This window comes from Humulus lupulus, chromosome 5, assembly GCF_963169125.1.
Source record: "Humulus lupulus chromosome 5, drHumLupu1.1, whole genome shotgun sequence".
NCBI lineage: Eukaryota > Viridiplantae > Streptophyta > Magnoliopsida > Rosales > Cannabaceae > Humulus > Humulus lupulus.
Genome location: NC_084797.1, coordinates 89,232,971 through 89,305,059, shown reverse-complemented (window position 1 = coordinate 89,305,059; position 72,089 = coordinate 89,232,971). Strand labels below are relative to the sequence as shown.

General features: G+C 41.4%; 1 long non-coding RNA gene across 1 annotated transcript; it reads right to left on the bottom strand.

Annotated features, from left to right (window-relative positions):
- Positions 1 to 15,966: 15,966 nt before the first annotated feature.
- On the bottom strand, positions 15,967 to 38,598 carry LOC133777508 (uncharacterized). Its single transcript, XR_009868623.1, has 4 exons — positions 33,542 to 38,598; positions 33,075 to 33,454; positions 22,759 to 32,842; positions 15,967 to 22,666 (listed from the first exon to the last, which is right to left on the bottom strand). It is a non-coding gene; the product is annotated as an uncharacterized LOC133777508 (long non-coding RNA).
- Between the last annotated feature and the right edge of the window lie 33,491 nt (positions 38,599 to 72,089).

Below are 72,089 nucleotides of genomic sequence, written 5' to 3'. Positions count from 1 at the left end.
CTTTTTCTGTTAGGAGCTTCCTCATCAGTTCCTCCATCTGAGTTAGGCGCTCGAGGGTTTGGTCCTGAGGTCCCGGGTTGTTCCGGGGCTGTTCAACAGCTCCGAACCCATTGTACATATTAGGTGGGTTGTTGTCCCTCCTATCTTGAGATAGGTTATTTGGGACATTCCCTCCGTTATGTACTTCGGATCGGACTCCCACCGAGCGGGCCGGGCTACCATCTCTAGCTCTGTCCTCTCTGTGAGAGTTGAGGCGATCTCGAAGGTCGCCTCCCTGGGTGGTCTGGTGGCTCTGTGCCGAACTCAGTCGCTAACGCAGGTCTCCTCCAGAGAGATCACTCCGGCGGCTGCCGGTCCAATGAATGCTGCTGGACAGGCTCGGAGTGGGCCTGTGGTGGTGAGGACCTGAGCTTTCTCCAGGCGCCCTACTATGCCGGGAAGGTCCCGCCGATGGTGGGTCTCTCCTACTACTTCCGTAAGCCGGGATGTCTCGGAAAGGCCGAGGAGATGAATATCTGATTGGAGAAGGAGGATGCCTGACTGGGGAGGCGATCCTAGTTCCGTCTGGACGGATCAAATTTGGTGGGGGCCTTTCAGCCCTGCCAGCTTGCTGGTCCCGCTCTGGGCGAGCTGGAGGAGGCGCAGGACGGTCTCCTGGGACGGGCTGACGTCGCTGGCCCTCCCCGGATCTCCTTCGGGAATTTCCTCGAGCTTTTCTGGGCGTTCTCGAGGAAGGTTGAGAGCTAGGAGTTGACGTCCAGACCGAACAGCTGTATTGCTGTTGTCCGACCCCAGGCATTTCCCTGAAGTTTGCCTCTCGATGGTGTGATGAAGGGGTGGAGTTGGCTGCATAAGGTCTACCCGACCGGCTATACCTGGGCCGATTACCCCGGTGAGACTTAGGAGCCTCACCTTGTCTCTCTCCAACGTTAACGTTGGTTGTGAGAGGGGGTAGTCGGGCCAGAATATCCTGGATTTTCCGACTAGCAGTTGCTAACTGGCTCCTCAGCTGAGCGTTCTCCATCTCCACCGCAGTATAATAACATGGGTTCGGATTAGGTGGCCGGGGTGCCGAACTACCAGTATCGTCTTGGCCTGCCGGCTGCTTTCCTGGCCTCTGTTGGACTTCAGGAATTTGTTCATCAGGGATGGCAATATGGTGGGCCTCCTTCCCATCCTGCTGCTCTGTTTCGTTGCCATGCCTGGATCGAGTAGTCACCATAGTTGGATGTTTGTGGCAGCACTAATTGAACTTGCTCTCAATGAAAGCACCAAACTGTTGACGCGGTTCTTCGCCAACAGGTAATTAAGAGAAAGAGAGAAGAAGATTAGTGCTCAAAATAGAACCGTCACAGATATGGAATCTTAGAGGATGAACTAGGTGACTCAAGACACGTTTTTTAAGTGGTTCGAAGGTTAAAATCCCTCTACTCCACTAGTCAATATTATTGATATATTCTGGGTATTTGGTTACAAAGTGTATATCTCTTTGGAGACTATTGTTTTTCCAACCCTTATCAACTCCCAGGGTCTCCATATTTATAGGAGAAGGCACCTGGAAGTTGGTAAGGAGGTCATCCTGTGACCTTCTTATTTTTCATATCAACTCTGTGACATTCATGATTAATTCCTAAACCTGACACATAAGTATGGTCGAATCGATAGATAAGGAGATAATGGGTCGCATGGCCCAACCCAGCCGTGGGTGTCTGAATACGCACGTTCCTGCGGCGTGTCCGAGAAGTCAGGGAGATATCGGACACGTGATGTCAGATATAGGCACGTTTATCTTGCGTGTGTTGACTTTACAAAGGGTCAGAGATCCAGAAGAAGCTCGTACCACGAGCTTCTTCCCTGACCTGACCTTCGGCCTTCAGACTCCTTCCCCCAGTCTTGGGCAGTCCTGGGCGAGTCCTTGAGGATACCTCGAGCTAAAGGGGGTACGACCTGGAAAACAGGATCTCCGACCTGGGGAAATTCTCGGACTAACCTTGATTAGTCCGAGACTCGACCTGTTAATCAGCCCGTGGGAAAACCAGGGCGTACAAAAAGAAACATCAAAACCTTGTTCATGAAACATAGAAATAATAAAGTTTCCAATTAATAATCACATTACAAATCATAAACTAATAAATTTCTAAAACAATAGTTTTCTTGTTTTAAATAGAAATTTAAAATTTCTAAAACAAAATTAAAGAAATAAAATTGTTCAAAATAATAATGAATTTCTAAAACTAATGATGGGCCTTCCGCTTGTTTTTTGATGCCGATGTCTTTCTTTAGAAGTTGACTCTTTTGGAGGAAGAGCCATCATTTCTATAAGGAATAGAAAAATAATTTAAGAATCATGCATTATGTAACGACCCAAAAATGTTAATAGGGTTTAGTGCCTTGATTAACGTGCCAGGAGGGCACAACTGGATATGTATGTGATTACGTGATTTAATGTGTGACTATGTGGCATGCATGATATATATGATGATTTGAATATATTATATGCATGTTTATGAGTATTAGATATGCATGTGGGCCCTTTATTGTTTATAAGGTCACATCTGTAATTTTGGCCCGTTAAGGGCATAAATGTGATTATATTTGTTAAATGGTTGAGACCACATTATTATGTGGATATATTTGTAGTATACGACTCAAGGCGATCCTAGTGAGCAGATTAGCGAAATAGTCACAGCGGGGTTTAATACTTGGCTCTGGGGAGCTAGGGGTATCTTGGGAACTTGGAGAATGTTGTGGGGTATATTGAATGACGAGTAAGTATTTGGCAAGTAGTTGGGCATGACGGAATTAATTGGGAATTGGTAGGATGACTTGAGGAACTAGCGAGAATTGGGGAAAAAGATCATTTTACCCTTAGGGCAATGAGAATTGCTAAGTGGGTTTTAGAGGGCATTTTGGTCTTTTCTGAGTTAAGGGTAATACACCTAGCTGATTCTAGGAATGACAGAACTTACAAGAATTTTCCCAACTCACAAAGCACTCTCATTCCCTCTCAAGAACTCAAGAGTAACTCTGAGTTTTAAGGAGAGAAAAAAATGAAGAATTTAGGCTGGAAACTAGGGAAATTAAAGATATGATTAGTCAAAGTGTTTGCTGAGGATCTAAACTACACACTGAGGTAAGGTTTCAAAGTTCTAATCACTGAATTCTGCTGTATTACTATTAGAGTTTAGAGTTTGCATGAATTCTAGGTTGTGATTGGTTATGGGTGTCTGATGGGTGTAAGGGAATTGTTTATAGACTAGATATGGTGTTGAAGTTATAAGGATAAGAATTCTAAGCTTAGTTCTGAGTTTTGCTGATGATTGGGGTTGAATTTTGAGGTTTAGGCTCGAGGAAAAACGTTGGAAAAAGGTGGATTTTCTGAGTTTGGGGGCTCGGGTTGTGACCTTGTTCTTCAGGCGCTGCGACCTGCATGCTTGAAGAGGCTGGGATGCCCCTGTTTTGCCCAGGCGCGCTGCAACCCAGGGTGGTGCAAGTCATAGCCCGTGTCCTCCAACAGGGAGGACCTAGCCACTGTGAAAGGGGTGGGCCACAGCCCTAAAGGCCAAGTCATGGCCGTAAATGGAAAATAAAGGGAAGATAAGGATTTTAGGCTCAGGGAGGCTTAGGGATTCAAACCTAAGCGCTTGGGACGAATTCTACTACCTGGTTGGGTAGAATTCGAGGTTCCGGAGATTATTATTTGTTTCCAAAACATTTAATTGAATTAGAAATTGATAGTTATCCATTAATGCGTGTGACTAGGGTTACCTCTAACGCTCAAGACTAAGGATCGTGCTCGGAACCGTACCTTACCCATCACTCGGGGTTCGAGGTCAGAAAATTGCACCCATGTGGTTGTGTTTGGGACTGAGATTCCCTTTAATTGAACATATGTATTCTATAATTGTATGGCTGTTATATGCAATATGAAAGTACGACCTAAGGGTGCCGGGGCTGAGGATAAGCATACTGAACGTAGCTTGGCCTAAGCGAGCCGGGATCCGCTCTATAACCAGAGGGATCGACCTAAGGGCACCGACACCTAATTGTTTGTAAAATCAAGATATATGTTGATTGTACACGTTTATCACTATCTAGCTTTATATCTGTATTCTGCTGAGTAGTTGAACTGATTGGATTAAAGATGATCACATGCTCTTGTTGCTATTTCTGCTTGTCATTTTTTGTTTTCTTGCTAGGCCTTGGCTCACGGGTTCTACGTGGTGCAGGTAAAGGCAAAGGAACATTGGACCAAACATGAGTTGGAATGCTCTGGGGGCAGAGTGTACATCATTAGCAGCTCGACCGCCACGCCCGAGGGAGTTTACAGTAATTAGAGCGCTAAACTGTGTTTTGTCATTAGACTGGCTTTTGTTGTATCAAACTTTGAGGGTTATTTCCCGCCATGTAAATACTATATTTGGGATCCCATGTATCAAACACTTGTTTTAAAAAAAATTAACCATTTACAATCAAAATCTTTTAACCTGAACCTGTTAGTTATCTTTAGATAACACATTTATGTTCAAACAACATGATTAGCAAGTCTCACACTATTTTAAACACACAGTGTAATGATCTTGGTTATCTAGGGTGTTACATATTATAACATTCATAATGTTAATAAAACATCAACCACATTAGTGTAAAAGTAAAGGCAAATCTTAATTTACCTTCTGTGTCCTTTTTTACTAACTCCATTATGTCTGGAGATCCATCATTTTTATGAATCGCATGCCACAAATTAGACGATGTCATGATGTGTTCATACTTGACTTTGTACTCTTTTGGTAGGCTTTTGAGTATACAAAACTGCCCCATGTGATTATCCTTTAACCATTTGGTATATTTTTCATGCATGTTATAGATATGTTCTATAGGTGGCTCTTCAAGCAATGGTTGTAACGTCCCAAATATGGTAATAAGGCTTAGTGTTGTGATTAGTGTGCCAGGAGGAGAATAACTTATTTAATTATGTTATTATGTTGATTAAATGATTATGTGATTAGAAATGCATGTTTAGGTGAATTAAATATGCATGTGGGCCCATTTCGGTTAATAGTGGCATAATTTTAATTTTAGCCCGTTGACGGCATAAATGTAAATTATATGTATGTTGTGCTAGATGCCACAGATTGTGGTGATATGTTTGTGATGTTTGATTCGAGACAATCCTAGGGAGCGGAATAGTGAAATAGTCACAACAGGGTCGAATACCCGGCTCGGGGTGAGCCTAGGGGTATTTTGGGGACATAATATGTGTTTGGGATTATCGGGTAATGGGTAGTGATTTAGCTGCTATTTGAATATGTCGGGACTGATTGGGGATTTATAGGACCACTCGAGGAATTAGCGGGAATAGTGTGAATGGAGGGATTGCCGTTAGTGACATTAGAGGAATAAGAATATACTTAGGGTCATCTTGGGTATTCTACATCTGAGGATAGACTTAAGCTAATTAAAAGTCTAGAACTAGCTAGAAGGGCGAAACATATCTCAGTACATCACTCTCTCTTTACTCGGCTCTCTATCCCTCTCAGTGGTGTGCTTGAAGATTTTGTGGAACTTTTGAGAATTCAACTAAGGAATGAAGGATTAAAGGCTGGAACTCGGGGAAGATCAAGCTAGGAGAAGGTTTGAGATAACCTAAGGGGTTTGATTCTTCATTGAGGTAAGGCATTGTGCTAAATTTTGGTGGTTTTAGTTGTGGTTTAAAGGTTTTCTTAAGGTTTAAGTTTTGGTGTGATTTTTGAGTTTTGATGGGTTTATAGGATAAGTTTTGGGGTGGTTATACTGCTAATGTAGTTTTGGTACAAATTCTAGATCTAATTCTAGGTTTAGGGATTGATTTAGGTAGGAATTTGGTGATGTTAGCGTGAGAAAGTGCATGGGATTTCTGAATTTTGGGGCTTGAGCAGCGGCCCTGTTCTTCAGGTGCTGCGGTCTGCATGAACTCAGTGGCTTGGGCCTTGGACTTTTTCCCAGGCACCGCTGCCCGTGTCCCTTTGATGAGAACCCAAGGCTCTCTGGCTTGAGCGCGTCGTGACCCTTAAGGGTTGGGCTGCGGCTGAAATGGGCAATGTTAGCCAATCGAAGGTTTTAAGCTCGGGAACGCAAATGTTAAGTCTCGGAAAGGATTCTACTACATGGTTTAGTAGAATTCAAGGTCCCAAAGGCTAGTATTTTAATTCAAAATTCTTAACTGGTTAGGACTTGATGTATGTCTATTTGTCATTACGTTGTGACTAGGTTCTACCGCTCAGGCTCGGAATTAGGATTGTGCTTGGGATCACTTTTGGTTGTCAGCTTGGCACACATGTAAGAGAAATGTTTTTGTCTGTAGAGCTATGTGGTGTGTAGTGCTGTGTGTATTGAGATAAATTATTGTATGCTTTGCTGTGAAGTTATCTTGCCAGGCCTCAACTCACGGGTGCTCTGTGGTGCAAGTAAGGGCAAGGAAAATGTTGGTTAAGCATGAGTTGGAGGGCATGGGGTGGTGCGTACATGTTTGGCCTACCTGGCCGCCACGACTGGGGTATTTTGAAGAGCGTGTTATAAATGTTTGATTTTGTCACTTAGGTCGACTTTAAAGTAACTTTTTAGTTGTAAATATGTTTCTAAATAGTATTTTGGGATCCTAATGTAACACTTCCATGATTTAAATGAATGTCCAACCTTTTATACCAAAATCTTATTTACATGAGTCTTCATTATAATTAATCACACTTTTTGTATAATACCTCTTAGCAAGCTAATGGCACAACTAGGTATTAGGGTGTGCTAAGGTTTATGGTTCTTGGAAATTGACCGAACATGTACGCTCGTTGCTAGAGACAAGCTCGACTCAGGGTCGGTTGGTATTGAGTGAAATATTTGTCTAATTGCTTATTTGAATTTCCTTATCTACTTGTTAATATAGGGAGCATGAGCAATATATATTTGTGTTTGGTATTCTTATTGTATGTGGCCATTGTGTTGTCTGGCCCTACTCGGGGAAATGGTTCCGGATGGGATTACCATATCTTATGGATTAAGTCATTGACTGCAAATAGATTTAGAAGTTATGCATCAGAGGTAGTCAAGTGGAGCATGCATTGTTAATGCAGGGGTTGCAAATAGTAGTTGGGGCCAGAATCCTCCATCTATCCCCAGGGATTGGCAGTAGGTGTTTGCTAACGTGTAGGCTAGACTGCAAAAGTAAGAGGAAGAGATTAGGTGGTTGTGACAACGAGTTTCATTAGGGAATGCCACTTTGTTTGTTTCGATGAAATTGGCATCAGTTTTGGTTCAACCTGAGGATGGAAATAGGTGGAAATTGTTGTATGAAAGATTCCAAAGGCCTTATCCTCAAGATTTTGAAGGGAGCTTAGATCTGTTTAGAGCTGGACAGTGGATGGGCATGGTTAGCTCCATCCTCGACTATATAGGGGTGGAAAGCAATGATAGAGTGGCTTGTGCCACGTACATGTTGAGGGAGGATGCCCGAACGTGGTGGGAAGTGGTATCGATAACACATAATGTTGTTATGATGGGGATAGAGTAGTTCAAACAATTGTTCAACGAGACGTAATACTGTGATGAAGTTCGAGTTGCAAAGACTAATGAGTTTATAAATTTGGTCCAAGGCGGTAAGAAAGTGATAGAGTATGTCAATGAATTTGATGGGTTAGCCAAGTTCGCTTTTGATTTGGTACCGACAGATGTAGCTCGGAAGGAATGGTTCATTCGAGAGTCGAACCTTGGGGTGGCCTAGAGTGTTAGGGTCACTCTAATCCACGAGATTTCTACCTATGCTCAGGCAGTAAGGAGGGCCCTTGCTATAGAGGATGTAGGGGGTGCGATATCGATCGAGGGTGTCGTGGGGTAGGAAACTCAGGCAATGCTACTCCCATTTGCGGGAGCAGGTATTGGCGGAGGCCCTAGTAGTTAGAAAATAAATACCCTGATGGTTCTACCACTTTTGGTCCTGACATGAGGGGTCATAATGTTCAGGGCAACCGCCAGGGTGACAACGAGGTTTGGAGAAGTTATCCAGTGTGCATCAGGTGCAGGAGATGCCATCTGCGAAAATTCCGAACAAAGGCATGTTTTCTATGTGGAGTAGTTGGGCACATCAAGAAGCACTGCTCGAAATCAAAGATAGAAGAACCAAGGAGTATAGATAGCTCGACCTTAGCTCGAGAGTTCGCCTGGAGGCAGCCAGAGCCCGAGGCTGGTCCTTCGGAAATGACAGGTTTGCCTACTAGTTCTTGTTCCTTATATTGTACTGACTTAGCTTGGTGCTACGTACCTTTTAATATAGATATAGACATGTGATATCTATTGGATGAATATTATGCTATGGGGCCTGAGATTTTGCGTTGCTAGGAAAGTTCGTAATTTCCAAGGAATGGGACAGAGTATTACGGGTAGAAAATTTGCAGTAAGAATTGGTTGGGATTGTTAAATGATGACCTCGGTATGATCCTAAGTATGGATTAGTTTGCGAATAAGGGACAATCATGGACTATAAGAGAGAATGGTGACTTCCGAGTTTAAAAGGAGAGGACTCGACTGCAATGATGGGATGCCTAGCCGCAGCGGTAGGTACCACTAGGGTTATGTCAGTTAGATCATAGGGAAATTTGATCAGTCATGTAACGACCCCAAATTCGCTATTAAGGCTTAAGGGCCTGGAGTAGTGTGCCTGGAGGGAATAATGGGATTCTGTGTGTGACTTTTATGAGTTTAATGCATGATTATGATTTAATGCACGTTATATGACTATTTAATTATTTGTGATGCATGACTATGTGAATTAGTATGCATGTAGACCTGATTGTCTTAAAAAGAGCATAATAGTAATCTGGCCATTTTGGGCATGTTTTGTGTTGATATCGGTGATCCATGACTCGAGACGATCCTAGAGTGAGCGGGTTAGCGGAAAAGTCAAAGCGAGAATCTATACCCGACTTGGGTTAAGCCTGGGGAGTTTTAATGAGAATTTGGAAATATATTGAGGTTAATCTTGATGATGAGGAATGTATATTTGATGATTAATCAAGTATTGGGTAGCGAGCGGGAATTATTAGGAACACTTGAGGAATTAGTGGGAATTTGGGTAATAGGACTAAAATGCCCCTTTATGGGCATAAAGGTTTAGAATTAGTAAGGGAGGTCATTTTGGTCATTAGGCTTGTAAGAGATAAAATAAAGAAGGGCTTTATACTTAGTGGATTTAGTAGAGAAAAGTTATAGGCTGAAAAGAAAGAAAGAAAGAAGAGAAAAGAAAAGAGAGGGAAAGCTGAAGGGTTTTGTCCAAGAACGGTTTGTGGCTCTCCCAACCAATTTCCTTCATTTTTCTTGGAGTCAAGCTCAGTGGAGAGCTAGGGTAGGCTGAGCATCAAGGATCCTAAGCTAGGCTTGAGGATTGGCAAGGGGTTAGCAAGATCACATCAGAAATTGAGGTAAGTTCTTGGGGATTTTCTGTTTTAGGGCTTGACTGGTTTGGATTGTGTTTTGAGCTAAATGGATGGGGTTTTTGGGGAAAACAGGTCAAGGTCATGAAGGTACAAGCCAAGGAGGTCTAGGGTTCAATTCAAGGTCGAAATTCCACCCACGGTATGATTTCTAAGACCCTATCCTTGTTGTTTGAGTGAATTTTTCTGGTTTTTGGGTTCATTGTCTTAGATTTTGAGTTTTGGGTTGCTTGAGCTTGGGATTGAGTTCATGGGATGCTTGGGATGAGTGTGAGGTGTGGTTATGTGTGTTTTTGGGTATGGAAAAGGTTTGGGCAAGTTTGGAGTCGAAATGGTAGGAGAAAATCGCAAGATGCGATTTTTGGGTAGTGCTGGTCTGCAACTAGCGCTACAGCGCTAGTCAGGGGGCGCTGTAGCGCTAGTCCTTGTTCTGGTGGGGTGGTTCTGCTTGTAGCGCTACAGCGCCCTCTTTGGAGCGCTGTAGCGCTGCACTGTTCACAGAAGGGATTTTTGGGCTTTTATGAAGGGATTTTGACCTAGGGTTCAGGGCTCGATTCCGCCACTTTGTTTTGGGGATCTAGGACTTCCCGGGGGCTCGGGATTAGTCCCAAGGCTAGGTTTTGGACTTGAGGTTGGTGATGACTTTGACTTGTGGATTTTGCTTAGGTAAGCGCTAGGGCTCGGGTAGGATCGTGCTCAAGGAGTCAGGTGATCAAGGCTACAGAATCGAAAGGTAAGAAAACTGTAACACCCGAGAATAGGGCATGGGCCCACTGTGTGATTTCAGGGCACGGCCCTAGATTGTATTGTGTGCAAATGTGTAATCTTAGATGAACTATTGTATGTTTGAATGGTTAATTCTGAATGTATTATATGTGTGATTATAATGGAATGAACGGCTAAGGCCGAGAACGGCGTAGGCCGGGTACGGCAGTGGGGCCGGAAGTAACGCTCAGCACATGGGATGCTATAGCCAGGGTGGGACCCAAGGGATACATGAGTTATCCTACGGTGAGGACCGAGACCCCAAGCTTTGGTAAGGCCTCTGGGGCGGCATGGCCGTGCTTGTTTAATCTGATGGTTTTTCTATTTATCAGTGAATTATGCCAGCTATATTATTTGCATATGTTATGTACTTTTTGGGTTTTCTTGCTGGGCTTCGGCTCACGGGTGCTCCGTGTGGCAGGTAAAAGCAAGGAGTCAGTCAACCGGCCATGAGTATGGAGAGCGTGGGGCGGCGCGTACATGTTCGGCCTGCCCGACTGCTTTGGTTGGGGGCATTTTGTAAATGGCTGTATTAATCCATTCTTTTGATAGTTAAACTGGTGTAAATCTATTTTTGAGTTGTAAATATTTTGTAAACCTTATTTTGGGATCCCAGATGTTTTATACTTACGTTTTCAATGAAGTTAAACATTTTAAAAGAGTACAGCCTTAAATTCTGATTTACCCACACTTTTGGTTTTAGAAACCACTTAGAGTCAGTCAAAAGCACGATTTCTATTTTAAACTCACTTAGTAACGGCTCTAAGGTAGTAGGGCGTTACAAGTCAGTAGGATTTAAGATGGGTGTATAAGGATTTGTCAAGATTGATATCATGACTAGGAAATGGAATGTGTTTCAGGAATAAGGAAAGAATAGAACTAGCACCAGAAACACTGTGAAGAATGATGCTAGTTGAGCAGCCAGAATTAAAGGTTCAGACAAAGGAGTTACTTGGCTTAAAGGTGATCAGACGGAGCATCATACCAAAGGACATATCACGTCGTGGGTTAAGGAGAAGTTCAAACCTGTGAGAGTACGTACGATATATGAAAGCCAAATAAGGTAATTATTAAGAATAGATATCCTCTGTCAGGAGTAAAGGATTTATTTGGACAAGTGATATCTAGCTTGATCAAGCATGTTTTGGAGTACTTCTGGTCAAGAACAGAATATGAGTAATACCTGTATTAATACTACCAAGGCTGAGGAAGCGGGGATCACAGATAAGGCTCCCGATGGGATAAGTTCTCATTTCTCCAAATGATATTCAAGGTCGCCTAATGGGAAGTGATGGAATTGCATACATTTTAGCTAAGATAGAGACCGCAAGACAATTGTTAAAGGAACACCTTAGGGGATTAGAAACACGGTGAGAATGATGAGACACCTCGATTTCTGTCTGAAGTATATTCGGGGATTGTTATACCCTTGGTTAAAGTAATATAGAAATCTAAAGTTTGTTTTAATGTATAGTCATGTGTCGAATTCTCAGAGATTGAAATAAGGGGATAATTCATACGCCATGGTATTGGGATACAGGATGGAATGGTACAGGAGCACGGTGCAGTGGACCATGTTCTTACTCAGAACATTGAATATTAGTGCGGTGTGTCAAAGAATAGGGTGTGCCTGTATATACACTGGAAGAGTGAACGTTTGTACCTCATAGCGGATTGAGGGATAAGCACTTAGATGTTCTACATGGGATGTCGAGTTGGTAGTAATGCTAGTTAGCCATGGTTAGGGTGGAGTAAGGACTGTAATTGGTCTGGAACATGCGATATTGAAGTAGCAAGTACACCTCTACGAATAAACGGTGAAACACGGAACGAGGATCTTGTAGGAATGGTTAAGAATCCTACTACTTTGGCACAGATGGATTAAGATATGTGAATCGGATGAGTGATTCGAAGGATGCTGGTGTTGAGGGGAAGATATGGGATGAGCCTTAGGTTATTCCCTTTACGATTATTGTATCGAGAGAGTTGAATACTGGGAGCCCCACGACCTAATCTTTTTGTACGTGAGAAATGATAATCAGAAGCCTGAAGGGCTATTATGACTCTAGGATAATCTGAAGTTAGTATGAAGGAATATAGTTATGGACCCTAAAGGTGGATCACTCCAGACTACAAATGAGGTGAGTGGATGCAAAAAGTTGTGACTTGACCTATTGGGTTAATACACTATGGTTGGCATGAGTGAGATATCAAAAGAGGGAGTGTGTACTAAAGGAGACTGTACGTCCCCATTGGACAACAAAGTGGACAATGTTAGATTGAGACCCTTAGGTTCCTAGGTTTGGGAAAAGGGTCATAGAGGGTGATGTGTGTAAGGTTGGAATTTGGAATTAATGGTTACCTTTAGACAATAGATAACCTAAAAGATTAACTTAGACCTTGAGTGTTTTCCTTCGAATATGTGAGTTTTGGGACCTTGAGGTAAATACAACCCCTGGAATGGATTGTCACGATAATGAATGTTGATAGCCGGCTAGAGTGGCTATGAGTAAGATACTATGGGATAGGAAACAAGAAATACTTATTCGTATTCTGGTTCAAAGTGAATTTGAAGGACCATTAAAATTATTAAGGATTGTTAGAGCAGAGTGTTTATTTTACTAAAGGATATAAAAGTTTGCAAATTTGAGTATGGAACGTGGAGTTCCAGGATTAAGGACTTTGTATTCTCCAAGTATTATGAACTGACAAGGATAAGATGGTTCATAAAGGAAAGAGGGGTTTGACTCTAGAGTTGATATATTGGTGAGATCCTAATCGGGATTAGGCCAGGAACCTACAGATTGACCTTAGCCCAACATGGGTAGAGGCTCACAAGGTGTTTCTGGTGCCAACGCTAAAGAAAGGGGTGACGAGTACGACCATTAATTGGGTGAGGAGAACCTAGAAATTCAGTGAAACTTATTGTGTAAGAAAGGCTAGTATTTTAATACGAAATTTTTAATTAGTTAGGACTTGATGGATGCCTATTTATTATTACGTTGTGACTAGGTTCTACTGCTCAGGCTCGGGATTAGGATTGTGCTCAGGATCACTTTGGGTTGTCAGCTCGGGACACAGGTAAGAGAACTGTTTGTGCCCGTAGAGCTATGTGGTGCGTAGTGGTGTGTGTATTGTTTATAGATATTATGTCATACATGTGATTGTGACCGATCGCCAAGAGTCGGGAGAGGCAAGAGTCGGGAGCAGCAAGAGCCGGGAGGGCAAAGGGCCGGGATTGGCATTAAGCATGCTGAAAGTGGGCCGCAAGGGCGAGACCCTCTAAGGGTATTGTACACACCTGCTTGGTTAAGACCGCAGACTTGGTGCCTGATAGCGCACGCCGATTGGCGAAGGCTGCTGCTGTGCTATTGTATTGTTATGCGGTTATGCCATTGTGCTATTGTGCTGTTATACTGCTGTATTGTTGTGTATTCTAATAGAAACTTGTAATTGTTTGCTATCTTTGATTATGTATGTATTTGTTATGATAAATTATTGTATTCTCTGCTGTGAAGTTCTCTTGCAGGGCCTTGACTCACGAGTGCTCTGTGGTGCAGGTAAGGGCAAGGAAAAGATCGGTCAACCATGAGATGGAGGGCATGGGGCGGTGCTTACATGTTTGGCCTACCTAACAGCCTTGACTGGGGTATTTTGAGGAGCATGTTATAAATGTTTGATTTTTTCGCTTAGGTCGACTGTAAAGTAACTTTTGAGTCGCAAATATGTTTCTAAACAATATTTTAGGATCCCAATGTAACACTTTCATGATTTAAATGAATGTCCAACCTTTTATACCAAAATCTTATTTACATGATTCTTCATTTTAATTAACCACACTTTTTGGTCTAATACCTTGACAATCGAGCTAATGACACATTTTAAAATCACATGGCAACAACTCTAACAAAGTAGGGTATTACAGTGGTTGACATACACTATAAGAAATCCAAATTTCTCTTAGAATGTACAACATATAGACATGCCAAATATTAATTCTTTTGGGATCAAAATCAACATTTTCTAGAGTATAGTCAATATTTCGAGAGAGATAATCAGATATGATTATTGAAATAAATAAATAATATCACAAAAAAAAATTAGCACATATTATGAATATCAGTAAGTTTTTGGAATAGAAAATAAGATGCATGAATGCAAAAAAATTTAAATAACACATAAAAACAATTATTACTAATTCCGCGATAAATTAATATGAAAATTAATGGACCAGTAGTAGGGTAGGTCAGACTAATCTCAAATTAATTTTGAGACAATTCTCAAATCCATATATCTCTACACCTCAAGATGTGTGGGCAAGTAGAATAATTGTGGGAAATTTTTTTATTCACAACATGTACTCAACTCATGAGATATTGAAATATTAGGTCTTAGACAGTTTTCATGGATAGGAAAAATATTACGATATATTTTTCTCTTTATGAAAAACTTATAATTTTCTGTCTTGAATATTCTCTCACATAAGTGTATTTTAAAACTATTTCCATTTGATAGATTTATAAAAGAATTAATTAAATTTTAAAATTCAAAATTCAAATTATAAATCAATTATTTCATAAATAAAGAAATATCCAAGTTCCATTCTTGGACCAGTAGTTGGCGTGTAACACATCCATGATTTTAGGGTTGTGTTCCAACCATTTTTATTTAATAATTATTTATAAAAAATATCTAAATATGATAACTTATCTTATAAGCTTAATTAAAGCATAAATATCATTTCAAATTCAAATCCAATTTGAATTATCATAAATATCCTTTCAAATTATTTATATAAATAAAACTAATTAATTCAAACGAATTATCTTTAAATACCGATTTCGAAAATTTATATATTAATTAAATAATTTTCTGAATTACATATTTGGCCATGGAGAACAAATTTCTTCCAAATATGTCATTTCCTAGATTTTCCCAATTTCAACTGTTAACTTGAATACTATGTATAAAGTCATCTCGGGGACCTATGGACCTATTATTTCAAGCTCCAATAAATTTAGATTCTTAATTAAAACTCTTTAATTTAATAACCTTAATTTATTAATCTCAATATTATTCTACTAAAAATATGAGACTACAATCTTGTAATTATAGACATATATTTATTGAGTATTTTTAAGTATAAAAAATGTTCATCGATTTAATCACTACATACAATTCAATCCTCAATTAATGGTTCATAATTAGAGTATGAATAAATTACCATTTAACATCTTTAATTATATCTTGTTTCGTTAAGTACCATTAACATTACTAGTGAAGGTTAATTCATCAACTGATTTATGAATTTGAGCTCAATAACCTTTCAGTTCCAAAAGTCATCCCTTAAGAGAACAATTATTCAATTCCACTCAGAAGTGTATAGATTCCATATCTGTATATTATGTGCCCAACCATTTACATCAATCAGTTCCCAAAACAAAAAAAATTCAGCTTGATCATTTTGACAAACCATAACGAGTTAATCAAAGAACTCATATGACATAAACATGAGTTAATAATAACTTCAGAATTAAGATCAATTTGTATATGATCACCTAATTGATATGTTTAATTAATAATTATAAAGTAAATGATATTATTAAGTATTAATAACATATCGGGTGTCGTTCATGTATACCACATTATACAAAGTACCTCCAGTAAGATGTCCTACCCCATTAGTAATCTGGATCTTGATTAAATGTATTTATAATACTAGTGAAACGTACTTACAATATTTAATCTAAAGATTCCCTATAAATTTGTTTTAGTGCAAACTATTTAAATTCGTTTCCTACAATCATAATCCTCTCATACCAATACAAGATTGTAGTCACAATAACGAATTTGAGAATTTTCTGATATTCATATAAAATTATTCTATCAATATAAACAATAAATATATGCTGAAAATTCATTTCAATTATTTATTTCATAAAACGATGCTCAATACATATGCTTTAAAGTGCACTAATCCCAATAGTCAGTACATACACGATCAGAGCTTGTCGGATAATACACAAAGAACGCTCAGAGTTAGGTAAAACTAGATATTTATTTTTCTTATAGTATTTTATCAATATTTATTACGTAAATCGTGTAAGGCCAACAACCCATTTATGTATATTCCTAATCCTATAAGTAGAGGTCCTAGTGAATCATTATTTTGGTACACTGTAATTCTTTAATCTCTTGAGAATTTTCTGTTTAGATGCTTTTATACACAAATCTTGTATTCTCTCAAACTCACAAAACCGTTTGATTCTATTAATCTAATTGGGGGTTTTAGACTTCTTCATAAATAAAAGTAATAAAGTTGATATAGGTTATTACCATTATGGGGCTAAACCACTATAAAAATCTTGTGTCATTTATATTTTTAAAGTTTTGTTCTCATTTCATATTGTTTAATTAACTTAGTGCCGTGGGCTAGATCGATGGTCAACATTTTGGTGCTTTCATTGAGAGTTGAACTCAAAGATACCTACGGTCAACATTTAACTAAGCAAGCATGCCTCCTAAGAAGACCCAAAGCCAACAAGTAGGCCAAACATCTAAGGGCCTATAGGAACCACCTCTACCTCCTCCCTCTGGAGTTGTTGAAGAAGAACCGCAGGTGCATTTAGAATATGAAAGCGACGAGATGGATGTTGAAACCATGCGAGCAGTGTTTGGAATGTTGCAGGATGAGTTAGACACTTCTAAAGATAACCAGGAGAATGTAGCTGAATCAATGATCATGCAATAGATTGAAATTGACATGCAGAAGCAAGAACTAAATATCAGACAAGCGGACATGGACTGTCAACAGAGGCATGCCACCGCTACCCTAGAAGTTGCTATTTAGCTGAATCAGGGATATCGACCTGCATAGAAACCACAACAACCTGAGCTGCCTCAAAATCATCCACCACCTCAGGATCCGCAGCACCCAGAACAACCTCAAGCTACTTGACAGAAAAACCAATATAAAAAATCTGGCAGACAAGATGAGCAGCGTCCACCCTAATGCTTTGCTCGACAAAGTGAGCAGCTTTCAAGGAAAAACAGGGATGAGCAGCATCCTCGAAGCCCAAGATGCCTGGTGACTGATGAATAAGTTCTTCCTAGAAGGGAGTAAAAAAATATCCATCTTGGAAACAGGAAGCAACCTGACATAGTCTTTGCGGTCGGAGGTCCCCCACGGCATAATAATGCCCCATGACCTAGAGACCAGTGCAGGCCACAAATGCAACCACATGTTTATCGTGACAGCCTCATTCGTAGAGAAGGAGACAACATATATAGTCGGTCACATACAAATCGGTCTAAGTACAGGGACAGACGTGACTATAATAAGGAAGAATCAAAGTACTATAGAAATCAAAGGAGAGATGCTGGTCGACATGATGAGCAGGGGTGAGGACAATAGGTGCTCCCACCTATGAACAACTGAAAAGAGAATCAAAATGTAGGGGGGCGACTAAGAAATGCTAATGTGTTTTACTGCTTAGGAGGGTCAGAAAAAAGGTGCAAAGAAGAAAATTTGAGGAATGCGTTGCATGATCGAAGAGAAAGGCACGGTGATCGAATTCCAGCAGCCACTCATTCGGGAGTTGCGAGCAGTTACATTCGTATGTCATTTTTCATGAACTTTCCAACTGATTCAGGAATAAGATGTATATTTGGGAACCAAAGGGATGCGAGGGAATGCTATAACTCTTCGATTACATAGGCAAAACAAAGTGGTGATAGTACAATTATCATTTCCTCAAGCATCCTTAATGCACATAAAGAGAGGTTCAACGAGGTATTAATCAACTAAATGCCCAATTAGGTGATCAAGTCACCAAATAAGGTGTTTCCCAAATTGAGCAGAGGTAGATAGTGTTGTGATTGGTTAAATACATGGTGAAATTGGTTAGGCACAAAGAGGTACAAAACCCATAACGATTTCACAAAATTCAACATGTAAGAGTTGAATTTCAGTATATGCATTTATAAATCATCTTTTTGGTTCCAAAGTGTTTCTTTGGAGTATATGAGAGTACCGAAAAATATTGTGAGCATTTGGGGATGTTTTGAGACAAATTTTGGAGTGTCAAAACATAGGCGTCGACGATGCGTCACCTCTGGCCGTTTGTATGTGTTTGTAAAGTGACGTGTTTTGGCTCCAAAATTCCAATTAAAATGCTTGAATCTCATTGGTTGAGTATAATGTGGATCCAATTCTATTTAAAATGTTCATTTGAGTTAATTGGTGACTTGATCACTCACCTCTCTCTCTCTGAAAATAACTTTCTCTCTCAAGCTTCTCTCAATAGATTCATTTCAAAATCAACAGAAAAGTGTGTCCCATTTTTTAATCTATTGAGGGGTAGCAAGAATTCGAGTTGACTGAAGAATGCTAGCAGGATTTCCAAGCTATTGAAAAAAATATGGCGCAACCTCCAATTTTATCCAAACCAATCGAAGGAGAGACTTTGTTCGTTTACCTAGTAGTCATGTAGTACGCTACTAGCACAGTCTTGATCAGAGAAGAAAATAAGGTCCAGAGTGTAGTTTATTGTATTAGTAAATGGCTGGTTGGGGCAGAATCAAGGTATCTAGCCATCAAAAAATTGACCTACTTTTTGTTGCTGGCATCTCAAAAGCTACGGCCGTGCTTTCAAGCTCACCCAATAACAGTACTAACTGACCAACCTTTTCAACAGGTGTTGCAAAAACTAGATGTTATTTGTCAACTACTTAAGTTGGCTATAGAGTGGGGCTAATTCAAGATTACCTACTAGCTAGGATCAGCAAAAAAGGGCTAGCACTGGCTGATTTTGTAGCACAATTAATAGGTCTGCCAATCACTGAGCAGGCGATCATAGGTAAAGAGTCAAAAGAAGAAAACCCAACCTGGAGGCTATTCGTTGATGGATAATCAAATGAACATAACTCCAGAGCAGGTTTAATTCTGATCACTCCAGAGGGACACCATTTCCATTATGCACTTAGGTTTGGCTTTGCTGCATCAAACAATGAAGCGAAGTACGAAGCACTGCTCACGGGACTACGACTAGCAAATGACGCGATTGCCCGATCTCTTGAAATATATAGTGATTCACAACTAGTGGTGAATAAAATACTAGGAGAATATCAAGCTCAAGGATTAAAGATGGTCACTGTAGACCAGCGTTTTGGTCAATGACACTGAGTCAATATGAACGACATAAATGAATTTAATGAGTTGAAATCAAATAAAACGACACATAAAATTTATAGTGGTTCGACCCCAAGAGTTGGTAATGACCTACGTCCACTTACACTTTTATTAATCAAGAAAGTCTTAGACTCAAGATCAAGATGAACAAGGTTCAACTGAGTTTCCTATGCTTGAGAAAGAATACAATTCAACAGGGAGTTTGTATGTAAAGTGTGAATCTGAAACTTTTTCATAATGATTGTGAGGGGTCTCTATTTATAGTCTCTTAGTGTTCCATGGGCCTTAAAATATGATCTAGGCCCTACACGTGTAGTGTGAGATTGTTACAAATAATTACAAGTTCAAATAATACTGGAAAAATACATGCAAATATCGGTTACATAAATATCTTTTGATATTTCATAATATCTCGTGAAATCCGGATCATTCGGTGGAATGACTTGTTCTTCGAGCATGATTCTCTTTAAGCAGCTCCATAAGAAGGTACCAGGTTCATTCCCTTCGATTAGAAAACTTGGTGGGTTGCCTTCATGCTGAAGAAGCCTACTCAAACGGATACCATATCTCGACCAACTCTCAGAATTGGATGTCGATTACTACCAGGTGTCCTCTTCAAATGCCACATCGCCATGTTCAATTTTAGGTTAAACAGTCGCCTATCCAAACATAGCTAAAGAATTATTGGCACAATTTAGTATGTATACTTTACAACAGGTACCTCACGACCAGAACTCAAATGCAGATGGCTAGGAAAAATTAGCTAGTGCAAAAGAGGCTGATACACTTAACATTGTTCTGGTCGAACATCTAGCAGCTCCTAGAATACAAGAGAAAGAGTCTGCCATGGTTAATAACGTCGTCGATACTTGGATGACTCCCATCATACAATACCTCGAAAAGGGGATATTTCTTATTGATTAGAACAAATCAAAAAGACTTCAGAGGCAATTTGCTCGATTTATATGAGTCGATGGAATCCTATAATGACGTGGGTTTTCGCTGCCATTGTTAAGGTGTATCACCAAGGAACAATCCAAAGAACATTTACAGGAAGTAAACGAAAGGTTTTGTGGTGACGTTGGGGAGCAGAGTCTTTCCAAAAAATGTTTTAGGACAAGGGTATTTCTGGCCAACTATGATCGAGGATGCAATGGAGTATGTACGTAAATGTGACATGTGCCAATGATTCTCCAAGATACCTCGAGCAACTCCTAATATATTAAAACAGATGAAAAGCGCTTGGCTATTTGCTGTTTGGGGGATAGATCTGACCGGGGCTTTACCAACAATAAATGGTGGTGTAAAGTACGCAATTGTAGCTGTCGACTACTTCACTAAATTGAGAGAAGTTGAACCGTTCGAGCCATTACATCAAAGAAAGTTCTTGACTTCATGGTTAAAAACATCATTTGTCACTATGGATTACCTAAGAAGATAGCGCAGACAATAACACACAATTTGATAGCGACCTCTTCACTAACTTTTGCGAACGACATGGAATTACAAAAAGCTTCTCTTTAGTTTCTCATCCACAAGAAAATAGATAAGTTGAAGCTATAAACATGACACTGAAGGATACCCTAAAGAAAAGACTCAAATAGACAAGAAGAATTGCCTGAAGTACTTTGGTTGTATAGAACAACACATCGAATAGCCATTGGCCATACACCATTCCTAACAGCATATGGGTCAGAGGCCTTACTACCAGTTGAAATAGATCCACCATCACACAGGAGGCTAACACACGATCAAAATACAACCACCAATTGCTGGCTGAATCATTAGACTTGATTAAAGAATGCCGAGAAAAAGCCCAACTATGAGTAGCAACTCACTAACAAAAAGTTGCTCGATATTTTAACTCTAAAGTACGCGAAAGAAATTTGATGTTGGCAATTTAGTACTTCGACGAGATTTTCTCAATACTTGTGACCATACTGCTAGAGTTCTTGTACCAAATTGGGTAGGTCCTTATCTAGTTGAAGAATTTCTTTAGCCAGGAACGTATAAACTTGCTCAATTAAATGGAGATTTCATTCTCCGCTATGGAGAACACCTACGCAAGTACTATAAATAAACATTTATGTTTCAAAGGGTGGATTGTATGTAAACATTTTTTATTTACTAGTTTTGAACAAGGGCTAGTCATATATTTGGATAGTCGCTTAAACTGTAAGACCAATATGGTTACTCATATAGACACAAATATCATTCATTTTTTACGAGAAATAAAAGGAACTGTGCGCAGCCAGTTATTCTTGCCAACTATTATATTTTTTATACAAGTATTTTCTCTTTAATGCGTTTTTCTACTATATTTATATTTATTTACATGTTATACGTTCGAATACGTATAGTCTATGGCAAGTGACCAGTAACATTTAGCCCCTCGATCACTTGGGAGGCACATGAGACACAAAGTATAAGCAAACCATATGAAAATATGTAAACACATGGGTGTAATTAGTAAAGTCTTGTGCTAGGTTCGGCCATACAAGCAGGTGTTTTAATCTTGAAAATTATAATACCAAATAGAATGTCTTTACACCGCGAGCAGTACAGCTAGGATGTATTTAGTAAATAAAAAGAGGAACTTCATTAGGCAGTGTATTGTCTCAACACCACGAACAGGTTGTTCGTTTGTTGGAAAAAGAAACTAAGTTATTACAAGTGAAAGTGATTGGGCAGGCCAAGTTTATTCATCTCGCTAGTTAGTGACAGTATTAGCATCGTCTACTCCATCAATGGATGTGGCTAGAGAGATCTCTCAAGAAGCAGGAGGGTTGTTCTCTTCGGCTAAGCAAGCAGCACATTTCTCGATTTCTTCCTGCTCAAGAAGATAATCAAAGTTGGAATTTTTATTACTCTTCCAGAACATGTAGAAGCAATAAAACACCGCTCCCTGGAACTGCTCCAAGTTGCTCTGATTGGTCTGCTCGAGCATTTCTACTTTCTTCCCAAGGACGCTCGACTCTTCTCTGATATCTATCAGATCCTTGTCCAACTTTACCACCTCATCGTGGTTCGCATTGGCAAGTTTTTTTTTATATTTTCCTACTGAATGGTTTGCCTTGTCCAGGTACTCCTTTGACTTTGTTACCTCCTCATTCGACTACTTCAAATCGTCAGTCAGAGCATTGATCGTATCAGCTGCAGTTTTCTTCTCAGTGATTGATTGCTTTCACTCCTCCATAAGATTGTCGTGCACTTCATTAACACTCCTCCAACCATTGTTGAAGGCCAGTAAAGACTACAATCAGATAATTATACAAGCTTGTGATGAAAGTGAATACATAATGTATGAAAAAATTGACAGTAATGAAAAGTGATTAGGATACTTACATTGAGAAACTCCTTAAGGCATCGACCAAGAACCTGGTCGGGCCTGAGAGTAGGGAGGATGGGAAATGCCTATTTTCTTAGATGGTGTCTTACTACTGTGTTGAGCATGTCGATGGCTGAGATAGTAGCGTTGCTCAACATCTCAGCAACACTGGAGACGTCAGTCTAGTCATATAATGATTCTTGTTGAGGAGATGGCGGAGGAGTTGTAACGCCCTACCTCCTTAGAGTCGTTACTAAGTGAGTTTTAAACGTGCAGTTAACTCGCTAATCGAGGTTTTTAGGTCAAAAGTGTAATTAAATCATAAACAGTGAAATAAACTTTGAAAACAATTTCATTTACTACAAAACGTTGAGTGTTTGGCACTTGGGATCCCAAGATACTGTTTAGAAATATTTACAACATATAATTTACAAGTTTGAGTCGACTAAATGACAAAATCTAAGTTTTAATACAACCATCTCCCAAAACCACTGGCCACGGCAGCCAGGCAAACCAAACATATACACGCCGCTTCACGCTCTCCATACTCATGGACGGTTGACTTTTCCCTTGCCCTTACCTGCACCATAGAGCACCCGTGAGCCGAAGCCCAGCAAGAAAACCCTCACAAGCAGATAACATATACAACAAACACTTAGCATATATCCAGGCCACCAATGGGCTAAACACTTACAGCCATGCCGTCCCAGGCGCTTTACCAGGCCCTGGGTTCACGATCCACACCGTGAGGATATCCCAGGTATCCTTTAGGGACTCACCCTGGCAACTTGCACCCCACGTGCTCAATGCTGCTCCCGGCCCCTTGCCGTACTCGGCTTAGCACTCAATGTGCCCAACGCCGTTCCCAGCCCTTTCCTGTTCCCGGCCGATGCCGACCTCGGCCTGCGCCGTTCCCAGATCTCGCCGAACATTCACATAATCGTAATCATAGCATAACAAACATATACTAAGTACTAACAAATTCAACCAAAGGGCTACACCCTGCAATTCAAACATATTGTGCTCAGCCCTGCATACAGGCTCTGTGGGAACAGTGGTTTTCTTACCTGTATCCCGAGTTTCCGATGCCCCAAAGCCGCGAGCACGGTCCTCTAACCCGAGCCTCTCCAAAGACCTAGTCACAACACATATAAAACATCCTTTATTACTAATCAATCCAAAACCACTTCCCGGGACCAATCCCACACTCTTGGAATCCCCAAATTCCTAAAACAATTCATCGGAAACATCCCCCGAACCCCCGGAGCAAAATTTCAAAATTGCAAAATTTCTATGCCCTGAAACTGGCCTAGCGCCACGGCGCTGCCCTAGAGGGCCGCGACGCCCAGCAAGTCAGAGAACTTTCCCCTGCCCAGAAACAGCCTCGCGCCGTGGCGCCTAAGAAGAGGGTCGCGGCGCTCCTTCGTGAACCCAGATTTCTGGGTTTTTCCCTGGGTTTTCCCCAAGCTAAAACCACTCCAAATCATCCCAAGCAAGTACCTAAGCCCCAAAATCAATTCAAAACCCCACATAGACCATCTAACAACTCATAAACATCAACAATAAACCCAAACACACAATCAAATCCCCAATTCACCAATTGGCTTGAAACTTTATGAAACTTAAACTAACAAACCACCAACTTGATTCACAACAACTAATACATAACAGAGATGCATAAACCCTTGCCTCATGTAGAAATTCGCCCCTGAGTCTTCTCCAAGTCCAGCTCCAAGCAAACCCCCCTTATTCCCAAACTGAATCTAAGCAAGCTTCATCCCCAAGAATCCACCAAACAGCCACACATCAACTTTCAATTTTCATACTAACACTCTAAGAAAATCAAGCTTAGAAACTTAACAAAACAGAGATAAATCCTTACCTCAGAAAAGTCTTGGTTTATGATCAAGTTTAATTGCCTCCAACCACTTGATTCTCCTCCTAGATCCCTCAAGTTTCAGCTCCCTTCTTCCTTTCCTTTCTTTCTAGTTTTCTCCTCAAACTTTCAGCCAAAACAAAATATACCTAAGTGTTAAAACGTGAATGACTTCTCTTCTCAGCTGAAGTTCTCTAAATCCTTGCCAAAAGACCATCTTACCCTTCCATCTAATTCCTCTTCTAACTAAGCCTCAAGGGCACTCTTGTCCTTTCACTTATATTACAATTCTATCATTTTCCATCCAAACTTATTACTCTCAGCAGTTACTAATGGTTACTCAGGTTACCTAATCACCAATAACCATTAACCACAAACTCACAACCCAACTCATGAAATTTCCCCAAAGTACCCCTAGGCTCCTCCCTAGCCGGGTATAGATTCCTGTTGTGACTTTTGAGTTATCTAGCTCTCTAGGACCGTCTCGGCACGTGCATCACATTAATATCACCACACCCATGTGGTTCAAACCACATAATACAATTATCACATTTATGCCCTCAACGGGCTAAAATTACCAATTTACCCCTATCATGCAAACGGGGCCCACATGCATATTTATACCACCTAAACATGCATTCTAATCACATATTCATTTAAATTCACATATTAGCATATTAATTCACTTATTGCCATCCAGGCGCGCTAATCAAGGTCCTAAACCTTATTAGTAACTTAGGGTGTTACAATTATCCCCTCCTTACAAGAATTTCGCCCTCGAAATTATTTGAACAACTCGGGATGCCGCTCCCGTATATCGGACTCAAGCTCCCATGTCGCCTCTTCAACCTTGCTGTTCCCCCACAACACTTTAACCAAGGCGATGGTCTTGCTCCGCAAGACAATACACCTCATACCTCTTACTATAACTTTCAAAGTCCATCGCTTTTACTCTATTCCTCAACTACATTCTTACAAGAGTAACAATCTTGTTCCGCAAGATCTTGTCTAATAGCCATATTTTCGTAAGCCCTCTGCCTACACCATAACCCCGCTGAAACTTCAAGGTCTGCTTAGCTCACAATGACCACCACATTGTCTTATTCCAGAAATATCCATAAGCCATCACCCCTACTAGGGTGAGATCAATTTATAGGCCTCTGGCCTAACCCTTGGTACAACTTCAGAATTTATGTTGAATCAGGAGTCAGAACTCCCCTTTCTTTCTCTAAACACCATTCTATTTCTTGTCTGCTCTTACTTAGAGAGACGCAAATCTCTTATCCCAGAGCTTTATTTTCCAAAATTTAACAATGTACAAGTTCTTTTATTCTTCTAGATAGAAAGACACTCCTGCCTTAAGAATTCCATCAACCTCTTTGGCTTTCCCTCTGAACCAATACTAAACTGTAGTATTCACTGTCTTTCACCTCTTACCATATCCTATATTCGTGTTACCTTATCTAGACGTCATTATTTGTCACCAGGACTCACTAATCAAGGATTACACTTTCTTAACATCTCAAGTATTCGCATACCCAACGCTTAACTCCTTAAGATATCTGTTAAGCTTTCAGTCTGCTATTCCATTTGCAATCAACTGATAATTCCAGGTTCCCACTCTGTTCTCTTTGTTCTCTAGTTCCTTTCCAAAACTTAGAATATTATAGGGTCTCAATCCAGTACCATTGACGTTCTACCCTGTTACCAGTTCACCTGAACCAGTTACCTTAACTCATTCAGCTGAGTTAAAACTTTTCATGTCCAAACATCTTGCTTATAGCCTAATGTGGTCTACTCCTGTGACACACCACCACATCACTTTACCCTCCCGTGTCCAAAGGAAGACACTAAATTCTGTCACCCGCTCAGCCCTCCCGGTACAACATACCCTAGGAGGTGGAGTGATATCCATTCAGAATTCTTATTTCTATGCCAAGTTCTCCTTAGATCTTTCATCCGATCCTGGTATCCCAACTTATACCACCTTGACAGGGTTCCTCCCCATTTCAACCAAAGCCAACAATTTGAACTCCATAGTTCAGTGATGCTCTCCTACTTATCATTACATACTAACACAACACCTACCTCAGTCGTTTCCTTGTCCACCCCATTCCAATCTATGGCATAATTCTTTGACTGACACACGTCTCCCAGTTAGGAGTTCTGCCTCTAACTAAATTTCCCCCTGTACCGTAGAGGATTTCAAACACCAATCACCCATCTGTTACTTTTCACTAAATCTGGGTCTCAGTGTTACCTTTCTTACGAATGACCAAATACTCATTACCGTTTACGGTGCGTACTCTGCCTACTCATTTAATCAAGCCAATTTACCATATTCTCACTTTACCTTCCACAAGGCTTAATCCATCCTCTCATCAGTTTAAGCCTGGGTGTGCCCCAACCTGTGATGTACCCCCCTACAGTTTCCTACTTTCACCAAAAGTTAGCTTCTTCACACTGTAACAGTTTATTCAACCCAAAACACGCATATTCCCGCTTTACCAAGCGCTAATCAATTCTTAGTGTGTCCTTTGAACTCCTGATCTAACACTGCCCATCCAGTCTGTCTTCAAGTTCTGATGTTTTCCCCCAATCTTTGGAGTAGGCTTCTGCGAAGACACTTGTGTAGTGGATGATGCGTTTGCCATTCTTGTTGTGCTCTCTATCCTTCAGACGTTCTTAAGTAGCTTCCCTGTGGCTTCAGACCAAACCTCGACACACCTGTCCTCTCTTCTTCTTGTAGCATTACTTTGAATATCCCTGACAAGACCCAACTGACACCTCATGGAGCTTCCCCTGTGACCCTGCTTCTTTAGTGCTAATATCCTTAGCGCAGTCGTCCGCTTTTTACTTCTGACTTGGAGCAGTTCCTCATACCGTCTCTAAACCTTGAAGGAGATTGTCCGTGCACTTCCTATACCTTCTACCTGTAGAACTCACCTGAGCCGCTAACACTTAAATCGATTAAGAACCTTTGTTACCAATCCATCACACCCTACCCCGTATAAGTAGTGATTCCTGAAATGTCTCTCTCCTTGACCCCCAACTGGTGATAACCAGACCGTAGATCAACTCCTGGAGACATTATCCTGTCTAGTATCTGGGCATCTAATCTCTTTATCCATATCAAATGCTACTAACAATTTCCACAATGTGATGCCCTAACTGATTCACCCCAAGATCAAAATTCCCCAACTACTTCAGTAGTTTTTTTTTCCTTGTCAAAATATTATCATCTTTCATAGTATCCCTGATACCGAGCCTATATGTAGCTAAGTTATGGAGCGTGCCCAGTCCTCCCTTGTACACCTATCTGAACCCCTACTAGTCAGCTTAGTTGCTATACCGTCCAACCAAAGTAGTCCAATCGATTTTCTCCATTATCCATAGTTGTTTCTTAACAAATTTATTCCCATTCTGACTCATGCCAAGACTTACATATGACGAGCTCTATTGCTCTCACCACGAGCTCCTTTATTACCGGTGCCCCAATTCCTCTTCCAGAAATTCCTAATTCTTCTTAATATTTCCAGCCCCTCGCAAAGTATCTTGAAAGATATACCTTGTGTCCAATTCTTTCTTAACACACTCTCAGTATCGAACTCTTCCAGCCCGTTATATATAACCAGAAACGTAAACTTCCAGTTAACCAGTCAACTCCGAAAAACTAGCCTCAACTTCAAATGTAACAAGGCATTCCAGTCTTCCATCCCCTAGCCATGGAAAATCAATCCTAACATACCGAGTCATTCTATGTAGCAGTCATGCTCTCACCTGACACCCTCCCAGGGGCATCTCTTACCTCTGATGCATAGTAGATAACTTCACTGGTTTCCATCACTATCCTGATGACTATCTTATCAATCAGTTTTCCCCCCCTTTCTGGCAACACCAGGAGCCACAGAACTATCTAGGGTTCTTCTGCCTCGATTACCAAGAATCTATCCTTACTAAACTCCATTAAAGGAAGCACTGCTATTTGCAGCTCTGGCACTCATGCTCTATACATCTTTTCTTGGTTCTTTGAACAACATGACCCTCTCCGCCACCCACATACAGACGATAAGTTCTTACGTTGAAGCGGCCCAAACACTTTGGACTATTCCAGAGTTCAATCCTTAAATGGATCATCATCATTTCCAGCTACATCCGTCAGTATCAATTTTCCAAAATGAATTACCCAATTCACGAAACCCATTGATTCACACTGTTGTTACCCTATCATTCCAAACCAAGCTTATAAGCCCACCAGTCTCCACAGTTCAAACCATGTCTTTACAACTTCTTCTATCAATTCACCGTCTGAGTTCTTTCCAACCCATCATGCCAATATCTCAGCCCGAGTATCATTTCCAGGCATCCCTCTGCCACATTATTTAACACAACCCTTTAATCATGATCTCTCATCCTCTTAACCAAGGGTGGAATTAACTTTGCCCATCCACTGTCCAATTCTTTATCAACCTAAATTTCCCTCAAAATCAAAGAATAACACCCTTTAGGCCTTCCACATAATAACCTTGTCTGTCCTTATCCTCACAATAACCCAACACTGGTAACCTTACTATCGAAGCACATAAAGCAGCTCTTTCCTAGAGAAGTCTGTTATTCCTCTGTCCCGTCTCAACTATTAAACTCCACAGCTTGCTCACACACTAGCAATAATCTGATGCGGCTTTCAGGGGTAGATGGAGGTGTTTAACTCCAACTATTATCTAGAATCCCCCTACAAAACAACACCAAGTCCACTTAACCATCCTAGGCACAAACAACTTGAATTCATCTTCCACTGCCGACCAAACTCCTCAACCCCGGGGTTCACACTCTGAACCAACCCACAATTAAATCCAAATAATCACAGTTATCATGCACACACAAAGCATATTAGGCCAAATCCACAATGCCATGCATTCGGCTACCAAATTTTATCACAACTAAGTATATCCACACTCATCATGCTTCATACAAGCCAATAAATAGATATAACATATCGATTCAATCTAGGCAGTTAACCACATACACTCAACATGCTTTAATCTCATCATGCAATAGTCAAGGGCCAGGCCCTATCAGTATCTCATGCATATGTCAACTCGTTCATCATGCTCCATATCAACAAGCAGGCAAACAGGGCATTTAAACACGTATTTAAGCATATCAATCATTCATACCAACCAACCCTAAGTCGAGCTTGTCACTAACAGCGAGCGTACATGTTTGGTCAATCTCCAGAACCAATAAACCTTGGCTCGCTCTGATACCAAGTTGTAACGCCCTACTTCCTTAGAGCCGTTACTAAGTGAGTTTTAAACGTGCAGTTAACTCGCTAATCGAGGTTTTTAGGTCAAAAGTGTAATTAAATCATAAACAGTGAAATAAACTTTGAAAACAATTCCATTTACTACAAAACATTGAGTGTTTGGCACTTGGGATCCCAATATACTGTTTAGAAATATTTACAACATATAATTTACAAGTTTGAGTCGACTAAACGAGAAAATCTAAGTTTTAATACAACCATCTCCCAAAACCACTGGCCGTGGCAGCCAGGCAGACCAAACATGTACACGCCGCTTCACGCTCTCCATACTCATGGATGGTTGACTTTTCCCTTGCCCTTACCTGCACCACAGAGCACCCGTGAGCCGAAGCCCAGCAAGAAAACCCTCACAAGCAGATAACATATACACAAAAAACACTTAGCATATATCCAGGCCACCAATGGGCTAAACACTTATGGCCATGTTGTCCCAGGCGCTTTACCAGGCCCTGGGTTCGCGGTGGGCCGCGACGCTCCTTCGCGAACCCAGATTTCTGGGTTTTTCCCTGCGTTTTCCCCGAGCTAAAACCACTCCAAATCATCCCAAGCAAGTACCTAAGCCCCAAAATCAATTCAAAACCCCACATAGACCATCTAACAACTCATAAACATCAACAATATACCCAAACACACAATCAAATCCCCAATTCACCAATTGGCTTGAAACTTTATGAAACTTAAACTAACAAACCACCAACTTGATTCACAACAACTAATACATAACAGAGATGCATAAACCCTTGCCTCATGTAGAAATTCGCCCCTGAGTCTTCTCCAAGTCCAGCTCCATGCAAACCCCCCTTATTCCCAAACTGAATCTAAGCAAGCTTCATCCCCAAGAATCCACCAAACAGCCACACATCAACTTTCAATTTTCATACTAACACTCTAAGAAAATCAAGCTTAGAAACTTAACAAAACAGAGATAAATCCTTACCTCAGAAAAGTCTTGGTTTATGATCAAGTTTAATTGCCTCCAACCACTTGATTCTCCTCCTAGATCCCTCAAGTTTCAGCTCCCTTCTTCCTTTCCTTTCTTTCTAGTTTTCTCCTCAAACTTTCAGCCAAAACAAAATATACCTAAGTGTTAAAACGTGAATGACTTCTCTTCTCAGCTGAAGTTATCTGAATCCTTGCCAAAATACCATCTTACCCTTCCATCTAATTCCTCTTCTAACTAAGCCTCAAGGGCACTCTTGTCCTTTCACTTATATTACAATTCTACCATTTTCCATCCAAACTTATTACTCTCAGCAGTTACTAATGGTTACTCAGGTTACCTAATCACCAATAACCATTAACCACAAACTCACAACCCAACTCATGAAATTTCCCCAAAGTACCCCTAGGCTCCTCCCGAGCCGGGTATAGAATCCCGTTGTGACTTTTGAGTTATCTTGCTCTCTAGGACCGTCTCGGCACGTGCATCACATTAATATCACCACACCCATGTGGTTCAAACCACATAATACAATTATCACATTTATGCCCTCAACGGGCTAAAATTACCAATTTACCCCTATCATGCAAACGGGGCCCACATGCATATTTATACCACCTAAACATGCATTCTAATCACATATTCATTTAAATTCACATATTAGCATATAAATTCACTTATTGCCCTCCAGGCGCGCTAATCAAGATCATAAACCTTATTAGCAACTTAGAGTGTTACAGGAGTATTTGCCGAGATTTTTTAAACATAATGGTTAAGATGTTTACACATTGAGGTGCGAAACACTTAACAATTTTCAATTAAGTTGAAGTGAAAACATGAGATTGTGTATTACGCATCTAAAAGTAACTTTTATGGGTCTAAAGTGATACATGGAAGTATTTAAGGATCCCCAAAAAGTTTTGTAGAATTTGGAATAATTATAGGACAATTTGAAGGGTTAAAAGTTAGTGGGGGTGGTGATGCATCGCCTCCTAAGAGGTGTTGCATCGCCTATATGCGAAGGGTCTCAAAAGCTCCAGCTGGCAATACATCATTTGATAGTAGGCAACATATCGCTTGGCAAGCGATACATATCCAACATGTAGGCAATGTATCGTCTGACGTGTCTGTACAAACACGTAACGTAAGCTCCAAATTACAAGTTAATTATATCTAATCCTATTGATTAGATCTAATGACAATTCCTACATTATGAAAGTGTTCTCATAGAGTTTTGGAAGACTTGATCACTCTCTCCAATCTCTCTAACCTCTCTCTATAGCTCTCAAATACCAAAGTTTTCTCCAAGAAACTCATCAAGCATTGCTTGACTTGCATGAGTTTTAAGGCTTGTTCAATCCGAAATCTAATTCTACTTGGTTGAAGCTTCAAGAAATTAGGGAAGTCTTAGAATAGAGATTTCGGACAACAATATTCGTATTGTGTATAAACCTTAGAAGTTCCCCAAATTTTAAGATTCAAGTTTCTCAATACAAAAGGTTGTATCTCTAACCCCAATCTTGTATTTTGTCATTTTATTATGCTTATGTTGTTACTATTGATGATTAAATGTTTTGAAGTTCAACTTATAATCATTTAATTACTTAATCCTTTGTTTTCAAGATTTGCATTCATACCATGAACATGGTTATTTGATTATCAAGAATTGCATTCATACTTTGAACAAGGATCTTGATTAGAATCTAGGGTTTGTTATATTGAACTTTTCATATTATGCATTATTGCTTAAGAAAGTGTAAAGCCATAAATTCCCAATAGTATTTTCCTTGGATTGTGGAGGGGTAGCATATCTTGTTGGAGCATTAGCCTCTGTTGTTCTTGGCCTTTTTGCTGGAGAGGCCCCACTGGAGCCTCCTGTTTCTTTTTTGCTCGACCTTTTGGTAGAGGCAGTTGCACCTATTGAAGCATAGATGTCAAAGGCTTACGAGGACTACATTACTGCAACGAGATAACAAGTAAGTCAAAGATATGATAGTAGAGTAAGAAATAAAAAGATGAAAAATTCTAGTACCCTAACTACGTATGTTGGTCGCTACTTCTAAAATATGCATCATCTACTTCAAATAAATTTGAATCATAGCTCCTATTTGAGGGAATAAAATTCCAACCCTATGAAATAGATTGGTAAGGATGGGCAATAGTGCAAGTAATGAAGAGGAGAAATTTATACCATTTTTGTCCTCCGACGAGGAGTATTCCATTCGACCAGGGCGCTCGGGCATTTTCTATTTTCCCTTGCCATGAGAAGGAGTGATTGGTGCTGGTCGGGGAATTTTGCTCGACTCCCTTTTGTTAACCATTGTAGCACAATGCTTGAAGGGTTGTGAAATGTCTTGAGGCTGATCTGCAAGGAGCTATTTCTCAGTGCCTTCAGTAGTTGTACTCCCGTTGGTTGACTCATTTGCATCCTAGTGGTGTTACAAAATTCTGACCAGTCGAAGGTTGGCATGGTCACCAGGTGTTTGACACTTTTCTCCTTGTGTGTAAGGCTGGCCAGAATGTCACCTCTATCGATCATGGCTTGGGTAGGCACTAGTTAGTACCATGGTCCTAAATTGTAGAAATTTATTGAGAAGACATTTAAAGCAAAGAAAGGATCGACCAGGAATACAAAGGATCAGGAGAAAATAAATTTACCTCCACAAGCGAATGACAAGTTCTCTACAACCATATCAGCCGTAAGAAAATACTGTTGTTAGTATTTTTCTGCATTGAATTTGTATGTAGTATCTTTCAAGAAGGTGTAAGAGTTTTCTTGATAAAAAAATAAAAGAATCCAGTGTTGTTTTGGTTTGGTTTTGACTTAAGATCAAACAAGTAGTTGATCTCGTGTGAAGTAGGAACGGACCATCTCTTAAGGTGATAAAGGATATAGAATGTAATTAACACTCTATATCCATTCGGGGTGATTTGAAAATGAATTATGTCCAGTAATTAGATACCCTCTTGAAATAATCGTGGAGAGGAAGGGTTGCTCCTACCTTGATATATACCTCGACCAGACACTATAAGCGCCTCTAGGAACGTTGGCCCTTTGGTCGGGAGAAGGCTTGTACAGGGTTATACCATGGAGTCCGTACTTTTTTTGTGTGGATATTTGTCCACCACCCTACTTGAGAGAACTTTGGGTGGGGCTATGTACCATGGAATACAATCCATTTGAGCACTACATTGGAAACTACTTTAGAGAGTACCAACTAAGAAACTTCATCTTCAGCTAGTCGAGGGTGTGTTGTAGAGGTCTGTGCGTGGGCCGCATGTCGACCAATGTGGGGGTCTTTCTTTTTTCTCTGGGCCACCTCCTTTACTTTGTCCATTGGAGTTTTGTGTTTTCAAGTCCTACGCCTTGGTGGAGTATTAGTACGACTTGGTGCAGGGCATGAGTTTGTGAAATCGGAGGGGCAGGATTCTCGGTATCCTCGAACAATAAAGCTAAGAGGTCTTCATCCATTGGCCTCTCACCTCCTCAGTAGTCTTGCATGACTATCTGGGAAAAAAAGAAGGGGAAGTGAGAATCTATGACCAATAGAAGGAATAAACAAAGAAGAAAATAAAGTCTGCTCGTAGCATTAAAAGACAAACATATTAAAATATACGAGCAGTGAAGATTTCATATCAAAAAGCTAAAATGAAATTTTTTTGGAGAAAACTTTTCATTTGTCAGAAAGGCAGGAAAACCCCAGTTTTTCCAAAAGATGCAAAATCAAATTTTGATATCGATTTTGGGTCAAAATACTTCCAACATACCATATGTGTTGACGGTGAGAACTCGTCAACTAAGTTGAGTTGGAAAAAGCTATCAAGTAAAGATAGTCAATGAAAAAGCTGTAGAAATTTAAGTAATAACTCAAAAACAATGACAGAACAACAATGGAGAAATCAATCATTCATTCACTCTCAAGCACTTGCTACAGTAAATTTTCCAACCCCCCCCCTGGTGGAGTTAGAGTTCATTTTATATTGGGCTCTAATGACCCTGGGTACATGGTGGTCCAGGGGACCAGGTGGTACATAAGTACTCTGTCAGGAGAGTGGTTTCAGAGGTTGTGGCCGTCCATCCAGTACAGGGGCAGGCGTCAGGAGGATGTCTCCACTACATGTCCGTACTTATGTCAGTGGAGTGGGGACAGACATAGTGGCGCAGGAGGTAGTGGTGTCGACTTTGACTCCTGGCGGTAGACGTACGAACCACAACTCTTATTCCAGCACTCCCACTACCCCACTGGTACGGGTGTCCGTACTCGACATACGAGGTCTTAGCGGCCGTACCCAGTACTAAATCGTACAAGTACGTTCCATTCGACTCGTACCGGAGCCTTTAAGCATTGGGGTCCATCTGATGGCATGGCTCCTATGCGGCTCGCGAGCCCCCTTCGCGAGGCCTCCCTCGCATGGCCACCCGATGGTGTGGCTCCCAAGGGTACACGCCTCACACGGCATGGAGCGCTCGGGGTGCGAGGCCGAATGCACGCTGGGACGCGAGGCCACGGGCGCTGGGACGCGAGGCCAAGGCTGCTTTGGACGAGGCTGCGCGCGCGCTCGGACGCGAGGCCACGTGAGGCCGAGGCTACTTCGGACGAGGCTACGTGTGCTTGGACGTGAGGTCACGCGAGGCCGAGGCTACGTGCGCTTGGACGTGAGGCCACGCGAGGCCGAGGCTGCTTCGGACGCGAGGCCACTCGAGGCCGAGGCTGCTGGGGTGAGGCTGTGCGCGCTCGGACGCGAGGCCGAGGCTGCGCGCGCTCAGACGCGAGGCCACGCGAGGCCGAGGCTGCTGGGGTGTGAGCCTGGGCACGCGAGGCCGTCTCGCGGGGCGTGATTCTAAGCATGCGAGGCCTACCAACGAGACTTCCCCCTGGGTACATGAGGCTCCCTTATGCGTCACGCATCTAGGCACGGGAGGTCACCTCGCGAGTCACGGTCTTAGGCATGCAAGGTCGTTGTGAAAGGGTCGCGCCTCGAGCGTCTCGTGGCTCAAGCATGCATGTAGGCCTTTAAGGGACCTTAACACACGACTTGGTTCTTTTATGGGCGTGGAATATTGAGCGTCCACACTTGCCCCCCAGTCTAGGAGAGGACATTTAGGTGCTCTTGTAGACTATTCACCTTGATTCTTATAAATAGGCCTTCATGCATGGCCTAATATTTTCACCCTACTTCCTTGGCTTAGTGGTTTGGAGAACCCTTCCTCTTTCAAGAGGTAAGGGGTTCAATCCCTCACAACCTCACGTTTGCCATAGCTTCCTTTATTTTATTTTTTCATTTCATTTTCATCATCATTCATTTTTTTTTTATATATGAGCTAATTTTTTGGGGTATCTATTTGGTGGCTAACACATCTTTCTGGTCTATTCTTGCAGACGCGTACCTTCGACCCTTTGGTGCTTTTTGGCCCTCGACCTCCTTTCGACCTCTACAACACTCCATCATATCTGCTTGAGGTATATATATATATTTTTTTACATTCATCCGGTCCAAATTAGCATTACTCGGGATGGGATACCTTAGCCTGAGCTTGTAGTGAGTTTGACCATATGCATGCCCCTCTTTTTTATACCCTGTAGTGGGCCATTTATGACGTTTGCATCTGGAGATATTAAGCCTATTCCTTTGTGTTTTGTAGTCATCCCCTCATTTATACGTGAACCCCTTTTCGCTTTCGGGACAAGGTTTCATGGCCAGTGATGGCCCATCCGACATACCTCCGGGGGCTGAGTTTATTGACCTGTCCTCAAACTCAGAGTCCCCTTAGGGTAACCCCTACCAGGACTATGACTCCTTAAGGCAGGCCCACATCCGCCACCTTGAGTACATGGCTGAACTTAGGCGTAAAATTTGGGTGGTGGAGAGCGAAATTGACTCGGTGTCAAGAGGAGATGGAGCACCTCCCCCCCTGACCTTAGTGACCATGTAGCGAGCCTTAGGATGACACTTTTTGAATTGAAGTGGTAGTTAGAGTTTATGGAGGGACACCTTCCGCCCGAACCTCCCAACCCATCCTCGCCTGATGACGGTCGTGAGGCTGCCTCCGCTTCTCCTCAGCCCCTAGCCTCGGTTTTTCCTAGCTCAGCGCTTCCGTCGTCGCTCCCTAGATGGAAAACTCTTGCTAGGAGGAAAAAATGGAGGGTCGAGTGTTCTGTCTCTTCCTCACATTTTTCTTTTGATTTTGCAGATATGCCGAAGGCACGTCGACAAGTATCTATCCAGGAACAGGATGACGCTCCTTTACTGGCGTCTGGACTGGTGTCGCATGTGTCCGAGAACAAACTGAAAGAAATTGTGAAGCACTATCGTGGTCCCCCAGAATACGCCTTGTACGCTCCCCAGGAGGCATGTCGGGCCGATCGCCCTAGGACCGGCCTTGTGGCCTTGAGCGAGCACATTTTGAAGGCGGGTGGCACCATTCCCTTGCACCCGTTTTTCATAGCGGTCCTTAACTATTTCGACCTGGCCCCCCTTCAGCTATCACCCAACAGTTGGTTGACCCTAAGTTGCCTTTTTGTGGCGTTCAAGGAACTGGCTAAACGCGCCCCTACGGCGCAAGAGGTGCACTTCCTGTACAACCTCATGGGATCCCCCAAGTCGAAGGGCTTCTACTATCTGCAAAAGGCCAATAATGAGCTCCCCTTGATAGAAGGCTCAGTGTCTAATACGGGGTCTTGGAAGCAAGAATTTTTCTTCGTAGAGGGTCCTCTCTCTGTCCGTGTAGACTTCCACGCCAGCCCCAGTAAGTACCCTGGTCCTCCTTTTCTTCTTGTTAGAACTTACTGTTTTGTACTCACGCTTGCACTGACACTGGCGTGGATCATGCAGAGCAGTTTGCAGTTCCTTCGGTCATTGGGTCGAAGGCGGAGGCCGTGAATGACCTCATTAATGCTGATTCTGCCATGAAGAAGGCAGCATTCTTATTCAACGTGGCAAATCTCAACCGCCACTAGTTGTCCCCGGTCTCAGACCCCAAGCTCCTGTGGTCGATTCCTGGGTCTAAGAAGACAATGGCTGCGCCGGCCGAGCCTTTCCCAGACAAAGGTGAGGCTGAGGAGGAGCCGGGGGAAGCCCCCCTTGAACGCGAGGGACCTCATCAGCGATCCTTGTCCCCTGGGGGATGCCCCCCTTATGACTCCTATGACCAGGACACGACCTTCCAACCTCAAGACCAGCATGTCGCACTGGGGTGTTATGTATCCCCTGGCCCTGAGGGCTACGACGCCTTCCCTCAGGCTCCTCTCGACCCTGGGTCATCGGGGACTTATTACGCCGACCTTGCGAAGCCCCCCTCTAATCTACCAGAGCCTCAGTTTTCTACTTTCACCGCGCCCCCTCCCGCTTCGACAAGCGGGTCGTCTGTCCTCATCCAGCCAGGTGCCCCTGGTACGGATGGGGAGCCCTAGGTGACTCGGATGGCGACGTCTTATGGACAATGATACACCCAACTTGCCTCGAGCCTCCCTGTATCCGACTGGAATGGCCTTGGGAACGTGACTCAGTCGGACCTTGGGGAGAACCTAAGGCGCTCCATGACTTGGGTGAGTCCCTGCACCTCGCGTCGGCCCTATTATGTATAGGTGTTTATGCATATATATTTTTTTGTTTTTGTTACTTACTGTTGTTGTTGTTAACTTTCTTGTGCAGGCCTATACTGTGGCTTTGCGGTTTGCCGACTCGGCTGGCCATCTCTCCGTGTCGTGCGCCGAGAGGGAGCTTAATGAAACCCAGGCTAAGTTGTGAAGGGTCCGGACCAAATTTTCCAACTTGTTACTAAAGAGGAAGGAAGTAAGGGCCAAGACTAAGGGGCTACAGAACAAGGTTACCAGCTTGGAGCGTGAACTCCAGGAGGCCAAGGCCATCGCGGCCGCGTCGCAGTAGAGAGTTACCCAGCTGGAGGCCGAAGTCAAGGCCCTCAGGGCCGAACTTCAGTCGTCGCCGGAGAGAAATGCTTCCTTGGAGGCGGAGAAGGCTACCACCGAGCGCAGGTCCATAGACCGTGCTCTTTACAACGTGTGGAGGTAGGATCCTAATTTCGATTTCTCCTCTTTTGGTCAGCATGCCGTCACTCGAGCGGCCATGTGGAGTGCTCGCGGTAGGAGGCCCTGAAGTGGTTATTTCATAACATTTGCCAGCTAGCCCTCCATGGGTGTATGCTCTCTTCTTTTTTATTTTTTGTACTTTGGGCCTTTGTAATATGACTGTCATTATTATTTTTCTTTGGTAACTCTTGTACTATCTTCAAAACTTTCTCTTTCAATGTATATATATATATATATATGTGTGTTGCTATTTATCTTTTATTCTACTGCATTTGAGGTCCTTTTGAGCCTGTATGATGGGGTTTGGTTGGTTCCCCTCTTTTATTCACCAGGCTGGAGGTCCTTTGGAACCCATGTGAGAGGATTCACTGAGACCCCTTTTGGTGCCTCTTGATTACTTTTATAAGGATATTTTGACCCCTTGGGTCCTAACTATCATTTTATATATTCTTGCGCGCGCTTATTATTTGTTGCGAGAAGCGTCCTTCTCGTCGTTATTCATAGTACTATTTTTGCAAGGGTCTCTTTTAGGACCCTTTTTGGCTAGACGGCTTGGTGGCCGCACTAGACTTATTATTGTCGTTACCATCTTTTTTTTTGTAAGTCCCTATGGCTTCCTTGGTGTTCACAAGGGTAGCTAATCCTTGTGATCCCAGGGGAGGCCTTGTAAGGACTTCGTTTAAGGCCCTGGTATAGGTGGTCCCTCTAGGATTCCCCATTAAAGGGTTCATTTTTTTTTTTTTAGGGTTACTTCCTCTTGATGGAGGGCCCATTTTAGGATCCTCCTAGTGCGTAGGGTCCCTTTTAGGGTCCTCCTGACAGGGGGTCGTTTTTAGGGTCCTCTTGGTAGAGGGTCCCTTTTAGGAGCCTCCTTTTTAGGAGGGCAAGGGGTCATTTTTAGGATCCTCTGTTTTAGGAGGGCAATGGGTCCTTTTTAGGTTCCCCTGTCAGTTGCATGTTTTCGCCTCCTGTCCTGCCCCCTAAGTGCTTGGCGAAATTTATTTCAGCAGGCACTTTGGCTGATGCCCGCGTAGCGAAGAAAAGTACATACGAAGTTGCAAACAGTTTCATTCATAAAATTCTGGCTACAGCGATACATATGAGATTTTCATAGAAAATAAAATAAAAAAGACTCACACCTACTCAGGAGGTTATCTAAGTAACCTCTTTGATTCTTCTCTATCATACTAAGATAGCGTGCAACACTTGTCCTTTTACCACCGGGCGTGGGTGCCTTACTGGTAGTACTTCCTAAGGTGCTCCGCGTTCCATGCGCGCCAGCTTATAGGTGTTCGGGGGTATGCACTGAGCAACCTGGTAGGGCCCCTCCCAATTCGCCCCCAGCACTCCTGCTCCTGGGTCTCGCGTGTTAGGGAGTACCTTCCTCAGCACCAAGTCGCCAACTCTGAAAGTTCTCTCTCGCACCCTCGAATTGTAATACCTTGCGGCATGCTGTTGGTATACTGGCACCCTCATTTGTGCTTTTTCTCTCTTCTCTTCAAGCATGTCCAAGCTCTCGGCCAGAGCTACGCGGTTGGCCTCATCTCCATACGCCTGCCTGGGGGACTCAACCTGCATCTCAACCGGGAGTACGGCTTCGCATCCGTAGGCCAAGGAGAATGGGGACTCCCCAGTAGTCGTGTGTGGGGTGGTTCTGTAAGCCCACATCACATTTGGTAGCTCCTCTACCCAGGCTCCCTTCATCTTTTCTAGCTTAGCCTTCAAGTTCTTCTTAAGGACCCTGTTTATCGCCTCCACCTGTCCATTGGCCTGCGGGTGTACGACCGCGGAGAAACTTCTCCTTATGCCCCTTCCCCTACAATACTCCTCGAAAGCTCCCCCCTCGAACTGGGTACCGTTGTCAGAAATAATTTTGTAGGGTACTCCATATCTACAAACAATGAATTTGTTGACGAAAGAGGTGATGTGCTTGGCTGTTGTCTTCACAAGGGGTTCTGCTTCTACCCACTTAGTGAAGTAGTCCACTGCTACCACCGCATATTTCGCTCCACCCCTGCCTGCGGGAAGAGCACTGATCAAGTCTATTCCCCAGATAGCGAAGGGCCAGGGACTGGTCATGCTAGTTAGCTCACTTGGGGGTTTCCGAGGGTAGTTGGCGTGCCTCTGGCATTTGTCGCATTTCTTGGCAAAGTCATGCGCGTCTCTCTCCATGGAGGGCCAGTAGTATCCTTGTCTTATGGCCTTCCTAGCGGTGGAGGGTCCGCTCTCATGGTTGCCACACTCTCTCTCGTGTATCTCATGCAATACTCTCAACGCCTTCTCCCCTTCTACACACCGCAGGAGTGGATTGAGAAACCTCTCTTGTAAAGGACTCCATCTACCAGGGTGTATCTAGCGGCCCTGTACACCAACCTCCGGGACTCGTTTTTGGCTGCAGGCAAGGTTCCTTCCTCCAGGTACCTTTTGATCGGCTCAGTCCACGACTCCCTTGGGGCACTAATTATATGCACGTCCGCGTCTTCGATGCTGGGTTTGGGTAAGTACTCCACGGGTATCAACTCCAAGATATCACCGTCCTTGGTGGACGCCAGCTTCGCGAGTGCATCAGCATGGGTATTCCTTTCTCTGGGGATTTGCTCTATGCTATATGCCACTAACTGTCCCAGATAGCCCTTCACCCTTTCCAAGTAGGCTGCCATCTTGGGTCCCCTCGCCTGGTATTCCTCCTTTACTTGGTACACCACCAACTGAGAGTCGCTGAAGATACGAAGGCGCGTCACTCTCAGCTCCTGGGCTAAACGCAAGCCAGCCAGGAGCGCCTCGTACTCTGCCTCGTTATTGGAGGCCTCAAACCCGAACCGGATCGCGCAATACATTTTGTGTCCCTCGGGCCCTGTCATCATGATGCCCACTCCGGATCCTCCTTCATTGGACGCCCCATCAACATGCAAACTCCATTCCTCTAGACCCCCTCGCACTTCCTCTATAATAGGCTGCTCCCCTTCTTCACTTCTTCCTCCATTCGGCTGATGGGTGAACTCTACTATAAAGTCCACCAACACCTGTCCATTGATGGAAGCTCTTGGGGTATACACAATATCAAATTGACTCAACTTGATCGACCATTTCATCAACCTCCCTGAGGTCTCAAGTTTATGCAAGACCTGCCTCAAGGGACTATATGTCAGGACTTCAATCGCGTGCGCATGGAAGTAGGGCCTCAACTTCCTCGAGGCCACCACTAACGCATAGGCCAACTTTTCAATCTCTAGGTAACGGTTCTCCGCGTCCACCAGACGCTTGCTGATATAGTACACGGGTTGTTGCTGCTTCTTCTCCCCTTTAACCAAGGTTGCGCTTATGGCACGCTCAGACACTGCCAAGTACAGGTACAGCCTCTCGCCCTTCTCAGGTTTCGCCAACAGGGGTGGCTTCCCCAAGTGCTCCTTCAGCTTGACAAATGCCTCTTCGCATTTTTCATCCCAAGCGAACTTTTTGCTCCCTTTGAGGATGTCAAAGAAGGGGAGGCACTTATCGGTGGACCTTGAAATAAATCTATTAAGGGCCGCCACCCTTCCCGTTAAGCATTGCACTTCCTTCTTGTTCTTTGGCGGGCTCATATCTATTAGGGCTTTTATCTTATCAGGATTGGCCTCGATGCCTCTGGAATTGACCATGAAGCCCAAGAATTTTCCTGAGGATACACCGAAGGTGCACTTGACGGGATTCAACTTCATTCGGTATTTCCTAAGTGTGTCGAACATCTCACCAAGGTCCTTGTTGAGCTCTGTTGCATTCTTGGTCTTCAATAACATATCATCCACATACACCTCCATGTTTCTCCCTATCTGGTTAGCAAACATCTTATTCACCAACCTCTGATAAGTGGCACCCACGTTCTTCAACCCGAAGGGCATCACCTTGTAACAATAGAGCCCTTTATCTGTAATGAATGACGTGTGCTCTTCATCTGCTAGGTTCATTGGGATCTGGATGTACCTCGAGTAGGCGTCCATGAAACTCAGTAATTCATGCCCTGCCGTCGCGTCTACTAGCTGATCTGTCCTTGGGAGTGGGAAGCTGTCCTTGGGAGTGGGAAGTTGTCCTTAGGACAAGCTTTATTCAGGTTCGAGAAATTGACGCAGGTCCTCCATTTCCCATTTGGCTTTGGAACGAGTACTGGGTTTGACACCCACACAGGGTAAAAAGACTCACGGATGAACCCGTTGGCCTTCAGCTTGTCAACCTCCTCCTTTAATGTTGCGTACCTTTTTGGGTCTAACGCCCGCCTCTTCTGCCTAACGGGCCTCGCTTCTGGGGAGATATTCAAATGGTGGCACATCACACCGGGGTTTATACCCACCATATCCTCATGACTCCATGAAAATACGTCTAGATTATCCTTCAAAAACCTTATCAACTTCTCCTTCACGTCATTTTGCAGGCTTCTCCCTATCTTCAATATTCTTAACGGTTCCTCCGTCACTTAACCTCCTCTACTTCCTCCACTGGTTCTGCTCTTGACTCCTCCACGACTCGAGGGTCCAGCTCGTGCGGATAACTACCACAACATATATAAAGTTGTAGTGATTAAGTTAGCTTAGCTTCAGATCTTTACCACAACCGAAAAAGGCCTAGGAGTTAGCGGATATTTAAAGTTGTAGCGATTAACTTAGCTTCAGATCTAGACAGACAACTTATGATGCGACACCTCTTATTCAGAATTTCATTCTTTTAGCTGGGCCTTGATCAATGATGGGTCAAGGGGAGGTGGTTGTGCCTCCCCCATTTGTTGGGTTTCAGGGCCATTTTCCGATTCTGTGTTCGTGAGGGGATGTAGCCTTCTGGAAATGGTGGTGGTAGTGGGGCTGGCGCTAGCTGCATAAATGCCAAGTGACCTCTCAGTAACAGATTAGTTGTGACATAGTAATAACTGGACAAAAAAACTAAATTTTATATTTATCTACTTAATTTTATTTATTTAACAAACAGTAATAAATTAAAAGCCCAAGAGTTTACAGCAATTATCTTTAATCAAAGCAGAATTTGGGAGTTTCTAAAAGAAATATCACAGTATCATCTCAAATTTCAAGTCAAACTCTGCAACATGAGACAACAATATCAACAATGACAGTCCATGATAAGTAGACAAAAAATATATTACAACAAGCATACAATCTCAAGTCTCACCCCAGCAAATAGCAATGTGGATTTAAGCTTACGCTGAGTCAATCTGAACTCTAGACAAACTGGTAAAAATGGGATCTTAACAAATAACACAGTCAACATGTAAGCATCTACACTTCTTGATAACATTTCCTAGACTTTTCCTCTTAAAAGGATATGTCTTTTACTGCTATGAGTTTACAATACTTTTTCACAACTGTTATATGGGAGAATATATGATAATTACCCTGCATTGTCATTTTCGGAATCAACTGCATCACACATGACATAAGTTTAATTAAATCTTTCAACACAGAGCTAATAATACCTTTCAAATTCTACCACTTGCCTTAAAATTTTCACATTCAAAAAAAGCAAAGTACCAATTGAACTTGTTACTTGCTGATATTGGAAATTACAAAATATAACAGCAAATGAATACCACAGAATAAATACCATCAAATTAAAGTTAAACAACCTATGCACCCTTTCAAATGCCTAACATACCATTTGAATAAACCAATAAAACCCAATAACAACAACACAAGTTCCAATGAATAATGCTCTTCATACCCACATACAATTCATATCAACTATATGAATAATATAATAAAAGAAATGCTCATATAATATATAATAAAAGGAAGGAAACAAGAACATACAAAAAAATATTATAATAAAAGCAATGTTCTTATAAGATAAATGCAATATGATTTATGTATTGACTAAAACATAAACAAATAACGAGCATAAATTCTACACCTAGCAAGCAAAAATGCCTACAACAATCACACCATAAATACAAACTTTAATCACACTTTTCTCACCAATAGAACCTTTATCATAGTATTGCAGAATGTAACTATGAGATTGCTAACTAAGCAATCCTTAAATTTTTCAGGTAAAAAAAAGAGAGACATACCATTAGACCTTTGGAACCCCAGAATACATAATATTGTCACATTTGAGTCTAAAAATACGTAGCTTTGAAGGTATAATATCACAGAAACCTCAAAAGCCATTAAAAATATAATAAGAGCACACCAATGACATAAGAAAACTATTCTTGAGGTTCAGTCCAGCAAGGCGGAATATGTTCTCATGAACTCCCCTTGAGGATTTCAATTCTACACTATAAAAAGAAACCAAAAGTTGCACAAATGCAGAGCACTAAATGATCAAACACTATGGCTACAAACCGACAGAACAACTTAACTAGCAGATTAGAATATATATATATATAACTCCCCAAGAATAACAAAACCCATGCTTGGACTTAGTCTCTCACTTATTGTCTCTCTCAAGAAAACACATGGATTCTAAACTTTTGTAATACAAACAAAACCCAAAAGTGTCCCAATTTAATATAGCCATTCATATATATAAAGTAAGACAAACATGTCTTTCAGACTTGTTGAGCCTGCGATACTGTAAAACATGAATAGAATGTATATATATATATATATATATATATTTGATAAACTAAACTGCCAGAAATCAAAGTAAAAAGTGGAAATAAAAATGTTAAAATCAAATACATAGCCAAAATAAATAGAATTGTACACTAATTTTCTCTAAACAAAACATAGAACGGTAAACGACTGAAGCAATACTTGAACAAATAATGACTTTCCTTGAGAACACAATAGTTAATATGGTTTTTACACGACAACCTGATATGATAAGAGAAAGAGGAATTTCAGAGAAAATCTGTAACAAAAATTTGAGGGATATAAAAAATATATTCTTGCATTTTACAAATATAAACCAATATTAGAAGAAATCAAAACTTGGAGAAATCACTTACCCAAATATAGAAAAAAAAAATGATTCCAAAAGAGAGATGATCAGATGAGTGTCGCCTCGCTACAATACGAAGCAGAATGGAGGATGGCTTTGGTTGGGAGGTCTTCAGGTTGTTGGGTTGCGACCGCTTCAGATGGCTAGGCTGCAACGGAGGGCTTCAGGTGGCTGGGCTGCAATGGAGGGTCTCAGGTGGCTGGGCTTTGACGGAGAAGAGAAGAGAGATGGGAGGAGGCGTCGTCGACTGAAGAAAAGAAAAGAGAAGAGGAGGCGTTGTCGACTGAAGAGAAGAGAAGAGAATAGGAGGCATAGTCCACTGGGAAGAGAAGAGAAGAGGTCTCGACTGAGAAGAAGAAAAAAAGAGGCAGCAGCTTATGTTTTTGGTGAAATTTTTTTATTACAATTAATTAATAATTTATACTTTAAAACTCTAATAATATAATACAAATTAGAATATCTTTAATATTATATTTTTATAATGATGTAAAAATTATTAAAAAGATAGTCTAATTTTTTTAACTTTTTTATTTTAAATTAAAATATTTTATATATATTATTTTAATATATTAATATGTTTTAAAATTCAAATAATATAAAAACAAATTAGAGTATCTTTAATAATATATTTTTATAATGACATGTTAAACGTGATCTCACACAACTGATCTACTATGTCGCATGAAAAGTCATTTTTCACACAACCGACCTACCATGTCATTTAAAAAGCTATTGAAGAGATACTCTAGAGTATTTTATAAAGTTTTTTATTTTATTTTAAATTATAATTACTATTAAATTAAAATATTTTATTGTTTATTAACATTAAATTAGTTTTTTAATTACAAATAATTAATTTATTTATATTTCAAAAATTATAATATATGTAATATTAATAAGTATATATATTTTTATAAATTAATTAATATCTTACATATATATTTATAGTTTAAATAAATTAATATATTTTAAAATTAAAATAATGTAAAATAAATAATAATGTGACATGATAAGTCGGTTCACATACTACCGACCTATGTTACTCTTAATATCATAATTAATTTAAAATTTGATATAAAAACTATTATAAATACAAAAGTTAATAATATGAAAAATTTAGAAACAAAAAAATCTAGTTTTAAAAGTTTTTAATAAATACATATTTACATAATTTAGTTATTTTTAAAATTATATTATTCATTAATTATAATTTTTTATTTGAATTTTGGCGACATTTTTATGACTGTCGGCATTGAACATTTATTAACTGTCGGCGTTGGAGTCAATAGCGACACGTTTTAACTGTCGGCATTGGTCTCGAATTAACTGTCGGCGTTGGGGTCAATAGCGACACATTTTAACTGTCGGCATTGGTCTCGAATTAACTGTCGGTATTGGGATCAATAGCGACACTCAAAAGCAACGGTGACAGTTATTAGCTGTCGATGTTGATCTGTATGCCTACAGTTTTTAACTGTCGGCGTAGAGTCTCGCTAAGTAATTACGACAGTCAACAGAGTTGACTGTCGTTGTTGGGTGTCGGGAAAGCCCAGTTTTGTAGTAGTGGGTGTTTCATTATTTTACAATTTTTTTTTAAGTTTAGCGACGGTGAAAACAGGCGCCTCTGATGATATCAATCACGACACTTGAATAGGCATTGATTTTGTAGGCCACGCAAATGGCAAAAGCTTCACTTTTTAACCGACACCAAATCCATTTTTTTAGTAGTGATTCTCTCAAGTTCAACAACAAGAAAATATATGTGTAAGTGAAAATAATACATGGTTTAGGTCATATTGGGTACTATTTGTACATTTCTATAAGTTAGTTAAAATAAGAGATACTTATCATGATTGGTCTACATTAGCAGTCAAAATGCGATGGAATCGTCATTTTAAGTAAGATCTGGCTATATCCGATCTTGTTGATCCTTAAGGGTCTCGCTAGCGGCGAGCTTAATTCCAACAAAAGGGTCGAGCAAAGTCAAATCCTCATTCTATTCGAGCCTCTCTAAAAATCTGCTCAATAATATTGATAATCTTCAAGCAGTTATAAAAATATATATTTAAATACATGAATTAATTTGGCTCACACACTAAATATGTATTGCGAACTATATAAATCAAACACTCTAGCAAATCTATTAAATTTAACATAAGACTTACGCGTCGCTCAGTTCTAGCTCATTGTCTCCCGTGAAATGTTGGCGACATGATCAGTCAAGTAGTATTGGAGAAGTCTGAAGATAAATACTACAATAGAACGAGAAATCTGGATCATATTATTTTGTTGAAATTACCAAGGGTTTAGCTACACTCACACTTTATTTTATAGTACAGAAAATACAGATCATACATTCCCTAGCTACGCAGTTTTGATTTGGATGTCATCTACTATAGCTATAAATTTATCCTCTCTTTATTCATTCAGAAATTTCATAACAATTTTGAGTATTTTAACATTTGTTGATCACTATTTATTAGATATTTAATTTATTATATCGCATGCGTATATAATTATATATGTATGTTGTGCATATCTTTTTGATAGGTAGCTTAAAATTAACGCAATTATGTTCGTACAAAAGAAAGAGATGGAATATGAGGCAAGTCTCTGTTTATTTGGCTAGCTAGCAAAACAACAAATAATTGCGTTCAACAAAAATGTAAAGTATCTTCTATGGATCCAGTTATATAGTCACTCATATGGAAGTGGCACGAAGGTTCCTCTACAAACTCCATGAACACAGACACACACACAAATATATATATATATATATATATTTATATGTATCCATGTATTTGATGAATGATATTAGTGAAGGGTAAACATGAGCATGGAGATGGAGAGGAGGAAGACGATAATGGAATCAGTAGTAGCGTCACAAAGCAGCAACCTTAGCAAGATCAGGAGCTCACTGCCACTGGTCCCACCCCCGAGAGGTGGCATCAAACGCAAGATTTTATTGCTCCTCTCCAAACAACTCAAGCTTGCAACCCTACAACTTCTTCATCACCTGCTTTCCGAGTGATTTCAATTATCTACTCTGTTACTCCTACCTTATTATATATCTCATCTTTGTCTTTCAACAAAAACATCGTCGTATACACAATGTACGTATAAGGAAAGTCCTATTAATCTATATATGCTTTCCGTTGTCGTACGTGTATTCATAAATGTACATGTCTCTCTACCCAAGTATATAAATATATATATATAAATGTATCTGTCTTCATTTGTTTATTAAATGCAGATTTTCTCGTCAAGGAAATCATTCATTTATATAATATCAAAGATCAATTTGATAAAAATATCGTGTGCATTCACCGTGGATTGTTATATGTTCATTAATTCATAAAGCTGTAAAAATGTAATTAGATCTTTTTATATTATAGCTATTTTCAATTTCATTAATTAATTTGTTTGCTTGAATGCTATTAAGAATATATATTTTTTTATATAAAAAATTATAGGTGGCTCAGCGTATTAAGGTAATTATACAAGGGAAATTTCACTTTTAATACTTAATGATGCTTAATATTACCAAAAAATCCTAACACTAATAATGTTTTCAATTTGATGCTAAACATTACTTTCATACCCAAAATACTATTCTCATTATATCTTCAAATCCTAAAATCTTCTCTTCCTCTCTCTTTCCTCTCTCTCCCTTTCTCTCTTTCATTCTCACGAAATCCTCCTTAAAACCTACAAATTTGTATGATTTTCATGTCGAAGTCGTTGTAAGTCATCTCCATTGTCTCTGTGAAGTCGCCAATATCAAAGGCAACATCCATTTTGAGTATTTTTGGAGGAGAAAAACCATGGGTAATAAGATTGTTCATTTTATGTGTTGGGTATTATTTGTGTAAATTTTTATGGCTATTTTGAACAGATCTGAGCCTATATTAGTGTGTTTTTTGGGTTTTTTTTAGTGAGATTCTATGATCTGCGTTTTCTCAAACTTTTTTCCTCGATAGGAGCTCGATAACGATTCGATATAGCTCGATTGTATGTAGAAGAAGGTCTTTTATGAGCTCGATGCTACTCGATATAGTTCGATTATAGCTCGATAGTTTTAGGTTTTGTTGCTTGATTGTGCTCGATGACAACTCGATAAGGGTTTGATTGGACCCTAGAATATTTAGTGCAGTTGCTTTCTCGATATGTGCTCGATAGGGTTCGATGAAGGTTTTGGTTAGGTTTTATGTTCGGTCTTTGAAATGGTAGCTCAATACTAACTCGATAAGAGCTCGATTATGGGCTCGATGGTAACTCGATAACGTTCGATTATAGCTCAATAGTTTTCTTTTTTTGTGAATTTCTGAAAAAAAATGACAGCTATCGAGCCAAACTATATAAACCCATCGAGAATTGACTCCTATCGAGCTCATCTGAAGCTTCTATCGAACTCCATCGAGTTCAGTTGATCGAGCCCTATCGAGGGCTATCAAGCTCTATCTATCTCTAATCGAACTGAATTTGAGCCTAAAATGTACATCTAATCGAGCTCTTATCGAGCTTACATCAAACCCATCGAGCAAAATCGACAAAACCAGAGAAAAACCTAGACCTTTGAATCTCCATACCCATTCCACAGATCTTGAATACACATGATTTTAACTACAAAAATGGACGAGGGTTCATTTTTTACCTCAACATCGAATGTGAGGTGGTTCAATGGAGGCTCTTTGTTTGATTCAACGCCGTGGGTCTCGGTTTTCCCGCTCAATGGAGGAGCTCTGCAAGTGGGTCGATGGAGAGATGGGAGAGATGAGTTGACGGGGGTGGGCTCGACGGGGGTGGGGGCTCGACAGAGGTGGGGGCTCGACAGATTTTGGGGTTTTTTGTGAGAGAGAGAGAAACCTAGAGTGTAGAGAATAGTTGGGGAATGAGAGGGGTATTTTGGGTAGATGGGGAATGTTTAGCATCAAAATGAAAGAGTTTATAGTTTTGGCATTTTTTTGTAATTAGAGAGATTACTATGTATAAAAAGTGAAATTTCCCTTATATAATATTTATACAATCTTATCACTCCTAATCCAATTCACATATTATAAATCGTTCAACACAGCCTTATTCCGCACACATTTTGTATTATATTAATTATATTTAAAAGTTACTAGTTACAAGCAATATTGCATTTTAAAAAATTATTAATTAATTAATTTATTATTATAAAGATATTTTATAATTTTTAAATTTATATTAATATAATTATGAAATATTTATTCAAGCAAAATTTATAAAAACTAGGATTAGATATTATATGTTATATATTATTATAATAATAATAATAATATTTTCAAACATTTGAATTTGTATTAATATAATTATTAATTATTTAGTCTTGTATTATATATTATTATAGTAATAATATTTTATAACATTTAAATTTATATTAATATAATTAATAAATATATAGTCTACTATTAAATATTATTATAACAATGATATTTTGTTGATTGGTTTTTTAGCCAACTGACATGGAGTCAAACTAATTAATTCGAGAACTTTCAGTTGAACAATCAATGAATAATAAATGAGCGAGAAACCTAGTAATGATGAGCAATAAATAATAAAGAACACCGGAATTTATAGAGGTTCGGCCCCAAGGATTTATAATGACTTATTTGCTCTTTAAATTTGTATTAATCTTTACAAGTGGATTTCTATGTGTAAAAGATAATCCTATGAGGTAGAATCACTACTATGTATGAAAATAAAGTTGCCCGGTATGTATCTAAATACTGGTCGGTAGGCGAGTTTCTGAATCCCCTCCACTGTGGTGGAGGATTTGTATTTATAATGCTGTGATAGCCCATGGGTTGCGCACGACGTAACTGATAGTGGAAATATCTCATTATTCTTGCATGTAGTTACAGTCCTATTTGTTAGGAAGCTTGATCGAGTTTTCAGGGCTGTTAGGCGCTCCTGGAGGGTGGTTTGGCGATTCTTACGGAGTTCTAACGAAAGTGTAACCTCCTCTTGCCAACCATGTTTGTCTGTCCGCTTTACGGACCAGCTGGGCCTCTAGTGATAGTATGTCGAGCAGTAACTTGCCATATACCCCGCAGGTATACACCGATCAGCATGTCGGGGGGTCTGCCCAGTCTACTCCGCGTGTCCAAGCTTAAGCCACATCAAATATGTCAATTTTTGGGATAACATTTGCCCCCCAAGTTTGCAATGGTGCTAAGCAGCATTGAAACTTTCTTCTGGAGACCACCTCCTCTAACCTGGTCGGGGGTGTGCGCCCTTTGCCACGTGGAATTACATATGGTATAATCAACAACTCTTGTTTTCCATTAAGTTTACAAAAAATGGCTCTTCACTTTTCCCGCCTCTCTTTGGAACCATAAACTGCCATAATGGTCTTTCTCAATAGTTGTACAGACGGTAGTGCGGTTACCAAAGAGTGGATTGATGTGGGAGGCGATTGAGGAGATGTGTTTTGAGGCATGTGCGTGCAGGCGTGGGGACGTATCTCGGGAGACGTGCCGGCAACAGCCGAAGAGACTGCTGAGTGGACGGTTTCATTAATGTTTGGTAGGTGAGAGGACAATCTCTTTGCCTATAAATAGAAGTTCTCATTCTTTTTTTTCCATTTTACCCTCTTCATTCTTTAAACACACCAAGATTTCCAAGTCAACCCTCGCTCCGAAGCTCTTCATACTCACCTGCTCTTAGACACGCGTAGCCGACGTTTCTCAATTCTTAGCATGCCTCGAAAGCTTGCAGCAAGTAAGTATCCCAGCTTTTCCCTTTCCTGTTTTGGCATTGTGTGCGAAAAATTGTTCCTTTTTCTTTGCACTCTTTACTATTGCCATAAGTGGTTTTTTAGAAAAATCCCTAGATTTGTCTGATGCACATAGAACGCACCAGGAATGGGTAGTTCTAGGCATGGGTCATGTATTTTGACCTTTGATTTAGCAAAAATCTGATTCTTGATGTCTTTTTTTTTTACTGAGTCGTGTCTGGTGTTCTTGAAGAACACGAAGAACAAATTCTTCGGAAAACCTCCATTGCCTTGGTTTTTCTTGATTTTTTATTCGATCTGTTTGCTGGTCGGTACACCGTACCATTTTATTATTTTGGTCTGGTCAGTACAACCGAAGGTGTCTATACCGACCAGCACTATTCAATAATCTCACCTCATCTTTCATCTTTTCCTTGTACACTAAGACTATCGGGGAAGGTGATTACCGGACCGGCTTGCAAACTCATCACTTGGGGATCAAAAATGGCACACATTAAGCAAACTACTGGTGGTGCAGATGATGAAGACCCCCATGTTGCACGCCATGCAACTTCCGAGGATGTCCAAGAGGTCTCGCCTCCTGAGGAAGAGCCGAGAATCTCAAGGCAGGAAGAGGAGACCGAAATAGAGTATGCAACAGAGATCTACACCAAGGCTATTCTTAAACCCTCACCAGAGACGGAGGAGGCCCCCTATACATACCTCCAGCCAGCACCATCTCCAATAACACAACTGGAAAACATCAAAGAGCATTTAAAGCTCGGAGATGTTTTAATCCTCAAAACAAATGCCTCACACTCTGCTGAGCACCCCGGGGCCCAATTTTGCGCCTGGAGCAGGTTTCACATTACTGCTAGTGCCACTCTTCCACTTCATCCATACTTCTGAAGTGTGGCAGATTATTTTGGGCTCTGCCCCACCCGGATCAATACTAAGCGCATTAAGTTCCTCTCAAACTCTATGTTTTATACATGTCTTTAAACTGGCCGGTGCCATCTGTGCACGAAGTAAATTACCTTTTTGACCTCAAATTCATTCCCCGACAAGGCCACTTGGGGTATTTCTACTTTAGCCATAGAGACTCTAATGTTTATTTAGCTAATACTGAAGGTATCTCCAAGGTTGGGGAGTATGCCAACCAATACTTCGTTACGGTGGACATTGCTGCCAATCACTTGTCATTTCGATGTAACGGTCCCTTCAGTTGGCTGACCCCCACCAGGGAGATGGAGAAGCAGGCCCGAGAAATAGCTACCATTTACCTTAGCTGCAAAGATTTGGTGGCTCTAACCACTGCAGAAAAACTTGCCAATGCTGGGCTCTACCCTAACCCCAAGGCAAAGTTTAAGGGTGCCACCACTACCAAATAGTCGCCTAGGAAGCACTCGCCCAACACCTAGTTTCCCAGTCAGCCACCACCCAACAAAAAACCAAAGATGTCGTCCATGCCCCCAGCCGGGCCTTGTGTTGCCCATTAGACAAGGAGTTCGGGTGGAATCCTTTTAAGGGAACTTGCTGAACATAGTGTTCCAAAGACTACTACTGCCCCCCCAGCCTAGAAAAGGGAAACAAATTGAAGTTGAGCGCATAGACTCTAATTCATCAGATAATGATGAGGACCTTCCGCATGGGGCAACTGGTTGTTTGGGGGAAACAGAAGAGGGTGACCTTATGCTAACCTTTAGAACTTGTTTTTTCTTCTTCTTATTTATCTCTTTGCATGTTCTGACTCTGCTCAGCATATTGACTAACCTTTCGCTTTTAGTTTCAGGTAGGTCGTCCATCTTTTTCAAGAAGTTTGCTCAAATATAGGCTGCCAGTCCAACCAGCGAGACTCCTTTGGCGAAGCGCCCAAAAACTTACCCTCCAGTTGAGGCTTCCGAACATGTTGAGAAGACTCCCAAGAAGAATCGTTCTCGTAAAAGGACGTAGAATCCCTCGGGCATACCTGGAAAGGGAAAAGTAGCTCCTACTGAGGAAACTTCCCCCTCCAATCCTGTAAGAGAGCTTCTTGTCCCGAGCAGAGTTAACGACGGTGCTGTTAGGACCCTGCTGAGGAAGTTAATGAAACAATGAAGAAAGCCTTGGCAATCCACCAGAGGCATGTAAAAAGGGTGTCCTCTTCCCAAGGAAACTTCATGGATACCCTGGCACCAAATCTCTGGAGTACATCACTAGCACTTGGCTTCATGACTTCGCCAGGGTAAGTACTTAATCTGTCCCGTGTTTTGTTAAATTTTCATCTTTTATACTTTTGATGAAGGCCCTCGATGAAGAGAAAATTAGTAGAGCTGCTGATGCTAAAGCCTTTGAGGACTTTGGCATGAGCACCTTTTATGACTTCTGGGTACGCAACAAAGGGGAAAATTACAGCTACTTTGGGGTGGCTTTCGATGAGCTTATGCACTATTGTACCAAGGAGGAGAAGACTAAGTCCCAGACTGATCCCACTAAGCAGCCTTTAGCCTTTGAGCCAGACCCATCTGTTTCAGCCTTTGAGCTAATTACTGCGACCCCTGAGGAGGATGCCTCAACTAATGCCCAGATCCACGTTGATCAATCTCAAAGCCTTCCAGCCAAGCAATCTGACTTCCAGCAAGAAAACCCAGTCAAAGACCCTTGAAAACTTTATTTGTTTTTGTTTTCAGTCTTTTACATTGTTGAACTTCTTTCCTTTCCGCTTAAAAAAATTTGGCTAAGCTGAGCACTATTTATTCTTGACCAATAAGGTTGGCTAAAACCTCTAACGGTTTCCTACCATGTCGACAATCCGTGTAAAGTAATCATTGTAAAGTAAGTTTTGTAAAAATGGACAAAAATCGTGTCTTATTGATTAAAAATTAACCATACAAGCTACGTCACTACAATCGTAGCTTACATTCATAAATAATAATTATTACAATAAATTGACAATTCGTGCCTATGCATAATTAACATAGATAACTTGAGCTGGTCGGTACTTCCTTAGGTGTTTTCCTTTCTAGTAACGGGGGACATGCACTAGTTGAAGATCTTTGTCGTACCCTGCTGGCTTGTACATGTCGGGTGGTACTATCTCTATAACCTGGTAAGGACCCTCGCAGCTTGGACCTAGTACTCATGTTGAGGCATCTCAAGTTTCTGAGAATATTGTTCGTAGGACTAGATCTCCCTCGTCAAATTTTTGTTCTTTAACTTTTGCAGGTGGGCAGCCAAGCATATGTTGGATTTTTCACATCTTTCTTCAATCTTATCTTAAGGATTCGGATAGCAGCTGGTGGTTATGATCTTGGTCGTATGTTGCACGCCGATAAGATTGGGGAGTTACCTCAACTAGCAACATTGCTTCATACCCATATGTGAGTGCAAAGGGGGTATCACTAGTTGTCATTCGCTCGGTAGTCTTGTACGACTAGAGTACTTCAGGCAATCGCTCAGGCCAGATTCGTTTTGCCTCTTCTAGACTCTTATTCAAAGTGTCTTTGAGAGTTTTGTTAGCTGCTTCTACCTGCCCATTTGCTTGAGGGTGGGAGACTACTGAAAAGCTTTTCGTGATGCCATGTTTGGCACAGAAATCAGTGAACAATTGGCTATCAAACTGGGTGCCATTGTCGGACACTATTTTCTGGGTTAGACTAAATCTATAGATTATAATTTTCACGACAAAGTCTAATACTTTTTTGGAAGTAATGGTTGCCAGTGGCTTGGCTTTCACCCATTTTGTGATATAATCAACTGCCACTACTGTGTACTGTTTAGATTTGTGACAGTTCTCCACTGATGCAAATGTCAGCCTGGTTTGCATCATGGGATTTCGCGCACATGTAAAATTGACGCAAAAACTCAATTGTGGCAGTTAGAAACTGACACAAATGACCCTTTTTTGTAGTAGTGTGTACTCCCCCCTTTCCCTTTGGTAACCGACCAATAAGGTCAATTCCCCAAATGGCGAAGAGTCATGAAATTTTCATTCGAGTAAGCTCATTTGGGGCAGCTCAGGGTATCTTGGAAAACCTCGGATACTTGTCACATCTTTGAACATATACAAAGGCATATTCATTCATAGTTGGCCAAAAGTAACCTTGCCTTTGAATCTTTTAGACAGACTTTGGCCCCCAGTGTGATTCCCACAGAAACCCTCATGTACCTCCTCAAACAGCCAACCTGATTCTATTTGGTTGACAAATCTAAGCAATGGCATGGAAAATCCCCTTCTGTACATAACCACGTCCAGGATTAGTTACTGAGCAGCTTTCCTCACCAGTTTCCTAGACTTATTACGGTTGCTAGGTAGAGTTCCTTGGTCTAAATAAGTTGTAATTGGGGCAATCCAAGTTGGAGTATCGTCCATCAGAAGGACTGGCTTTGGCAAGTTGATAATGGGTTCGACCAAGTACTCAATGTGGACCAGGTTGGCCTGGTCTACTACAGCACTGCTGGCTAGTCTGGCTCGTGCATTTAGTGTGGCATTTTGTTCTCTTGGTATCTATTTGATGGTTTATTTCTTACATTGAGCAAGCAGGTCCTTGATCTTACTAAGTGTTGACTGGTATTTTAGCCAACTGACACAGAGTCAAAATAGTTCATTCTCGAGCTTTCAATTAGACAATCAATGGAACGTAAATGAGCCAAGAACCTAATAATGATGAGCAATAAATAATAAAGAACTCCAGATTATAGAGGTTCTACCCCAAGAAATTGTAATGACCTACTTCCTCTTAGATTTGTATTGAGCTTAAGAGTTTACACAAGATAACCAGTAAATAAGGTATATTTCTAAGTGTAAATAACAAAACAGAATGGCAAATTCCCTGCTAAGTACCAAGCCAGACTGCTCGATATGTTCTAGTAATGGTCAGTCAGCTATTTTTTGTGAACCCCCTCCATTGTAGTGGAGAGTTTGGATTTATATTGTCCCTTTCATCTGAGGTTTGTGTTTGAGCGTAACTGATGGGAAAGAATCCCTATATTCTCGCAAGTGGTTGCTGCCCTATCCTTTTGTTGACTTGTATTTTAGCCAACTGACACGGAGTCAAAATAATTAGTTTGAGAGCTTTCAATTAGGCAATCAATGAACCATAAATGAGCCAAGAACCTAATAATGATGAGAAATAAACAATAACGAACACAAGAATTATAGAGGTTCGGCCCAAAGAAATGGTAATGACCTACTTCCTTTTAGATTTGTATTGATCTTTAGAGTTCACACAAGATAACCAGTGAATAAGGTAGATTTCTAAGTGTAAATAACAATACAGAATGGAGGAATAACTGCTGTGGTGGAGAGTTTGCATTTATATTGCCCCTCTCGTCCGAGGTTTGAGTGTGAGCGTAACTAATGGGAAGAAATCCCTATATTCTCACAAGTGGTTGCTGCCCTATTCTTCAATATCCTTGACCGAGTTCTCTGGGTTGTTAGATGCTCTTTGCGGATGGTCGGGCGATTACTGCGGATAGCTAATGATGAGTGTAACTTCTTTCAGCTGATAGGTATATCTTTCTATCATACCGACCAACAAGCATGCTAGTGGTCCTGCCGAGCAGTATTAAAAAGACTTCCCCTCAAACCTAGGAAAGGTGTAAATAATTACTTTCTATAAACTACTTACTCCACTGAGTCGTATACACTGTAGTTATTCACCGACCAACATGCGGGGGGTCTGTCCAGCCTACTCCAAGTGTCAAATTCTGGTGCCACGCCAGAGAAGTCAATTTTTTGGGATAACATTTGTCCCCCAAGTTTACAATGGTGTAAAGGCAGCATGGAAACTTTTCTTCTGGGGACCATATTGTTGAGCTTGATCAATGGTACACGCCCCTTGCTACGTGGCATAACACTTGGTGTAGTTAATAGCCTTAGTATTTCCAAGAAATGACATTTAAATTTTTTCGCCACTTTTTGAAACCATAAAGTGCCATAATGTTCCTCCACTAATTGTATCATGCAGTTACCAAAAAGTGGCTGACGTACCTTGCGGTTCAGGCGTAGTAATGATTGGAAGGACATGCTGACTTGTCTGGGGAGGCGTGCCTGAAGCAGTTGTAGAGACGACTCATCAATGCCGTGAGAGGAGAGAAGGTGTTGCGCCTGGCTTACAAATATCCTCCCCTTTCCCTAATATCACATTATAGTTTCCCTTTTCCAGACATTACCCATACCCAGAGCTCTTCGAGTCTTCAAACTCCCACACTGACCATTGCTTAGTCATGCTCTACTAAGACTCTTTGGACCGCACTCACTCCAGCCGCTTGCTACCAGTTAGTCTTCCATTTTCCCTTTTGTTATTCCTATAACTCATGGAAAATGATTTCTTTTTTCTTTATGTTTTTTCATTGTGACTGTGGGTAATATTCTTCATAAATCCCTTATATTTCTTGAATGCATATTGCTTAAATCTGTAAATAGATGAATATTTTGAGTGGCCCTCGGCCTGGGTAATCTATTTGAACCACTAATTTTAAAAAACTTGGTTTTAACGTCCCCTCTATGTTGATTTACATTCGATGTTCTTGAAGAACACAAAGAACAACGCCTAAAAATATTAATGAGGAAAACCCTCCACTTTCTCGATTTTACTTGCTTTTGATATGATCTACCTACTATTCGGTATGCTTACCGTGTATGTTCTGGGCTAGTCGATATAATCTATGACATCCCTACCGACCAGTACTCTTCGGTGCTCCCACCTCACATTTCCCCTTTATCTCGTGGGTGCAGACTGTCGGGGAAGGTGATCACCAAATTGGTTTGTAACTCCTCCTTCAGAAACAACAATGGCATGCATTAAAAAAACTAATTGTGGTACGAAAGAGGAAGATCCCCATGTGTCACTTAGTGCCACTGCCGAGGATGCCCGGGAGGCCCCACCCCTTGAGGAAGAGCCCAAAACGTCAAGGTAGGAAGGGGAGGCCGAACCAGACTACGCCACGAAGATTTATACCGAGGCCATTCTCAACCCCGCATCAGAGACGGGGGAGGCCCCTCTGTACATATTTTCTACCAGCACCATTTCTAACAAATAGTTGCAGAACATCAAAGAGTGTTTCAAGTTCGAAAATGTTTCACTCCTCAAACCTACTGCCTCACAAAATGTCAAGCACCCCTGGAGAAGATTTCACATTAACGCTGGTGCCACCCTTCCACTTCTACCATACTTTCGCAGTTGTAACGCCCTACTTCCTTAGAGTCGTTACTAAGTGAGTTTAAAACGTGCAATTAACTTACTAATTGAGGATTTAGGTCAAAAGTGTAGCTAAACTATAATAAAAGTCACATAATTTGAAAATGTAATCATTCATTGAAAATTATAAAGCGTTAAACATTTGGGATCCCAAAATACTGTTTAGAAATATTTACAACTCAAAAATATGATTAAAGTCGACTAAACGACAAAATTTAGATTTAATACAAACATCTCCCAAAAATACCCCTGGCCATGGCAGCCAGGCTGGCCAAACATGTACACGTCGCTTCATGCTCTCCGTACTCATGGTTGGTCGACCTTCCCCTTGCCCTTACCTGCACCATAGAGAACCCATGAGCTGAAACCCAGCAAGAAAACTCTACACAACCAAACAACATATGCATATTTATCAATCAGCATAAAATAAAACCGCCAACAGGCTAAACATATAATGACCATGCCATCCTAGGCGCTTTTCCAGGCTTTGGGTTCACGGTCTACACCGTGAGGATATCCCAGGTATCCAATAGGGGTCTCATCCTGGCAACTCGCACTCCGCGTGCTTAACACTGCTCCCGGCCCTTGCCGTTCATTCACAAATATGCACACATAGCATAATTTAACAAATACTTAAACTTACATAAACATAATTAATGGGGCTATGCCCTGCATCACAATCACATAGGGCCGTGCCCTGCAACACATACTATAGGGCCATGCCCTGCTCTATGGGTACAACAATTTTCTTACCTGTGTCCCGAGCTTTCCTAGCACCAATGTCCCAAACACAGTCCCCTAGTCCGAGCCTCGCTGAAAACCTAGTCACAACGTATCACTAACATCCATCCACCAAGTTCTAATCCATTAAATAACTTTGGGTTATAATTCTAGTCTCCGGGACCTTGAATTCTATGAATTCGGGTGTTAGAATCCATCCTGAGCCTAAAACCTCCTTGGGGTTCAAAATCCCACTAAGTGTCGCAGCCCCAAGGCCCCATGCTGCGACCCGTCTCAACCAAAAACACCAACCCCAAAACATGCCATGCGCATCGCGGCCCGATCTATGGTGTGCTGCGGCCCACCCTTCTTCCTGGCCTCCTAATTGTTCTAGAGGGTCGCGGCTCAGCAAGAGAAATGTCGCGGCCTAACCCTTCAAACCCAGAAAAATCCTCCATTTTCACCACCAACACCATGCCAATTTACCCCAAAATCAATCTAACAATCCAATTCATTCACCACAGAAGTTCTACTATAATCTCAGCAACAAAACCTAACAAAAATTAACCCCAAACCTCATCTAGATACTCAAGAGTAATCCACCACCTCGCTCACATACATAACTTTGAAACACCAACAAAAACTCATAATAATTTAGTTAATTAAGTGCTAGAATCCTTACCTCAACTGATAGCTTTGCCCTTGAGCTAATCCTCAATCACAGTCAGCTTCAATTCTCTTGATAAGCATGCCCAAATTCTCTAATAGATCAAAGTCTTCAAACATAATAGGGAGAAGGGAGAGAACTGAAGGAGTGAGAGAGAGAGAGAGAGATGTTTTGGGTCAGTTTCCTAGTTTCTGAACATTTCCTTAGTTTTGTTTTACTTATCCTAGGTTACTTAAGATACCTCCAAGGCACGGGGTACCAAAAACTTCCCCAAGGGAAAAATGGTAAATTTCCCCGATATTCCCTCCTAAACGTTCTAACTTCAAATATATCTCCAAATATTTATTTTCATAACTCGATAACCCCATAAACTGTCTAATGCTCGAAATACCCCTCGACTCGCCCGGAGTCGGGTATTCGACCCCATTGTGACTTTCTAGCTAAACCGCTCCCTAGGAATGTCTCAGATCATGCAACACAAATAAATCACAAAATTCACAATAATCACAAATATTGCATTTATGCCCTCAACGGGCTAAAATTTCAAACATGCCCCTAACAACCAATTGGGGCCCACATGCATATTTAAATCACCTAAACATGCCTTTCTAATCACATACATATTAAATTCACATATTCATATAATAAATCACTTATTTCCCTCTAGGCACACTAATCAAGGCCCAAAGTCTTATTATCAAATTTGGGGCGCTACAGCAGTGTTGCAGATTATTATGTGATTTGCCCCACCCAGATTAGTCCTAAGAGCATCAGGTTCTTCTGAGCCCTCTATGTTTTGTACAAATCGTTAAGCTGACCAGTGTCGAATGTACACACAATAAATTATCTTCTTGACCTCAAGTCCAGCCCTCGACAAGGCAGGTTGGGGTATTTTTACTTTAGCCACCGAGACTCCAACATTTACTTAACGAATACTGAAGGTATCTCCAAGCTTGGGGAGTATGCTTGCCAATACTTCATCACAGTATACATTGCTGCTAATCACCTGTCCTTTCGTCACAACAACCCCTTCAGCTGGCCGACCCCCACCAGAGAGATGGAGAGACGGGCCAAAGAACTAGCTGCCATGGACCCTAGCCGCAAAGATTTTGTGGCCTTGACCACCATAGAAAGACTTGCATCTGTCGGGCTCTACCCTGATCCAAAGACAAGGGCCAAGGGTGCCACCCCTACCAGGCAGTCACCTAAGAAAGCCCTGTCGGACACTAGGTCACCCAGTAAAAATAAAACCAAACCATCAATCCCTCTGTCAAAACCTTCCATAGCCCACCGAAGAAGAAGTTGGGCTGGAGTTGTTATCAAGGAGCCTGCTGAGCAAGGCGCTCCCATTAGTGTCATTACCCCTAGCCAGGAAAGGGCAAGCAGGCTGTAATAGAGCATATAGATTCAGACTCATCAAGTAGTGATGGGGATCTTTCCCTCAGGGCAGCCGACTGCTCAGGGGGAGCCGAAGAAGGTGATCTGAATCTCTTTCAACAACTTGTAATTACTTTTGCTTAATTATGATTTTTCGCTTGCTCCAACCCTACTTGACACCTTTATTATTCTTTTACTTTTTTTTGCAGATATGTCGACCGTCTTTTTTAAGAAGTTTTCCCAGAAGCATACGAGCGGTCTCAGCAGTGAAGCTCCCACATCCAAGTGTCAGAGAGCTGACTCACCTGTCGAAGCTACCGAGCATGTCGAAAAAACTCTTGATAAGACCCCATCTCAGAAAAAGACGCATACACCTTCACGCAAATCTGGCAAAAGCAAAGGACTCTATGCCGAGGAGGTTATCCGTATGAACACTTGACCAAAGTTAGCCACCCCGAGAAGAGCCTAAGAAGGCATTATTAAGGACCCTACTGAGGAGGTTAATTAGCCTTTGAAGAAAGCCATGGCCATCTAGCAGGGACATCTCAAAAGGGTGCCCTCCTTCCAAGCTGGATCTATGGATACCCTCAGTACCAAATCTCTGGAGTACATCACTAGTACCGGTCTCCAGGATGTTGCCAGGGTAAGTAATTGATCTGATTGGTGTTCAACTAATATTTCTTCTTTGTTACTTGTTCTACATTCCTTCATTCTGTATTGCAGGGCATGCTGGCTCTCAGCTACGCTCATCACCACGCCAAAGGGGTAAGCAAGCATGTGGCTGGCTTGGTAAAAGTGTACGGGGATAAAGTTTCCCAAGTTGCCCAGTTGACAGAGCAAATCCAAAATCTTCAGCAGACCTTCGAGTAGAATTCTAATGAAAATGAGGGGCTCAAGACTGTTGTCGACCAAAGAAATCTTGACATCAATTGACTAGAGAAAAGGGTGGAGGAGCTGAAGAACATTTCCATGAGAAATGCTGCCGGGGAGAGCCGTCCAGGAAGAGAGGGCTGAACTAGCAAAGGCCCTTGATGAAGAGAAAACTGGCAGGGCTGCTAATGCTGCAGCCTACGAGGCTTTTGGCATGAGCACTTTCTATGACTTCTTGGTGCGCAATAAAGGGGTGGATTACAACTATCTGGGGGAGGATTTTGATAAGCATATGCAATACTATACTAAGAAAGAACAAGCCGAGGCCGAGATTGTGTCCATTGAACAGGTTCTAGTTGTCCAGGTTCCTACTTTTTGTGTTGTCGAACAAGACAACACTCCTGCTCCCGAGGATTCTACTCTGCCCTCTGACCTGTATGCTTCAACTAACACTTCTGTTCCTGCCGACCAGCCTCAAGATTTGCTTGCTACCTAGCCTCAAGACAAACTGACTGACCAGCTTCAAGACCAACCAACCCCTTAGCCTCAAGACCCTTGAAACACTTTATATTTTTAGCTTTTCTTTTATTTTTTCAAAGACAAAAAATGGCTGAGCCAAGCAACCTTTAATCTCGAGCAATCTTTTACTTTTGTAAAAATAGAATGGATGAGCCAAGCAACTTTTAATCTTGAGAAATCTTTTACTTTGGTAAAACCAGCATGGCTGAGCCGAGAAGCTTTTAATGTCGAGCAATCTTAACACTTTTCTATAAAATTCTTCTTGTTTTAACTATAAATCTGCTTGTGCCTTATTTTTTCTTACTACTCGGCATACACTGTATTTGGAGCTGTGCGGCTCTGTAAATTGGAGTTGTTCAATTTTTTCGAATGGGTTGTAAACAAAAATTGTTCAACCCTATCTACTACAATTGTTTTATGGCTCTTTTTGTTTCCTGGTATATACTGAGCAACGCACAAGCACTTTAACATTAATAAACATTAATGTTTCGAAGTCCTTTTAATTACGCATTTTTCCTTTTGTTTGTCCATGTAAAGTTGCTCGTAATAACCTGCCTGGAACCATGGGTTTGCCAAAATCTATAAAGGTTTCATACACTGCCGACAATCCATGGCGTAAATCACTATTTCGCAAGGTAATTATTGTAAAGTAGTGCTTGTAAAACTGGACAAAAATCGTGTCTTATTGATTAAAAATTAACCATACAAGATGTGTCGCTACATTGTACCTTGCATTCATAAATATTAATTATTACAGTAAATGGGAAAATCATGCCTGTGCATAATTAATAAAGTTAATTTTGGCTGGTTGGTGGTAGGGGCGATCTGTGTCTGTATTGGCCACTCAACGATCACTTAAAAGTAATCTTTATTGGTAGTAATTCCTTAGGTGCCCCCGATTCTAGTAACGGGGGATAGGCACTAACTGGAGATCCTGGTCATACCGTGCTAGCTTGTACATGCAAGGCGGTACTATCTGTGTGACCTATTAAGGGCCTTCCCAACTTGGCCCTAGTACTCCTGCCAAGGCATCTTGATTTTGTGGGAAAACTCTTCGCCAGACTAAATCACCCACATTGAGCTTTCGTTCCTTAACTTTGGAATTGAAGTACCGGGCAACCTTTTGCTGGTGGGCAGCCAGGTGTATGTTGGACTTTTTGTTTCTTTCTTCAATCTGGTCTACGAACTCGGCCTGCAGTTGGTGGTTTCAGTCTTGGTCGTATGTTGTATGCCGCTGAGATGATGGAGTTACCTCTATTGGCAGCATTGCTTCATATCCATATGCATGTACAAAGGGGGTATCACCAGTAGCTGTTCGTTCGGTAGTCCTATGTGATTAAAGTACTTCAGGCAGTTTCTCAGGCCATTTTGCTTAGCCTCCTCTAGATGCTTCTTTAGAGTGTCTTTGAGAGTTTTATTAACTACTTCTAACTCCTCATTTTCTTGAGGGTGCGAGACTGCTGAGAAACGTTTTGTGATGTCATGCTTAGCACAAAAATCAGTAAACAGTTGGCTGTCAAACTGGGTGTCGTTGTCAGACACTATCTTCTGGGGTAGACCAAATCTATAGATTATATTTTTCACCACAATGTTAGTACTTTTTTGGAAGTGATGGTTGCCAGTGGCTCAACTTCCGTCCACTTGGTGAAGTAATCAACTCTACTACTGCATACTATGATCCGCTCCCCTCTTTCCCTTTGGTAACCGACCAATAATGTCAATTCCCCAAATAGCGAAGGGCCATTGTAACGCCCTACTACCTTAGAGCCGTTAGTAAGTGAGTTTAAAATGTGCAATTACTTGCTAATCGAGGTTTAGGACGAAAGTGTAATTAAATTATAATCAGAGTCATAAACTTAAGAATAAACCATTCATTGAAAACTATAGACATATAACATTTGGGATCCCAAAAACATTGTTTAGAAATATTTACAACTCAACACTTAGTTAGAGTCGACTAAACGACAAAATTCAGGTTTTGTACAAACATCTCCCAAAAACACCCCTGACTGTGGCAGCTAGACAGACCGGACATGCATGCGTCGCTCGTCCCGCTCGCCATACTCAAGGTTGATCAACTCTCCCTTTGCCTTTACCTGCACCACAGAGCACCCGTGTGTCGAAGCCCAGAAAGAAAACCTTCACAAGCAGATAATAAACGCATATCAAACACTTAATATAAAATCAAGCCATCACCAGATCATACATGTATGTCCATGCCGTCCCAGTCGCTTTACCAGGCCCTGGGTTCACGGTCTAAACCGTAAGGATATCTCAGGTACCACTTGGGGTCTCACTCTGGCAACTCCCACACCGCGTGCTAAACGCTGCACCCGGCCCCTTGCCGTTCTCGACCTTCGCCGTTCCCGGCCTTCGCCATTCCCAGCCATCGTCGTTCCATCATTAATTTATACACATAATATACTAAACAGATATTAAAACACACATAAATTTAGTCAAAGGGCCATGCCCTGCAACACAATCATATAGGGTCGAGCCTTGTAACACAAGCTCTATGGGAACAGTAGTTTTCTAAGCACCAATGTCCCGAGCATAGTTCCCTAGTTCGAGCCTCGTCGCAATCCTAGTCACAACGCATTAACAATTTCATCCATCAAGTTCTAATCCACTAAATAGCTTCGAGCCATAAATCTAATCTTCAGAACCTTGAATTCTATCAACTCGGGTGATAAAATCCATCCGGAGCCTTAGCAATTAAGTTCCCAAGTCAAAACCCACAAGTCACCCTGCACCTTGGGCTAGGGTCGCGGCCCAACCCCTCAAGGGCCGCGTCTAGCCTCAAAACAGAGGCTAACACCTCCCTAGACACACACACGGGCTGCGACATGCTTGGCCAAGCACCGCGGCGCGCCTTGAGCTCCATGGCCTCCCCAGGCCTCGCGTGCACACGGGTCGCGGCATGCCCCTCCTAGGGCCGCGACCCTACCTGCAAACCTAGAAATACCCAGCCTTTCCTTCAAGTTTCCCCTGAGCTTAACCCCATATATCTCATCCAAAATCACCCCCAACCTCAGAATTAAGCCCAGAATTCATACTCATGCAACCTAAACATACCAACAAATACAAGAACCAATTCCTACACCCATCAACCAATCAAAACCAATTCTAGAATCCAAACCATGCATGTCTAATTCTTGGCACCCAATATCAACTGAATTCAGCTACAAATCAGCACAACTCAACATATTAAGAAGCTTACCTTTGCTTAATTAAGTTCTGAGCTAATCCTCTAGGTTCCAAGCTTTAATCTCCCCAAAATCCCAGCTCCACTTCTTAGTTTTTAGCTTGATTTCACCAAGAGTTTTTCCTAAGCTTCAAATGGAGAGAAAATCTTAAAAAGAGAGGTGAAGGAAGAGATAGAGTTTTTCCTTTTTTTTTTGTTTTATTTAACTTAAGTCTATGTGGTTACCTCAAGGCTCGGGGTACCAAAATGTCCCCGAGGGCAAAATGGTAAATTTCCCCAATATTCCCTCCTAGACATTCTAACCTCAAATATATCTCCAAATATTTATTTCCAAAAACCGAAAACCCCATAAAATATCTCAGACCCAAAATACCCCTCGACTCGCCCCGAGTTAGATTCTCAACCCCGTTGTGACTTTCTGACTAACGGCTCCCTAGAACTGTCTCGGATCGTGCTTCATAGATATACCATAAAAATATCACATTTTTTACATTTATGCCCTCAACTGTCTAAAATTACAAACATACTCCCAATATCCAAACGGGGCCCACATGCATATTTAATTCAAATAAACATGCATCCCTATCACATATTCACATAAATTCACATGTTATAACAATAATTCAATTATTGACCTCCAGGCACACTAATCAAGGCCATAAGCCTTATTATCAAACTTGGGTCGTTACAGCCATGGACTTTGCATTTGAGTAAGCTCATTTGGGGCTGCTCGAGGTATCTTGGAAAATCTCTGGCACTTGTGACACCTTCAAACATATGCAAAGGCATCTTCTTTCATAGTTGCCAGAAGTAGCCTTGCCTTAAAATCTTCTTAGTTAGACTTTTCCCCCATGCATGGTTCCCACAGAAACCCTCATGTACCTCCTCTAGCAGCCGTACTAATTCTTTTTGGTTGACACACCTGAGAAACCGCATGGAAAACCCCCTTCTGTACATTACCCCGTCCAGGATTAGATACCGAGCAACTTTCCTCATCAGTTTCCTAGATTTATTGTGACTGTTGGGCAGGATTCTATGTTCTAGATAAGCTACAATTGGGGTCATCACTGTATATGTGTACGACCCAAAATCGCTAATAAGGCTTAAGGGCCTTGATTAGTGTGCCTGGAGGGCATAATGGGATTTTGTGTGTGACTTTAATGAGTTAAATGCATGATTATGATTTAATGCATGTTAGATGACTATTTGACTATTTGAGATGCATGACTATGTGTATTAGTATGCATGTAGACCTGATTATCTTACAAAGAGCATAATTGTAATTTGGCCATTTTGGGCATGACTGTGTTGATATCTGTGATCCGTGACTCGAGACGATCCTAGGATGAGCGGGTTAGCAGAAAAGTCAAAGCGGGAATTTATACCCAGCTTGAGTCAAGCCTGGGGAGTTTAAATGAGAATTTGGAAAGTATATTTGGTGATTAATCAGGTATTGGGTAGCAAGCGGGAAATTATTAGGAACACTTGAGGAATTAGTGGGAATTTGGGTAAAATGACTAAAATGACCCTACATGGACAAAAAGGTTTAGAATTAATAGGGAGGGCATTTTGGTCTTTAGGCTTTTTAGAGATAAGTTAAAGGGAGCTTTATACTTAGTGGAATTGGTAGAAAAGAGTGGTAAGGCTGAAAAAGAAAGAAAGAAGGAAGAAAAAGGAAAAGAGAGAAAAACAGAGGGGTTTTGTTCCAAAAGAATCGGTTTGTGGCTCTCCCACCATTTCCCTTCATTTTTCTTGGAGCTAAGCTCAGTGATGAGCTAGGGTAAGCTGAGCATCAAGGATCCTAGGCTAGACTTGAAGATTGGCAAGGGATTGGCAAGAACACATCAAACATTGAGGTAAGTTTTAGAAATTTCAGTTTTAGGGTTTGACTGGTTTGAGCTGTGTATTTGAGCTAAATAGATGGGGATTTTTGGGGAAATCAGGCCAAGGTTGAGAAGGAGCAAGCTAAGGAGGTCTAGGGTTCCACTCAAGGTCGAATTTCCATCCACGGTATGATTTCTAAGTCCTTAACTTTGATGATTGACTGAATTTCTGGGTTTAAGGTTCATTATGGTAGATCTTGAGTTTTGGGTTGCTTGAGCTTGGGTTATGGGTTCTTGGGATGCTTGGGATGAGTGTGAGGTGTTGATAAGTGTGTTTTTGGGTTTGGGAAAGATTTGGACAAGTTTCGGGTTAAAATGGTTGAAAGAAATCGCAGAAGCGATTTTTGGGTGTGGCCTGTCTGCAACTAGCGCTACAGCGCTAGTCTTTGGGTGCTGTAGCGCTAGGCCCTGTTTCTGGGGAGGTGTTGTTCTACTTGTAGCTACAGCGCCCTCTTAAGAGCGCTGTAGCATTGCACTGTTCACAGAAAGGGGTTTTTGGGCTTTTCTTGAGGGATTTTGACCTAGGGTTCGGGGCTCGATTCCACCACTTTGTTTTGGGGATCTAGGACTTCCCGGGGGCTCGGGATTGGTCCCGAGGCTAGGTTTTGGACTTGAGGTTTGGTAATGACTTTGACTTATGGATTTTTTCTTAGGTGAGCGCTAGGGCTCGAGTAGGATCGTGCTCGAGGAGTCAAGTGATCAAAGCTATCGAATTGAAAGGTAAGAAAACCGTAACACCCGAGAACAGGGCATGGGCCCACAGTGTTATTGTAGGGCATGGCCCTAGATTGTATTATGTGCAAATGTATAACCTTAAATGAATTATTATATGTTTGAATGATTATTTCGAAATGTACTATATGTGTGATTATAATGAAATGAACGGCTAAGGCCGAGAGCGGTGAAGGCCGAGAACGGCCTTGGGGCCGGAAGTAACACTTAGCACATGGAGTGCTTATAGCCAGGGTGGGACCCAATGGATACTTGAGTTATCCTTACGGTAAGGACCGATACCCCAGGCTTTGGTAAGGCCTCTGGGGCGGCATGGCCGGGCTTGTTTAGTCTAATGGTTTTCCTATTTATCAGTGGATTATATGTCAGCTATATTCTATGCATATGTTATATACTGTATGAGTTTTCTTGCTGGGCTTCGGCTCACGGGTGCTCTGTGTGGCAGGTAAAAGCAAGGAGTCAGTCAACCTGCCATGAGTATGGAGAGCGTGGGGGCGGCGCGTACATGTTCGGCCTGCCCGACTGCTTTGGTTGGGGGTGTTTTGATTATGGCTGTATTAACCTATTCTTTTGATAGTTAATCAAGTGTAAATCTATTTTTGAGTAGTAAATATTTTGTAAACCTTATTTTGGGATCCCGGATGTTTGATACTTAATGTTTTCAATGAAACCAAACATTTTCAAAGATTACAGCCTTAACCTCTGGTTTAGTCACACTTTTGGTTTTAGAAACCTCGTAGAGTCAGTCAAATGCACAATTTCTGTTTTAAACTCACTTAGTAACGACTCTAAGGTAGTAGGGCGTTACAATATGTCTAAGACTTCAGCCTTCACTTCTTTTGCTAACCTCAGCCCCATGATTAATGCTTCGTACTCTGTTTCGTTATTAGATGCTTTAAACCAAAAACTAAGTGCACGATGGATGCGTTGCCATTCATGCATGATGAGGGAAAGACCGACCCCATACAGCTGGTCGGTAAATGAGCTAGTGACGTGCAGCTTCCAGACATAGGGTTCTCCTTTGGAATGACCAGTTCTGGGTGTTGGGTGTGCAGTGTTCTGCTTAACACCTGTACCGGGCGGTGGTCTAGACTCTGATGACTACTTTGGCCATTTCTTCAACTGTCCCTGGTATCCTGGTACATGTAGTGACAAATTTTGCAAGAGCCTGGCCTTTCATTGTAGTTTGGGGTTGGTATGTGATTTCATACTACCCAAGCTCTATAGACCATTTGAGTATCCGACCAGAGGTGGTTGGTTTTTGTAGGACTTGTGTAATGCCCCAAATTTCCTAATAAGGTTTAGGACCTTGATTAGGAGGCTGGGAGGGCCATAATTGATTTATTGTGCTATTTAATGATAATATGCATGTTTAGGTGTATTAAATATGCATGTGAACCCATTTGTGATTAATTGGGTGATTTTCATATTTTGGCCATTTCGGGCATTTTTGGCATATATGTGAAATGGGTGTGGTGCTTTGTTATTATTTGGTTATGCCAGGGTTACCCAGCACAAGACGATCCTAGGAGGTAAGCTAGTGGGAAAGTCACAACAGGATTTAAGCTTGACTTGGAGTAAGTCAAGGGGTATTTAGAGCATTACCGGGTTATTGGGTAATGGGAATTAATATTTGGTGACAAATTGGGAGTTAGAAAGATCAGGGGGAAATTCTGGAAGTTTTGACTATAATGTCCCCGGGGGTGTTTTCGAGACCCCAAGCGTTAGGTTTTATTGGAAGCTACTTAAGCTTGAAGTAACCTTTTAAGAAAATAAAAAAGAACGTTCTGTACGTTCTCTCTCCCTAAAAGTTCCCTTTTTGTTTCCCGATCGCATTTTCGAAGGTATCTTGAGTTCTAGGACTCGGAATCAAGCAAGGATCGAGGCATAGCAATCCTAAGGAGAATTAGAAGCTTATTAACTGGAGGATTTAGTTGGAAACAACTCAATCGAAGGTAATTCAAGTTTAAGTTTTAAGTTTTTAAAAGTTTTTAAGCTTGAATTGGATTTTGTGAATCGTTGAGTTTTTAGTTTGTTTGAGCTTCAGGTTTTGGTGGTTTTAGACCATTGAGAAGTTTGGGAACTTTGATTTAATGATTTGGGAATGTTTGGATGGGTTTTTGGAAGGTTTTAAAATGGAAAAAATGAAGAAAAGTGGCTGGTGCGAGGTTGGGCCGCGGCCCTGTTCTTGGGCGCCGCGGCCCTAGCTTGAAGAAGGTGGAGGAGGCTCTGCCAGGGGGGCGGGCCGCGGCCCTTAAGGGAAAAAAAATAATAAATGGTGGTTTTTGTGATGGGAACTTAACTCTAAGGGCCTAGGATCGATCCTACTACCTAGTTG